Here is a 72,089-nt window from a genome sequence, read left to right as displayed (position 1 = left end):
TGAGCTTAAGCGATTCTCTTGCCTCAGCCTCCCAAGTAGCTAGGACTACAGGAACATTTTTTTCATGAGTAGTTGCAGTCTATTAGCTAAGATTTTATTGAGCATTTTTGTATCAATGTTCATTAGTGAAATTGGTCTGTAGTTCTTCTTTTAAGTTGTGTCCTTTGTTGGTTTTGGAATCAATGTCATGTTTGATTTAATAATGTGTTGGAGAAGATCCTTCCTTCCAATGATTTTGAATAGGTTCTGCAGTATAAGTACAAGCTAATATTTGAAGGTATGATAGAATTCTGATATTATGCTGTCTGGACCCAGGCTTTTCTTTGTTGGAAGATTTTTATTGTTTCTGCAATCTTATTGCTTGAAATTCATCTGTTCATGAGAGCTATTTCTTCCTGGTTAAGTCTAGGAAGATGGTGTTATTCATAGTATAGGTTAATTTCCTCCACATTTTCAAATTTCTGAGCATTAATCAGAAATAATTTCTTGTATCTCTGTGGTATCATTTGTTACTTCCCCCTTTTCGTTTCTGATTGAGGGCATAAAAGATTATACTTTTCTATTTCTCTTAATCAGGCCAATGGATTATCGATTTTATTTATCTTTTCAAAGAACCAATTTTTTTGTTTCATAATTTTCTGAATGATTCTTTTGTTTTCTATTTTATTTATTTCTGATTTAATTTTGGTTATATATTTTCTTCTGCTAGGTTCGGGATTAAATTGTTCTTTTTCCATTTCTGTAATATGATTCATTAGATTGTTGATATGTTCTCTTCTGTTTTTCAAATTAGGCATATAATGTGATGCATTTTCCTCTTAGAACTGCTTTTACAGTGTCACAAATGGCTTGGTAGCTTGTGTCTTTATTGTTGGTTATGCTCAAGGAAGTTAATGATTTCCTCTTTTATCCCTTCCTTGACCCAACTGTCATTTAGTATAAGGATGTTTAGTTCCCATGCCTTTGTTTGATGATGAAAATTTTTGTTGGAGTTGACTTCCATCTTTATTGCCTGTGGTCATAGAATGTACAAGGTATAAATTCAATTGTTTTTATATTGTTGAGGTTTGACTGGTGACCTTGGATAGGATATATTTTGGAGAATGTTCCATGAGCTGATGAGAAGAATAAATATCCTTTAGCTTTGGGATGGAGTATTCTGTGTATGTTTATTAAGCCCAGTTGTTATAGGGTCACACGTAAGTCCCTTGCATCTTTGTTTGGTTTCTGTTTAGAGTATCTTTCCAGGTCTGTAAGAGGAGTGTTAACATTTACTGTGCTTATAGTGTTATAATATATCATATTGTCCAGCCTAATTTTGTTCTTTTTATAAATCTGGGGACATTTAATTTGGGTGCATAAATATTTAGAATTTAAATATATTCTTGTTGTATTGTTACCTTAACCAATATGAATTGTCCATCTTTGTCTTTTTTGACTTTAGTTTCTTTAAATCCATTTGTATCTGAAAATAAAACTGCAATCCCTCATTTCTTCTGATTCCCATTTGCCTGATAAATTGTTTTCTATCCCTTAACCCTGAGTCTTCTTTGTCCTTTGAGGCTTGGTATGCTTCCTGCAGGCAGCAAGTAAGTGACTTTTCCTTTTTTATCCAATCGGTCAGCCTATGCCTCTTCATTGGGAAAGTCAAGCCATTAAAATTTATTAAGATAATTGATTAGTGTGGTGGATATTTATTCATCTTATTTTGTGAAAGTCCATTGCTTAGTTTTATCTTTTGCATCATTGTAGAAGCTAAGTTTTGTCCTTTAGTTTCTGGGTGTTTATTTTGTTGGTGGTTCATTGTGATGATCAATGTACAGGATAAGTCCAAGTATTCCCTGTAGAGGAGATCTTATTGTAACAAACTTCCTCAATGTTTGTATATCAGTAAAAATTTTGATTTCTCCATCAATTCTAAGTCTTATCTTAGCAGGGTATAGAATTCTTAGTTGAAAATATATTTGTTTAAGTAGATTATAGGTAGATGGCCATTCTCTTCTGGCTTGAAAATTATACGTCAATTGGCACTTACACCTGGCTGCCTCCAGAATCTTTTCTTTTTTTTTTCTTGAGTTTGGACAGGTTCATGATTATGTGTCTTTGAGAAGCTCTGTTTGAGCTGAGATAATCTGGAGTTCAATATCCCTCTGAAAGGAGCATGCTAAAAGTTTTTGTGATACTTGGGACTTTTTCATATATGATATCCCCTAGTAGGGCTTCCATGCCTCTGGTGCATTCTTCTCCCTCCCCTGAGATACCTAGGTATGTTTTATTTCATAGATCTGGGGGCATTTATGATGGGTAGATAAATATTTAGAATTGAAATGTCTTCTTGTTATATTGTCTCCTTGACAAATATGAATTGTCAATTCATGTTGACACTTGATGTTTAAATGCTTGATAAATTCCCTTAATTATCTCTGTGAACATTCTGCTTTCTCTTTCTCTTTTCTTCTGTTTTTTTTTTTTTTTTTTTACCTGCCTGTGTTATCTCAAGAGATTTATCCTCTAGCTCTGAGATTCTTTCTTAAGCTTGTTCTAATCAGTTATTGATACTTTCTACTGCATCTTTAAGTTCCCTGATTGACTGCCTTATTTCCTTAAGCTCTGCTATATCTTTTCTATATTCTTCTTATTGATATTCTCTCATTTGATTTTGTTTTTGTATTTCCTTTTGGTTATTATGCACTTTCTCAGCAACTGACTTCCTTGTTTTTACCATCCATATTTTTAATACTCTTTATGTCATGTTTAACATTTCTTTGTGGGTGGAATCCTCTACAGTAGCTATGTCATGATCCCTTGGGAGTGTTGCTCTGTTCTGGGTTTTCTTGTTGCTAGGATTTTTCTGCTGTTTCTTCTTCATGAGTGTTTTCTTTTTGTTTTTATCCTTCCCTTAGTTTGTTTGTTTCACTTCCTTCACTATTTTTAAGTTACCAGACCTCTGACCTAAGATGTTGAATTATCCTTTTTGTACAGGACCAACTGGAAGAGTAGAGTGAAGAGTAAGAATTGATTGAAAATGAGAAAAGCAAAAGGAAAGGAAGAGTAAAATGGAAGGCTGAAAAAAAGAAGTGAGAAAGAGAAAGACAGAGAGCAGAGTACTAGTGGTGGACATTGACCCACACCCCAATCCCAACCTCTGGGTGGGTGGTTGGGATGTGTCCATCAAATTATTTCCCAGCCTGAGCAGATGCAACACCCCACTCCACTAAATAGAGAAGAAAAACAATAATACTGCAACTCAAAACAAAACAAATATACAAAAAACCTTAAGGGATAAAATTGGGTAAAAAAAATAAATATCAGGAGCAGAAAAACTAGCAAATATGAAGCCCTTATTATATAAGACGGAAACGGTGAAAAATTATAATTACAAGAGAAAAAAGTAGAATAAGAAGAAAAAGAAAAATCTTTGTGCCATAAAGTTGAAAATGATTTTTTAAAAGAAGAACTATATATACACATACTTATATTTATACACACACAAATACACACACACAAACACACACATACTACATATATGTATAGATATATGTAGTTAAAAGTTTTGGTGGTACTTGATATATATAGTGTAGGTATATATACATATATATATATGTCCTATATTTCCTGGGCAACAGATAATCTTCTTGGGTATGAGATCCTAATCACAATGCTGATAGACCTATAGGAGGTGGAGACTGGAAGACTATCCTGACAAGGAGACCTGGTCGTGTTTTCATGACTTCTTTTCCCTCAATCCTTACAGTATTGGGAGCTTGAAGTTCTCCACAGCCTGCTTAATAGACTCACCTCAACCTTTCCAAATTGTGTCCCTTGGGTACACACCACCTTTTCAAGGAATCATGTCTTGTTCAAAGTGACTGCCCAGCTTATCATAGGTACCAGAACTTGCCTCACACTAGGACCTTGTGGGCTGATCCTACAAGGCAGGTTTTCCACAATGGCTTCATCCAGCTGGCAGCCAAGGAATGAAGGTTCTGCTCCATGTAGTGGCTCAGTCCTGGCTCCTGGGCATTGTTCAAAGTCACTTGCTCACTCACCCAAGCTTTCCCAAGGTAACTCAACCAAGTGCCCAAGTCCCTGCCTAGAAAAAAAACAAATGGCAGGCCTTCTCTGACTGTAAACTGCCCACCCCCCCAGCTGCATTGCCCTGCCTCTGTTGGTACACAAGTACTTACCCGTGTGCCGCTTTTCCACTGCTTTTGTCCTCCTTTTGGAGTCCTGGTATCCCCTTCTGCCTTTCTGTACTCCAAAATGGATGTTTCTGTGTAGAACCCACAAGCCAGGTGCCTAGAGTCTTTTCTCCCCAATCATACCCCGCATGGCTTCAAAGAAGCTGTTTTTAGTCTACCCTTTTGCTCTGCACCCCCATAATTTTTATTTTTATTTAGACCTTTTTGTCTATTTCATAATATTAACTGGGTACACCAGTTTTGTTTATATAGTTTGCTTTCTACAAACTGAGTCAAACTTAGAAGGATGCCCATCTCAAAATAGTTAGCATTGCAGCTGTAGTCTGTGAATTTGTCAATCCCTTCTTCTGTCCCACCTGCTATACTTTTGTTAAGTTTTACATCCATATGTGCACATAAAATTGATCAGTTATTTTCGATTGATTATTGAGTGTATGTATATGGTGTTTTTTAATTTTTTTGCCATTCTTTCATTACTTCACTTAGAAGAATGGTCTCTAGTTCAATCCAGGTTGCTATAAAAGATACTATGTCACCATGTTTTTATAGCAGAGTAGTACTCTATGGTATACATATACCACTTTTAATTAATTTATACTTGTATTGGTTGGCACTTGAGATGTCTCTCCAGCTTTGAAATTGTGAATTGTGCTGGCATAAACATTTGTGTGCATGTGTCTTTTTGATAAAATGATCCCCTCCCCTTTAGGTAAATTACTAGTAATGGGGATGCTAGATCAATTCTTTTAGTTCTTTGTTGTATCTCTATACTACTTTCCATAGAGTTTATTCAGGCTTACAGTTCCACCAACAGTGTATAAGAGTTACTCTCTCTCCACATGCCCATCAGAATCAGTTCTTTTGGGACTTTTTGATAAGATGCATTCTTGCTGGAGTTAGGTGATATCTCACTGTAATGTTGATTTACATTTCCCTAATATTTAGAGATGTTGAGGATTTTTTCATGTGTTGTCCATTAGACTATTGCCCTTTGAAAAGTTTTGTTCATGTCTATTGCCTACTTGTTAATGGAGTGGCTTGATGATTATTTCTTGCCAATTTGCTTGAGTTCTTTGTAGATTCAGTTTGTTAGCCCTTTATTTCATAGACAGCATGCAAATATTTTATCCATTTCTGTAGTTCAGAAATTATTCTATTGTGGGAGGTACACAGGCTGAATTCCTCACATACTTTCCAACTCAGGGTAAGGTGCCCAATCAGGGGAATGTCTACATGACTATCCCAGTTTGGAAAAATCTGCAGTGCATGCAGTTGAAACTATCGACCAGTAGCTTAGGCTAGAGAAGCTGAGATGTCTGCCTGAGGAGATGAGAAATTCTCTCCCACCTTCCCTCCTGTTGCACCCATATCTGCCCTCTTCAGAGGTTCCATTGCTCTGTGTCCCTGTTTACCTTTTACACAAACTTCCTGGGGACTGTAATCTCCCCTCTCTCATTTTCATCCTTGACTACTAACTAATGACTGTTGTACATCCTTGCATATATACTTTTTTATGTACCCAATAAAATGATTCTGGTAAACAGGACAGGCGCTACATTCTTCTCATGCTGCCTCCAGTCACATGAAACACTAACAGGCTTCTGGTTTTATGAACTAACTTTGGCATAAGTTACATGCTTTCCTCAGTGACATCTCCCTTGTTGACCACTGTCTCAGGTTTGGGTCTACTATATGCCCTCAAACTGTCACCTGTAACATGACTAAGATCAAATCCAAAGAGGTGACATGATCCCATAGAAGGCCAGGTGAATATGAGAATGACTGGAATCTCTGGGTAAAAGGGACCAACAGGCACCAGATGTGAGTACAGTAGCCTATCAGGAGGATTATGCTTTCTGTTTCTATTTCTAATTACACCCTGTAAGATTTATGTTCCTCATTCTATAAGAGTTATGCTGTTCATCTTGTAAGGTTTATGCTCTTTGTTTTGTAAGATTTATTCTCTTCATTCTGTCTGATTTATTCTCTTTGGTCTGTCTTCTTTCTTTCATTTTTATTCCTTAGCTGCCTTATCAGCTATGCCTAACCCACTACCTTATTCAACCAAGCAGTTAGGCCAAGAAGCCAGCCAGGAGGAGGTGTTTAGTTTATTTTCATTGTTTTCCTTAACTTTATGCCCTGCTGAGTTTTAAGCCTGCTAACCATTGAAATCTACACTCTGCCTACTATGATTGTCTTCACATTCCAGATAAAGTGTCTCTTTTGATTCCCTCCTTCTCAATTTAAATCCTGACACTAGGGAGAAACAACCTATCCTGGCAGTGCACTTCATCTACCAGTCAGTCTCTGATATTTGACATAAACTTCAAAAGTTTATAAAAGAGCCACAAACTCCACATCCAGAATTCCAAACCTGACCTTCATGGTCTTTAATAACTGGAAGGAGACAGAGAGAAGAGAGAGAGGAGATGGGGCTATAACAGGCCCTGGGATCAGAAAAAACTTTTCAAATATTTGCTTAAACTGTGATGGAAATTTTTTAGAGAGTTATCCTGGAGGCTCATGCAGGAAAACATTAAGAATGGATCCTGCTCTGGACATTGAACCCTGCTTTTTCTGCAGCCAGTTAGATTTTTGGAGAGAAATGCACCAGAGACCAGAGCTCATGCCTGGAACTGGAGAAGCCCCCCCTGAGCCAACATCCTCAATGCCCATGGAACACCCTCCAAGACTATTTCAGATGGACAGACCCCAGTCTTAGAACAAGCTGGACTTCATCACACTGGAATACATGAGCCTCAGGTAACTGTCTGTTAACAAAAAGCAAACTGATTTGAATAACACTAGAGCCACTTCCTCTGCTCTTCTTGAATTTTAAGACCTCTTTTTTCTTCTGGTATTTTCATCTCTGAAGTAGAAGTTAAAAGACAACTCCCTATGTATTCCACAACTTCTCTGTCTCTGGGAGATAAAGTCTCATTGCCCTACCCTAGTGTTTGAACAGAATCGTAATGTTAATTTAAACACCAAACTCCTTTAGCATCATAGGCTTTTAGAGATGCTTAACTGAGATTTTATATACAACTTTACTTTCCTTTTATGCAAAGGAAATCTCTAGTTAAAACAACCAAGATTTAGGTTCTCAGTTTTTCAGACTTACACTTGAAGCCCTTTTTGATTTCTGTTCTTATATACCTGTATTCGGTAATGAAAAATGCATCAAAAATCAGAACTCAAAGGGTCAATCTACCATTACAGAGTTAATGAAAAGTTTGTTAGACTGTTTTTCTATCTTTTTCCCTACTAAAAACTGTGGTTGCTTTGTTATGGGTATCTTTGAGATAAGGTATTAGCACTCAAAAGAAGACCCAAGGTCAGTTAATCATTTGGAATGAAAGGAAAAAAAAAAAAAAAAAGGAGTCCTCTTTACTTTTTAAAACAGCATCCACTTTTCTTTCATAATTGGCACTGCTCAATCTGACTCTTATAGTAACTGGACATATTCTTAACAAGTGACTTCTTTTAATTTATATTGTGTTTCAAAACTTGATTTCTTCCCTTCCATTTGTGCTTGGAAGGTGGTTTAAAAAGTGTCAGATACTAACCAAATCTAATTTTCAAACTCAGTGTTTTCAAGTACATAACACAATTTATTTCTTCCCACTTAAGGCTATCCATTCGCAGAGGCTGATCACCACGGGGTATCAGAATTTACAGCAACAACCAGGTTTGGGTCTACTATATGCCCTCCACCTGTATCAAATGATCACACCTACAAACAACTGTACATCATTTACTGTGGCCCTCTGGATGTACATCCACTTCAGTCCTGACAGAGAATTGATTACAGAACACACTAACCATGATGCCCCTGCTCAGTGAAGAAGCAGTCATAGTGGTAAGTGACCCTGTTCCCAAAAAATTAGCCTCTGCAAATTAGAGGGAAAGGGTTAAATTAGGCAGTTAATTAGACATGAGAAGGGCAGGTGGTAAATACAGCTAGACTATTTTGGAAATTTTAGAAGAACTTAAATCAAAAGGGCCTGAATTGTCACACTAAGTTGTCACACTGGGTTAACATGGGAATGGGGCTGATCAAGACTTTCAAACATAGCCAAACAAATCTGTTACTTGAAATGGGGGGAGTACTCGACCAGCAAAGATCTCACAGACCACCAAGGCTTGTACAAAAGGTTTTTATTGGCGAGGGAGAGATGCTGCAGAGCAGCATCAAGGAGGAGAGAAAAGAAGAGAGAGAGGGGGGAGAAAAGAGAGAGAGAGGAAAGGGAGAGGGGGAGAGAGGAGAGACTGAGTGAGACAGGAAAAGAGAGGAGGAGAGAGGAGTGGAGAGAGAGGGAGCACATGTGCAAGAGAGAGCTATATAGGTTGTGTTAGGGGAAGTCTTAGAATGGTGATGGGATGGTAGAATAGCCAATAAAGCGTTATTGCTCTGGCCAAAAGAGGCATTAGGGAAAGCCCATAAGTTTGAAATTTTTAGCGGGTAGCCATAACTTTAAGAGTGAGACAGCTAATCTCGGTCTGTAGAAAGCAGGAGGGACTTTTCTGGGGGAGGGGATTTCTCTGGGGCAATTAGCTAACATTCCTCCCTTCTTGATTTATTAAAAATAGGGGGTTGGCCTTGGGATATGGGACATAGAGTTCTCTCTTCTGTAGCTTCTTCCTGCTCAGAAGGGCTTGTAGTTTCAATTGGCCAACTACAGAACGATTATGATTTTTTGGGGGGAGGATGTAAGTTTTTTTTTCAGACTGTTCTTTTAGTGGTGGTTGTTTAGAAGTGGTGTTTAGGAAAGTGTTGTGGTTCGGAGTAGCGTAGTCCATTCACGAAGAACAGTTTCTCTCTTGTTGTAGGTTTGGAGTACCAACTGAGTACCTGTTGAGATAACTTTGAGAGTTGAGTTTGAATGAAATGAGTTATTGAGTAGGAAATGTTAGCTGTTTCTGTGTCTATGTTAGCTGTGATTCCCACCACCGCCAGTAAGGGAAGTATGGCAACTTGGGCAGCCCATTTCATACGCATTGTTGGATACAGCGAAAGAGGAGGCACTGGAAAAGGTTCATCTCCTGCAATAATTTTAAAATCAGGTAGTAATATAACTATGGAGCAGAGACTTTTAATGTGGATAGGGGGAATTCAGTATAATTTTTTCCCGCAGAGAAACTGGAAGGAATGATGGCACTTTCTGTGTAACTTCTTTTTTTGGTTTGAAAGGGAAAGTGACTATATTAGAGCACTTTGATGGGTTTAGGCCCCATAGGGGAGTGGTGTCAGTAAAGTTGAAGTAAAGAGGTTGTGACTGGATGACTTGATTGAGTGAGGGCATAAAATGTTTAGTTTCGTGTGTGTAACTTGTTAAATTAAGAGATGTAGGGTTTGAGAGGTTGAAAGATAAAATGTTAGGAATTATTACTGGGGCGGTTTGAAGTTTAGTGTGTAAGAGACCTTGAAGATTTAATCCAATCCAGCAGCCCAGTTTATATTTAGGGTGATGTTTTAAAAGCTAGTATGTTCGAAAGATGGAATCATAGGTTAGATTAAGATTTAGTTGAGGTGTGAGGGTGGAGAGATTGAAACTTTGGGTTTGATTTTGGCTAATTTCTTCTTTTAAAATTTGAGAATGAGTTTTAATGATTTTGATAATATCTGTTGAAGGAGGGGGAATAAATTTTGATTTTTCTTTTGTGATTGTAAATTCCAAATATGCATTTTCTGGACCCCATTTCCTATATGTTCTTATTTCCCACTTTTGTCCCTTAAGCCAAGTAGGGTCATTTGGTATTAAAAATGTTATGGTGAGTTAGTAAATGTATGGCCAAGGACATGGAAAAGTAGTTGTTGATAGTTGTATGTTGGTGTCGGTGACCTTTCAGGAGGGTATGGATTCACAGCCCCAATAGGCACATCCTTTTCTGCATTTTGAGTCAGGATTTTGAGTACTGCAAGCATATATTTGTAGAGTGTAGTTTAGATAACAATGTTTGCCTAAAAAGGCTAAGGTATATGAATCGCCTTTAAATAATTCACATAAGGTGACATTAAATAATACATTAGAGTGATTTCTTTTTCTAGTTAATGTTTTGTCAATAGAGGTGTGATATGACTTCCAGGTGTCAGATCACGAGTTGATGTGTAATTTCCATGTTCCTTCCCAGTGGCCAGAGAATGAGAGAAGTTGAGGGTTTTGTAATTGAGACTCAGAAGTATTAGACGAGGTTATTAGGAATAAGAAAATTATGCATGATTCTGTAAACAATCTGCTTACGGGTGCCAACTAGCTGTTACTGGAGCTTCACATCACATTTAATTTGACAGGCCAAACTATGCAGTGAGAATAATTGTTTAGGTAATTCTACTTTGGCATCGATTTTGATAAGGTGTGAATTCCAAAAATCCTACACGTTAGTGATTCAATTTGTAGTGTCTCTATATCTCCATCCCTATCTCTTACAACTAGAGAAATCTACAGCTTTCTATTTAGAATTAGAGATAATGGTAGGTGTAAAAAAAAGGGAGAACTTATATCAGTATTAAAACATTTTAACTATTTCAGAAATATAATATCAAAAAGAAATACAGAAATATAACATCAACATCCATTCAGGCTGTACTTGACATATACTAAATCCACATTCTTTATAACTACAAAAAATATATTTTATTTAAATTCAATTTGTCAAAATACAAATATCTTGGTACAACTTATGTTGCTTTTTTAAACTTAAATGGTAATAGCACATTTTATAAGCATCTCACTTCATTTTTTTGTTGGTTTCACAAACTAAAATACAAAATCTATTTAAATGAACTTAGTGCAGTAATTTTAAAATTATATACTTATTTGAAAAGTTACTGTCATAAAAGTTCTTTTCTTTTAAAAATGTATTTTTTTTTTTTTCTGGTTGCAGTTCAGCCGGGGCCAGGTTTGAACCCACCACCCTCGGTATATGGGACTGGCGCCTTACTGACTGAGCCACAGGCGCCACCCATAAAAGTTCTTTTCAATATTTCATGTTAAATAGTTTATCATTGAATGGAATGTAAATATGAATTTAAAGATAGGATACTACTCATCTAGCCATTTTTGTTGCTTTTTCAATTAAAAACTCCTATTTCTATCAAATACTGCATACATGCTTTCCATTTTCCACAGGATAAAATAGATTAACAAAAGGCATATATTACACATAAAAGATAACTTTAAAATTGGCCATGCATATTAAACATTTATCTAACTCCTGAGCTCAAGCAATGTGCTAACATGGTGTAACATCTCAATTTTAATGAATTTAAAAATTTCTCATTTTTTTGAAAACTTGTGTAACTCAATGATATGTTTTTATAAAGTTCAATAAATGAAAATCACATTACTTTCTATATAAGTGAGGCTCTCATACTCTGATAATGAGGTCATTAGTTTGTATCAATATGAAATATATTCAGTATTTTATTGTATAGATTGTATATATAAAATTATAATAATATCTTACTGGTAACAAATCTAACAAGAGAATATTTTAAGAAATGTAAAATCTATATGTGTGCCTTGGAAGATAGCTACTGAAAATGAGAAAATTTTTGAAAAGTTTGAACATACTCTGATCAGCATTACAAATTATGTCAGTGAGACAATTTTTTTTTTTTTTTGCCTCAACACTGTGAAAACTTTCCTTTCAGTAAGGTGGGGTATTATTTAGCTGTTCGAGATATTGTTTGAATAAGATAATGATGTCTTACTAAGAATCAGTTATTTTTTTTTCTTTTTGAGACAGAGTCTCACTCTATTGCACCAGGTTAGAGTGCTGTGGCATCATTATAGCTCATAGCAACCTCAAACTCTTGGACTCAAGAGATCCTCTTGCCTCAGCATCCAGAGTAGCTGAGACTACAGGCATGCACAACCAAGGCTGGCTAGTTGTTCTTACTATTATTATTATTATATTTTTATTTTCAGTAGAGACCGGGTCTCATTCTTGCTCAGGCTAGTTAACTCCTGAGCTCAAGCAATCCACCAGACTCAGTCTCCCAGAGTGCTAGAATTACAGGCGTGAGCCACTGTGCCTAATCTCAAATATTATATTTTAAGCTTTGAGATGCTGCCTTTTAATTGAATTATATTCCAGGTAATAGAGTGCCCTTTTGGAATTGAAAATGTTTTTAACATATATGTCTCTTAACATGAATATTACTAATGCTTTTATAACCTTCATAGTTTAGTCTTCATAAATTTCATTAAGTGTTTCAATATTTTATAATAATGTGGCTAAACCTGGACTATTGGATTTCTCTTTATATGGTCAGCTGTAACAACACATACACTTAACACTTATGTAACTCATGTTTAAAATCTTTTGTTGGATTCATATATGAGAGCAATTATGGCTACATATTCAAACAGCACAATGATTCTCTAATTTGATATTGATTGCAGTACAGAACGTGTTTAAATAATGTGTTTTCATTCTTCTTTCTATTATATTTCTTCAAAATTTTCAGTTTCATTAACTGATAATTTTAAGGTAGCTTTACAACCACAACACATGCACCAGCTCTTCCAAAGTTAACAGGAACTTCCTAAAACAAAAACAAGAAAAGAAAATAAAAATGTTTGAATTATTATTTTATAATAATATACAATGTTGAAATTGAAAAAGTCCTTATTTATTGTGGTCTAACTTTACCTTGTATAAAGGTAAGCAAAATTGGGGGCCAAGAAATGAGTGTACTGCGGTGAAAAAAAAAAAGAAAACATAGCCTTTAGAATGATATAGATATTAGTTTGAGGATCAGGTAATCTTAGGTATGTTTCACCTTTCTGATAATTTCATCACTTGAAAAATTACAAAAAATTATACTCATCCTTCAAATTTTTGTGAACATTAAGTGAAATAAGGAATGATAAGGATTTGGCACATAATATTTATAATATTACTGTGTGTTATTAGTTCTTTTTCTCTTTTCTAATATCACACAATGAAACAGTGACAGAGCCAGGAGGATAATCTTGGTCTCTTAGCTATTGGTGTAAATGTTCAGAAATATAAATTCCACACGCTTATTCAAAAGTTTTTATTATTGTATTTAACCTAACCCCCTTGTTTGCTATTTTTTTCTTTCATTTCTCATTGTCCCTAAGCAGTGATAAGGTAAGGAGCTATCTACATAGTGAGATTTTAGAGTTTCTGAGAGTCCATATAAGTCATATTGTTGGGAAGAGAGATATTAAGAAACCTATTATCAGCTTTCTTTATATTAACACTTAATTATTTTGAACTGCAATTATTTAGTTGCACCCTATAGAATGCAGAGTAGCATGAAGTTAGTATAAGGAAAGGTGACGGTAGGTATCAATTCTAAGGTTGCCTGTTTGTGGATATGGTGAAAAGTTAGTCATACTTTGTTTTTTTATGAACACATTATTTAATTGATAAAATACAAGTAGATGCTTTATTTTTTTATTAAGTCATATATACAAAATCATGAATACATTTATGCCTTTGTGGGATTCAATGTGTTGATTATTTGTACAAATTGGAGGGTTTACATAAGCAAAATTAGCCTAGCTTTCACCTCATTTACTTAATCACAGTGTTAAGACATTTGTGCTCAATACATGATAGATTTCACTTGTACCATTGTAATATGCTACATAGGTGTGGTCCCACTATTAACCCTCTCTCTATCAAACCACCCCCCTTCCTTCCCATCAGAAAAGGGAATACTTCTGCACTGCTGGTGGGAATGCAACGTAGTACATTCCTTTTTGAAAGAAGTTTGGAGAACACTCAGGGACCTAAATGTAGACCTGCCATTTGGTCCTGCAATTCCTCTACTAGGAGTATATCCAAAAGGCCAAGAATCACTTGGCAACAAAGATATTTGCACCAGATTGTTCATTGCAGCTCAATTCATAATTGCTAAATCATGGAAGAAGCCCATCGACCCAGGAATGGATCAATAAATTGTGGCATATGTATACCATGGAATACTATGCAGCATTAAAAACGATGAAGACTTTACCTCTTTTATGTTTACATGGATGGAACTGGAAATTCTTCTTCTTTTTTTTTATTTTTATTTTATTTTTTTAAATTTATTTTTATTAAACCATAGCTGTGTACATTAGTATGATTGTGGGGCACCATACACTTGGTTCATAGATCATTTGACACATTTTCATCACATTAGTTGACATAGCTTTTGTAGCATTTTCTTAGTTATTTTTCTAAGACCTTTACATTCCACATTTACTAGGATTCACATATACCCTTGTAAAATGCACCGCAGGTGTAATCCCATTAATCCCCCTCCTTCCCCCTCCCTCCCCCTCCCACCCCTCCCTTTCCCCTTTCTCCCTATTCTTAGGTTATAACTATGACAGTCTTACTGAAAGTCCTGGGCGTATTTTAAAATATCTACTGAGTACTGTTCTTCTTAGTAAAGTATCTCAGGAATGGAAAAAAAAAAATCCAATGTACTCAGTACTGCTATAAAACCAGTAGATATTTTAAAATATGCCGAGGACTTTCAGTAAGACTGTCATAAAAGTCAAGATTGATCTTTAACATCTCCAAGATGCCATTCCAATGCTCCTTTGTGTGCCCTCCTTGCAATTTTTTTTTCTATCAGATAGATACCAAAAATTTTTGAGAAATTATAATTCTGGACTCTTACTGTTCACTAAATTCCTTGACTAACTGAAGGATTTAGGAGTATTCTGTTTACACATTCTCAGTAAAGAGACTATTGAAGACTCTGTTCCTGGGCACCAGCCAATAAAAAGGGCAAACATTTGTGGAAAGATACTGGCCTTTCCTTCTCAAGTCATAATACCTAAATAGAAAGTTAATGAGGATAAAGCTGTTGAATTAATGAATCTATTCTCTTCTTTTCTGTGAAGGGATTGCTCTCATAAAGTCAAGAGAATTGTTTATCTCCTTTAATATAGGTACTGAGGGATCCTGTTAATGAACAACTAGTAATTTTCTAAGGCATAAATAAAGCACCTATTCTAAATTTCACTAAGAGATCTGGTTATGCCGTAAAGAGAAACAGAGTAGAATTAATTCCAAAAATACATTTGAAAAAACTATTAAAACCTGAAATATACTAAAATGAATGCTTTATGAGATTACCTCTTTCCATTCATTTTTCTGTGCATCATATGACTCAACAGTGTTCAAATAAGTATATCTATCATATCCTCCAACCACATATAGCTTTTCTCCCAGAGGGCACACAGCAACAGCATCTCGAGGACCACTCAGAGGTGCCACAGTTGACCATGAATCATTTTTTGGATCATACCTTAAAAGGTTTAGAAAGACAATTGAAAGGGGGAGTCTGATAGCCTTACAGTGGAAAATAAAAGACATTAATAACATGTATAAATATATTAAACACAGAATTAAAATGCATTATAAATAGCAAGTATAAGTTGACTAAGAAATAGTACAGATATATACATGAAAAAATTTTCCTCAGCTACCAGAGGTCTCTGAAAGTATATAAATAATAATAATTTTCCATCCATGATACTATATGTTTCTTTAACCAGTACTCATTCTCTTTGAATAAATTTCACATATCATGTTCCCAACATTATATAAACAATGCTTTTTCTTCTCTAATATTCAGATTGAATAGCTTCTGTTTTTTTTCTTATTTTTGTTCATGAAAGTCATATATGTGATGTCTGATTCTGTTTATGAGATCTCACATTTTAAAGTAAACCTATGCATAATTTCCCTTTGTTTTAGTTTTGCTTTATAAAATGTGGTACCCTGGCTTTAATACTGCTGTCAGTTAGAATGGCCATAGTGGTACCCTTTCTTTCTTCTGAGAGTTATTATTAATCCTTACATCAGCCTAGGATTATATTTTTTCCATTTTAATATGGATAATGCTCATTTTTAGTAAGTGAAACAAAAGATAATTCATTAAGTAATATTAATTAGAATTCACTCTAGAATTTTTTACTATGTATATATATATGTAGAACACTAACATCTAAAAGGTGAACAATAAAGGAAACTGATATAATTGTATATGAAAATGCTCTTTGATTTTATATTGACTTATTTATAAAGTATTTATAAAATAAAATACTTTTTTTTAGAAAAGAAATTTGCATTTGCCACCTTCAACCAATTTACTTACTTCTATTACTCACTCTAATTTCTGCTTTTATCTCTTTAATGATATTCTAAATAATCTAATCTCAGCTTTTTTCTGAGCTTGGCCTCACATCCTCAATTTTTTAAAACTATCACAATCAACATAGTTAAGACAACCTCAATACCCATTGTGTACTATTGAGTGTCATGTACCATGTAATCTTTAATTCTTATACCTCATATTTTAAAGTAAACTCATAAATAGAGCCTCCAAGCTGTATTCTATAGCTAGGCTGGATCTGCAGAACAACAGATATTGTTAATTGATGCTGTGCTCTGCTAACATTCAAGATACATACATACATGAATGGTGAACCAAAAATCACAGATTTACTTATAGATTTGCATGGGAAGACCCAAGACATTTCTGTGTGAGCATTAGGATTAATGCTCAAAATATGGCTAATGTTAACGTTTCCTGGATAATGCTTGAGTAATGAGAGGAATTTGGAAATGTCAATTCTTTTTAACAAAAATTTGGCAATATGGTTACCATTTGTAATGACGCACAGGAAAAATTACTAAAGAGAAGGTTAGCCATCCTATTCAAAGTAAAATATTATAGCTCATCTCTTTTTCTCTTTTGCTTTTATGTTTACTCTTACTTTGAACATAACTATAAATATTCTAGTGAAAATAAAACTGAGACTGAATTCAAGAGAATTTGCTGCAGATTTATTTCATACTTGATTGGAGATAATCTGTTTATTTACCACATTTGCCTCATTAACATTATAGTAATAGTAACCCCTGAACCAACCAGTGTGATGGATTTAGAAACCTTTCATTTAAATGATTATGTTAAATAATTGGATAGGAGACTCCTAAGATACTAGGTAGGCCAAAGGTGTTTTAGAAAAAAATCAGTATTTGGAAAATTATTCAAGGGTTGGAAATGAGGATCATCTGATTCCATAAAATGTGCACCTTTGATTGCCTTTATAGTAACAAGACTGTTTCACAATTTAGTATGTGTAGAAATTAAGTTGCAGTAATGATTCCCAAAGATCTCATTATATTTTCCTGTATGATTCCAGCTAGTTTTGTATCTATTAAGATTCTTTTCAGCATTCTTAATTGTCTAATTTTTTTTCTTCAAGTACTCTTTTGAACTGGTTTTAACATTTAAGGGTTACTTTATTAATCAATGAATCACATAAAATGACACATGTTCATTTTATATTTTTAAAAAGTTTTTATTGATACATAGTATTTGTAGATAGTAAAGTGTTACATATGGCATTTTATTACATGCATAAAATATATTATTTTAAGTTTGTATGAAAGCTGTGATTTTTTACTTTTTGAAAATTATACTTTAGAAATTGCCATTTTCCCAAGGTATTTTAAAGGAAAATGACAATATGGGGAGTGATGTTAATAAAAAATAATACTAATTTTAACAATAACATTGATTATAGCAATAATACTGATAAAACCAAAAATAGCTGGAACTACTATTAAGCACTTGGCAATATGTTAAGTGCATTTTTTCTTATCTTGTATCCTATGGATATGATCCTATTATTATCCTTATTTACACATGAGGAGACTAATATTTGGACATATAAAGTGAATGGATCAAGGTCACACACTACTAAATAGTAGATGTCAAATTCAAACTCATATCTGTCTTACACCTACTTCAATACTTTTAACTACTACATGATACATATTTTTATAATAGTACATGTAAAGAGTTTCTGAATGCAAAAAATCAGCAAATTTAGAAACATTTACATTAGCAAATAAAGTTAAACATTTAATTATAGAGAATGTACCCAAATATTTAATTTTGTAGTCTACCATGAACATTTTATTTATTTTTTTAATTAATTAATTAATTATGATTATTATTATTATTTGTAGATGCAGACTCTCATTTTATCGCCCTCAGTAGAGTGCTGTGGTGTCACACAGCTCACAGCAACCTCCAACTCCTGGGCTTAGGCGATTCTCTTGCTTCAGCCTCCCGAGTAGCTGGAACCACAGGCACCTGCCATAATGTCTGGCTATTTTTTGTGGCAGTTTGCAGGTTTGAACCCACTACCCTCAGTATATGGGGCCAGCGCCCTACCCACTGAGCCACAGGCAACACCCTACCATGAACATTTTTATATCATACAATATAAATTGAGTCTAAATTTTTAGTGGTAAGTGTAAATGCTTATTTAAATTTATATAGACCTTTTAAGCCACTATAAGGCTAGTTTTACAGTGAACAATCTATAATGCTAAAATCTGCAGGCTATTTCTTTTCACTTTCAACCCATTATTCCATAATTTCAAGAATTCAAAAAGTAAATCTAGAAGAATTTTGGCATATTAAAGAGAATGATAATGGTGATTTCATTAAAAAGTTTACATATTACACAATTTTTCCCTATGAAATGCACACTTTCTTTCAACTGAATCTACTGATGTAGTTCCATACACATATGGGGAACCAAGCTAATGTCACACAAATTACACCATTAAAGCTCAACAAAAAGCCTCCAAACTACAATAGAAAAAAAAGCACAGTTGTAGTGTGCATAAAGATTCCTATTTGTATTTATTACAAAAATGCTATTATAAAGGTTTATATTATGATTTATATTATTCTACATATTTAAATATTTATTTCTTAAATACGTTTACATGATTTATTATTAGTAGTAGTATTTTTTTTTTTTTTTTGAGACAGAGTTTCACTATGTCACCCTCGGAAGAGTGCTGTACATCACAGCCCATAGCAAACTCAAACTCTTGGGCTTAAGCTATTTTTTTGCCTCAGCCTCAAGTAGCTGGGACTAAGGCACCGGCCACAATGTCTGGCTCTTTTTTTGTTATTGTTTTCATTGTTGTTTAGCATGCTCTGGCTGAGTTTGAACCCACCAGCCCTGGTGCATGTAGCTGGTGCCCTAACCACTGAGCTATGGGCGCTGAACTGATGATTTATTTTTTTGATATGTAGTAGATGTAATTTTTGTAAAGTCAGATGTAATTTTTGTAATAATAAATCTTTTTTTTGAGACAGAGCCTCAATCTGTCACCCTGGGTAGAGTGCTATGGCATCGCAGCTCACAGCAAACTCCAACTTCTGGGCTCAAGCAATTCTCCTGCCTCTGCCTCCCAAATAGCTGGGATTACAGGTGCCTGCCACAACACCCGGCTATTATTTTAGTTGCAGCCGTCATTGTTGTTTGGCTGGCCCAGGCTGGATTCAAACCCGCCAGCTCAGTTGTATGTGGCTGGCGCCTTAGCCGCTTGAGCCACAGGCCCCAAGCCATAATAATAAATCTTTATGGCCTCTTACTTATTAGATATGATTTTTTATAATATTGCATTATTTTACATAAATCCTTTTACATAGCTTGTAATATTTATGTAAAGAACAGGAATTTGCCATATATTGTTTTAAGTATTAGTGAAATATTAAGGTAACATAATTATTTTTGACATGGATTTGTTTGCACCTTTGATGAAATCTTGTTATCCTGAATATATTAACTCCTGATATTATTGATTTACATTATAGGAGGTAATCTATTCTTCTCTATTATGAAAGGCCTTATAAAGAAGCTGTAGTACATTGTTCTTAGGCATAGAACTACAGATATTTTTACAGGCATAAATAGAATTAAATTCTTAATTTACTTTATTTCATTACTTATAATAAAAGTTACACTTAATTTTTTTAAATACAAGTATGGATTTTTTGTGTGTATGTATACATTCTCTGACAGCTTATATCCAAACTTTTGTGAATTGTGTGCTACCTATAACCTGTTTTTATGTACAAAAGCATTAATAAATTATCTAGTTAATTTAACATTTAAGTGGAATCTATCCTTTCAATTTCTTATAGTGTTGTTATAACAACTGTTGAGTCTATTGTATTCTTTGGGAATTTTTTTTTTTATAAAGAAAATATTCTCCATAGGTACATACTTACTCACAAACAATAAATACTTAAAATCTGGTATGTAAGATGCAATTCTGTCTGAATAAAAGTAGAGACTATTGATCAAATGTTTAATGTTATCAGTAGTTCTGATGTAATATGGCAAAATTTTGATTTTTATAGCAAATGGAAAGTCAAATATTATGGCTTTCATATTTTTATAAAGTCTACATTTATGCAAGAAATCTTTTACCAATATTTACTTTTCATTTAACCAGAGAAAGTCTCAACATCCACTTCTGTAAAGTGACAAGGATGCACTAGATTTCCAAGGTCTTTTCCAGTTTTCATTACATATAGTTCCAGTATCATTCTTTGGGACATAAATAAAAGGCAGAGAGTCATAACTTTTATCTTTTAAATACACAAGCAACTCATACTGATTTTCATGTGGTTTTTATCATGTTGTCAATGTAGCATCAACTGGGAAATGATGTCTTAAGGTGGCAGACTAGACAGATTAGAATGCTCCAGACTTCATTCACTCCAGAAAAACTAATAAACAGTGACTGGCTAAAATTAGTTTATAGGAGTTCTGGAAATGAAAGATCCAAAACAATGAAGTGAATGCCCAGTTTATAAAAAGGCACACTCAAGGGCGGCGCCTGTGGCTCAGTGAGTAGGGCGCCAGCCCCATATGCCGAGGGTGGTGGGTTCAAACCCAGCCCCGGCCAAACTGAAAACCAAAAAATAGCCGGGCGTTGTGGCGGGCGCCTGTAGTCCCAGCTGCTCTGGAGGCTGAGGCAAGAGAATCGCGTAAGCCCAAGAGTTAGAGGTTGCTGTGAGCCGTGTGACGCCACGGCACTCTACCCGAGGGCGGTACAGTGAGACTCTGTCTCTACAAAAAAAAAAAGGCACACTCAAGCCAGTAGAAAATTTTATGCAGTTTTTTGCCCTTGCCATACTTTCTCTAAGCATGAAGTGATGTAGGAATGGAGACTGCTGATGTGCAGGCAAATAGGGCAAAAGGTTATGGATTTAGTAATAGAATAGAATATCACAGACCCTGAGAAGCAGCAGGGATAAGACTCTTTTTTTTTGTTTGTTTGTTTTGAGACAGCATCTCAAGCTATCACCCTGGGTAGTAGAGTGCTGGTGCACCACAGCTCACTGCAACCTCAAACTCTTGGGCTTAAGTGATTCTCTTGCCTCAGCCTCCCAAGTAGCTGGGACTACAGGTTCCTGCCACATTGCCTGGCTATTTTTTGGTTGTAGTTGTCATTGTTGTTTGGCAGGCCCAGGCTGGATTCAGTCCTGTCAGTTCTGGTGTATGTGGCTGGTGCCCTAGCCACTTGAGCTACAGATGCCAAGCCTGGGGATCAGACTCTTATTGAAATTTAGACATTTAAAATTAGTCATATATTTGAGGAATCAAATACAAACATACACACACACACATGCATACACATAGTGGTATGGAAAATAAGCATGCCCATAAAATAAATGAAAAAAAGAAATCAAGCCTTAATGTTGGACTGATACAAGGCACAGAACATGACCTGCTAAATAGTGATGGTCTTTCCAATCTTCAAAGATTTGGAGATGTGTCTGCTTTCTCAAATGACCAATTTTCAACAAAAACTCACAAGGCATACAAGAAAATGGAGAAAACAATGTCTATTGAAAAGAACAAGATAAATCTCTAGAAACTGTCCCTGTATAAATAGAGGGATACTACTTTCAAGACAATTATATAACTGCCTTTGCTCAACACTAAATGAAATACATAAAAAATAATAAATGACATATGAACTGAATAAGAATGTCAACAAGGGAAAAATATATGAATCAAACAAAAATTTTGGAGCTAAAACATAAAAGCACTGGATTGAAAAAGACATTACATTAGTTCAAGAGAAGACTTTAATGTCAAAAGAAAGAATAAATAAACCTGGAAACAGTTCATCTGAAATTATCAAGTCAAAGGAGCAAAAGAAATGAAGGAAAGTGACTAAAGTCTAAGAAATTTATGTGACAACATCTAGGGGACCAATATATGCATTGTGGGAATCTCAGAAGAAGAAGAAAAAGGTATGGAAAAACAAAAAAAAATAGCTAAAAGTCCGCACAAAGACACATTATAATCAAAATTTCAAAGGTCAAAGACAAAGAAACAATACTTTGACTTAATCCTACAAACACAAATTATGTAATCTAATCATTATACACTCCTATTAATCTAAAATTAAAAGAATAAAATTAAAAAGAAACTTAGGGAGAAATTAACACCTTCCTAGCATAGAGATGAGTAAAAGAGTTCATTCCTACTAGAACTGTCCTATAAGACATGGTAAATGGAATCCCTCAAGTTGTAGTGAAAGGATCTTATACAATAAATCTTAATTATAAACATATAAAGTTATCTAGTAAAGGTAAATGCATGAAAAAATATTAAGCAACAGTATTATGGTAATTTTGGCTTATAATTTCACTTTTTAGTCTTCTACAGCATTTAAAAGACAAAAGCATAAAAATAATTTTAAATATGTTTACTGGTATACAAAATAGAAATAAATAAAATATTTGTGACATTAATAACTAACATGGGAAAGGGCAGAGTAATCTATTTTGATGTGATAGAAGTTAAGATGGAGCCTCATTGCCTTTTCTTTGTTGTGACAATGGGGGCCCGTTTGCTGTCTATCGTGAGCATATTTTGCTCTATAAACCTTTCCCTTTCTCAATAAACTTTGTTTCACACTTGCCTTAAAACAAAAGAAGTTATCTTGGTATCACTTTAAAATATATTAGTAAGCCTTTAGAGCATTATGTGAAATCTCCATAATAACAAATAACTATAAAATATATATAAAAGAAATTGAGAAAAGAATCAAAATTTGTTGCTATGAATAATCAACTAAACACAAAGACACAATGAGAGAGAAAATGAAAAATGAAAAAGATATGTAAGACAACAGAAAACAAGAAGCAAAGTAGCAATAGATCCTTCCCTATTAGTAGTTACTTTAGATGTAAATGTATTAAAACTATCCAATAAAAAAGCATACTTTGGCATAGTGGATGAGAATAAAGATGATCCAACAGTATATCATTTCTAATGGACTTTCTTTAGTTCTAGGAGCATACATAGGTCAAAAATGAACAGATGAAAAAAAGATATTCCATGCAAATAGTTTTCAAAAGATGGAAGGATGGCTACACTAATATTAGACAAAATGGATGTAGAGACAAAAACAGAGAGCCAATGGATTGTAAGGTTAATTCAGGAAATAAGAAGCATATGTAAACCAGCATGAGAGCTCAAAAATCTATAAAACAAACATTGACAGAGTTGAAAAGAGTAAAAGAAAGCTCTACAATAACAGCGGGGTGAGGGGTGTTTCCATCTCCCCATTTCAATAATGGATAGAACAATCAGACAGAAGATTAATGTACATAGAGGAAGTCAACCACATTATAGACTACTGTACCTCTTGTGAACAGTATACCCAAGAAAAGAACACATTTTTCTTATTTAAATATCAAACATTTTCCAGAATACACCACATGTTAGACTACAAAACAAGTCTTAATACTTTTTTTTTTTTTTTTTTTTTTGTAGAGACAGAGTCTCACTTTATGGCCCTCGGTAGAGTGCCGTGACATCACACAGCTCACAGCAACCTCCAACTCCTGGGCTTAAGCATTCTCTTGCCTCGGCCTCCCGAGTAGCTGGGACTACAGGCGCCCACCACAACGCCCAGCTATTTACATTTTTAAAAGACGAAAAACATGTAAGATATCTTTTCTCATCATTCTGGAAAGAAACTTAAGAGTCGGGCGGCGCCTGTGGCTCAGTGAGTAAGGCGCTGGCCCCATATACCGAGGGTGGTGGTTTCAAACCCAGCCCCGGCCAAACTACAACAAAAAAATAGCCGGGCGTTGTGGCGGGCGCCTGTAGTCCCAGCTGCTAGGGAGGTTGAGGCAAGAGAATTACCTAAGCCCAAGAGCTGGAAGTTGCTGTGAGCCGTGTGACGCCACGGCACTCTACCAAGGGCAGTAAAGTGAGACTCTGTCTCTACAAAAAAAAAAAAAAAAAGAAAAGAAACTTAAGAGTCAACTGCAGAAGTAAATCTTGAAACTCAACAAATATGTGGAATAAGAAAAAAAAAAAAAAGCACACTGTTAAACAACCAATGGACCAAGGAAGAAATCATAAGTGAAATTAGGAAACATTATAAGACAAATGGAAATGAAAGCATGGCATACCAAATCCTGTGGAATGCCAAGAAAGCAAGGCTCTGAGGAAACTTGATACCTGTAAATGCTTGTATTAAAACAAAAGAAAGATTGCAAATAAACAGCCAAAATTTAAATGTAAGAAACTAGAAAAAAGGGTGGTGTCTGTGGCTCAGTGGGTAGAGCCCCAGCCCCATGTGCTGAGGGTGGGGAGATTGAACCTGGCTCCAGCCAGCTAAAACAGAAGTGACTAGTGCAAAAAACAAACAAACAAAAAAAGCTGGGCATTGTGTCAAGTGCCTGTAATTCCATCTACTAGGGAGGCTGAGGCAAGAGAATCACCTAAGCCCAAGAGGTGGAGGTTGCTATCAGCTGTGATACCAGAGCACTGTACTGAGGGTGACAAAGTGAGACTCTGTCTCAAAAAAAAAAAAAAAAAAAGAAAGAAAGAAAGAAAGAAAAAGAAAAAATAAACTGCAAAAAAGATGAGTAAGCTAAACACAAACCTAGCAGAAGGAAGCATAAATATAATAGAGATTACAGCAAATAAAATAGAGAATAAAAAAACAATAGAGAAAGTCAATGAAACCAAGAGTTATCTATGTGAAATATAAACAAAATTGATAAACATTAAACCAGGTTGAGTAAGAAGAGAGAAGACTCATATAGGTAAAATCAGAAGGAAAGGGGAATTACTACCAATTTTACACTAAAAATGGATTATAAGAAATTACCGTGAGAAATTATACACCAACAATTGAGATAAAATTGAGGAAATGGACATATTTCTAGACACACATAATCTCCTAAAATTGAAACATGATAAAAAATAAAATGTGAATAGAACAATAGCAATAAAGAAAAGGAAGATTAAATCAGTAATACAAACTATCTAAAGAAAAACTTAGGACCAGATGGCATTACCAGCTAATACTACAGGAACAAGACAAAGTGCCCACTCCTACAACTTCTATTCACATACAATTAGAATATTTAAACTAAAACAATTAGACAAGAAAAAGAAATAAAAGTCATCCAAACTGGAAAAGGAGAAATTAAGGAAGGTGTACAATAAAAGGAAAGATATTTCTGGCTCATAGATTCAAAGACTCAATATTTTAAAGGTGTTGATACTATATAATGTGATTTACAGATTCAATGCTATTCCTATATAAACACAAATGACACTTTCAGAAATGAAAAAATTTATTCTCACTACACATAGAATCGCAAGAGATCCAGAGCAGCCAAAAAAATCTTGAAAATAAAAAAAGGTGGAAGTCTTACACTTCCTAATTCATAAACTTATTACAAAGTTGCACTAATCAAAATTGTGCAGTAGTGGCATAAAGACAGATATAAAGATCAAGGGCACAGAATAGAGATCCTAGAAATAAACTCATACCTACACAACAAATGATATTCTAACAATTGTTCTAATACCATTCAATGGAGAAAGAGTCTTTTCTCTACAATGGTAATGGGAAACTTGGTTACCCACTAGCAAGAAAATAAATGTGAATCTTTATTCTGTATATAAAAAATAACTAAAAATGGACCAAAGGCCAGAATGTAAAAGTTACAATTTTAAAACTCTTAGAAGAATATATAGAAGAAAAGCTTCATGCAGTTGGATTTGCTACTCATTTCTCAGAAATGACATGGAAAGTACAGTTAACATGAAAAAGAGATAAAATAAAAAACATCAAAATTAAAAATGCATGCATATCAAAGGACATTAATATAGTGAAAAGGAAACTAAGGAAATGGGAGAAACTATTTGCAAATTATATATCTGATAAAAGCTTTATTTCCAAAATATATAAAAACCTTCTATAACTCAACAACAGCAACAACAAAAAACTCAATGAAAAAAATGTTCAAAATACTTGAATATATTCCTCTGAAGAAGACATGCAAATGACCAAGAGCACCTGGTAAGAGGCTCAACATCATTAATCATTAGAAAAATGTAAAACACAATCGCAATGAAATACCAATTCAAACCCCTTGGGATGGCCATTATTTAAACAAACAGAAACAGAAAAAAACAAATGTAAGTGAAAATGTGAATAAATTCTCTTTTGTTTATTCGTTGGGAATAAAAAATGGTGCAGCCACTTTGGAAAACACCATGGCAGTTCCCTAAAATAATTAAAAGTAAAATTACCATATATCCAATAATTAAAATTCTTGCTGTACAGGCAAAAGACTTGAAAGCAAGGTTTTAAACAGGTATTTTCAAAAACAGGTATGTTTGAAACTATGTTCATTGAAGCATTTTTCACAGGCACAAAACATTGAAAGCAACCCAATTGCCCATTGATGAATTAACAGACAAAATGTTATACACATGCATACATTTATGTTTTCACTTTTACGATGTATTAAAAAAGTCAAATTCAGAAAAACAAAGTAGAATGGTGGATTTCAGTGGCTGAAGGGAAACATAAATGGAAATTTATTGTTTTATGGGTTAAGAATCTTAGTTTGACCTGATTAAAAAATGGTAGAGATGGCTGGTAATGATGTTTGAATGGAAATATGAATATAGTTAATGTCAGTAAATGGTATGCTTGCAAAGTTAAAATGTCCATACCTCTCAAGCAATTTCCAGGTTCAATGATATCCCTATTAAAATATCAACATCTGGGAGGAGACAAGATGGGATGGCTGACTGAAGCCAGCTTTCCACAGAGGCTCCCATCCAGAAGGAGAGTTAAAGGACAAAAATTCAGCAAGTAACCTGGTGGATTTGAGCTGCACTAAGAGAGAAGGTTGTAGAACGGACGTAAACCCTGCTGAGGTGAGCTGCGACCACAAGGATACAAACAAAAGGTACAAAATCTATCACCAAATGGACAGGAGTCCCCTCCCCCATGAGAACGGCTCAGAGTGCCCCACAAACAAATGGGCAGAGTTTAAAGGTCCTCCCACTACACTCCATGGGAGAGACCCTCTAAAAACTGGACCTACCTCCCCTACTAGTGTGCCACGGCGTCCTCCTGCCAGGCATAAAACTGTATAAACTGTATATTGTCTCTACCTGGAATTCTGAGCTCCCAGCTCTCACCTTCACTCACACTGGGGTCTGGAGGCCAGTCCACATAGGTCGGTGAAGAGGGGACTGCACCGGAGTGGCAGTTCCCTGAGGCACAGTGCGACAGCCATCTTTTGGTGAATACATGGCCAGGCATAAAACTGTGTAAAGCTGTGTGTGGTCTCTGCCCGCAACCCCAGGCTTCCAGTGATCCCTGCACTCCCCTCTGCTCTCACTCGAAGGTATGGAGGCCTGTCCCCCAGGGGTCCAGACCCTTGGGCGATTGCTTGAGGGGTGTAGACAGTGCTGGGCTACAGCCAGTCGGTGCAGACTCTGGGGTATGGGAGCAGAGAGAGGACGGTTGACCAGAAGGGAGCTACACTGGAGCAGCAGTTGCCTGAGCCATAAATCAGCAGCCCTCTTTTGCTAGCAATATGGCTCAATACCGCATATTCTGAAGCCACACCCTCGTCTCCCTGGGAAACCAGAGACTCTGAGTTTGCCTGAGGCACCTCCAACTTGCAAACCAGGTAAACTCCCAGGGCGGGGCTGACCCAGAGGTCCACTTTACTAAACCTAAGATGCACCTGGCCCTCAGGGGATCGTCAGCCTATAGATAATACAAGAGCAAAGACAAGCTGATTTGGAACTCAATTCAGCTTCTCTTCTGCAGGGGAACCGCAGAGTTGTTCTCTTATGTTCTGTGAGTAACATTAATCAGGGGCGAGACTGGACCTGAGTGAAAACCCCTCAACCTTCATCAAGTGCCCGAGGTTCTAAGGCCTCACCACCTCCTGCTGGAGAGAGGCAGAGCGCAGCAGCCTGGCAGACTTCCTTGTGATTCAGGCAGGTGCAAACTCCTGGAATACCGATTCACTACAGGCAACTGGGTCAGCCAACTGCAGGGCTATCAGTGACTGGGTGTGAAGTGGTGCAAGGTGGGGAAGGAGGCATCAACCTTCCCAGACTGATCTATTGGCTGGGTGGCTTCTCCTGACTCCACGCAGCACTGGAGCAAGCCACACCAGAGTAGTCACCAGACCCCTGTGATCCAGTTCCCAGAGACCTCTTAAACTCTCTCACCCGAGACAGGTGCAGACTGAGACAATTGATTTGGAACTTTTGAACTGAACCAATCGCCTGAGGACAAATCAGGTGGTGCCCTGGGTGCACAGTGGTAGGAAGGTTTGATTTTTCTTTTTAAATAGTGTGCTGGTGGGGGGACGGGTGACTTAATTGCTGATATTTCTCCACAGCTGAGACTTCAATCCAAAGTATCTGTTTCACTAGGGTGGAACAGAAACCAGCTTAAAACAAGACAGAAACACTTAGCCCCACCACACCAGACAGGGCCACAGTTTCTCAGGCCACAACACTGTACAGGCTCTCGACAAAGCCCCAGGGGAAAAAATCAAAGGGAGTAAAACAATCATGAGGCGGAATCAGCGGAAAAACTCTGGTAACATGAATAACCAGAATAGATCAACACCCCCAAGGAAAGATATGGCAGATGTAACTGAAGATCCCATTCATAAACAACTGGCTGAGATGTCAGAAATTGAATTCAGAATTTGGATTGCAGATAAGATTAACAAAGTGGAATTAGGAATTCCAGGAGAAATTCAAAAGCTGTCTCAAGAATTTAACGAATTTAAAGACAAAACCACCAAAGACTTAGACACACTGAAGCAAGAATTTGCAGCCCTCAAAGATATGAAAAATACAGTAGAATTCCTCAGCAACAGAATGGAGCAAGCAAAAGAAAAGATTTCTGACATCAAAGATAAAGCCTTTGAACGCTCCCAAACTCTCAAAGAGGAAGAGAAATGGAGAGCAAAAATGGATCATTCTCTCAGAGAGCTCTGGGATAATTCGAAGAAGGGAAATATCTGAATCATAGGAGTTCCAGAAACAGATGAAGTGGCCTCGCTGGGCACAGAGGTCCTTCTGCATGAAATTATGAAAGGTAATTTTCCAGACATGCCTAGAGATTCTGAAATTCAGATAAAGGACAGATTCAGAACCCCAGCACGACTCAACCCCAATAAGACATCCCCCAGGCATATCATAATTAACTTCACTAAAGTTAATATGAAGGAGAAAATTCTCAAAGCAGCCAAGAGAAAAAAAAACATTACCTTCAAAGGTAAGAATATTAGAATGACTGCAGATCTTTCCGCTGAAACTTTTCAAGCCAGAAGAGGGTGATCACCAACTTTTAATCTCCTAAAGCAAAATAACTTTCAACCCTGGATCTTGTATCCAGCTAAACTGAGTTTCATTTATGATGGATAAATTAAATAGTTTAATGACATTCATCTGTGAAGAAATTTGCCATAACCAAACCAGCTCTTCAGGATATTCTCAGACCTATCCTCCATAATGCCCAACCCAATCCTATACCACAAAAGTAAACACACTCAGAAACATTGGATCAAACTCCAAATTCCACACTGGTAAAAGGATTAAAAATGCCCACAGGACTTCTGAAAAACTCGATACCCAAAACTTCACTAGACTTATCAATATTCTCCATTAATGTGAATGGCTTAAACTGCCCTCTAAAGAGGCATAGGTTAGCTGATTGGATGCAAAAACTCAGGCCAGATATTTGTGGCATACAAGAGTCACATCTTAACTTAAAAGACAAATACAGATGCAGGGTGAAAGGATGGTTGTCCATATTTCAGGCAAATGCTAATCAGAAAAAAGCAGGTGTTGCAATTTTATTTGCAGATACAATAGGCTTTAAACCAACAAAAGTCAGGAAGGACAAGAATGGTCACTTCATATTTGTTAAGGGTAATACTCAATATGATGAGATCTCAATTATTAATATCTATGCACCCAATCAGAATGCACCTCAATTTATAAGAGAAACTCTAACAGACATGAGCAACTTGATTTCCTCCAGCTCCATAATAGTCGGAGATTTCAACACACCTTTGGCAGTGATGGATCGATCCTCCAACAAGAAGCTGAGCAAAGAAATCTTAGATTGAAACGTAACCATCCCACATTTGGATTTAGCAGACATCTACAGAACATTTCATCCCAACAAAACTGAATACACATACTTCTCATCAGCCCATGGAACTTACTCCAAAATCTATCACAACTTAGGTTACAAGTCTAACCTCAGTAAATTTAAAGGAATAGAAATTGTTCCTTGCATCTTCCTGGACCATCATGGAATAAAACTTGAGATGAGTAACAACAGGAATCTGCATACTCATACAAAAACATGGAAGTTAAATAACCTTATGCTAAATGATAGCTGGGTCAGAGATGAGATTAAGAAAGAAATCGCCAATTTTTTGGAACAAAACAACAATGAAGACATGAACTATCATAACCTCTGAGACACCGGAAAGGCAGTTCTAAGAGGGAACTTTATAGTACTGTAAGCCTTCCGCAACATAATGGAAAGAGAGGAATTTAACAACTTAATGGGATATCTCAAGCAACTGGAAAAGGAAGAACATACCAACCCCAAACCCAGTAGAAGAAAAGGAATAACCAAAATTAGAGCAGAATTAAATGAAATTGAAAACAAAAGAATAATACAACAGATCAATAAATCAAAAAGCTGGTTTTTCGAAAAGGTCAATAAATTAAATAAACCATTGGCCAACCTAATCAGGAAAAAAAGAGTAAAATCTCTAATCTTATCAATCAGAAACAACAAATACGAAATAACAACAGACTCCTCAGAAATCCAAAAAATCCTTAATGAAAATTACAAGAAACTTTATTCTCAGAAATTTGAAAATGTGAAGGAAATTGACCGATACTTGGAAGCACCCCACCTTCCAAGTCTTAGCCAGAATCAAGTGGAAATGTTGAACAGGCCCATATCAAGTTCGGAAATAGCATCAACCATACAAAACCTCCCTAAAAAGAAAAGCCTTGGACCAGATGGTTTCACGTCTGAATTCTACCAAACCTTTAAAGAGGAATTAGTACCTATATTACTCAACCTGTTCCAAAATGTAGAAAAAGAAGGAAGACTACCCAACATGTTCTATGAAGCAAACATCACCCTGATCCCCAAACCAGGAAAAGATCAAACAAGAAAAGAAAATTATACACCAATATCACTAATGAATATAGATGCAAAAATATTCAACAAGATCCTATCAAACAGAATCTAGCAACACATCAAACAAATTATACATCATGACCATGTCGGTTTTATCCCAGGGTCTCAAGGCTGGTTCAATATACGTAAATTTATAAATGTAATCCTGCACATAAACAAATTACAAAACAAAGACCATATGATTCTCTCAACCGATGTAGAAAAAGCTTTTGATAATATCCAGCATCCCTTCATGATCAGAACACTTAAGAAAACCGGTATAGAAAGGACATTTCTTAAACTGATAGAGACCGTCTACAGCAAACCCACAGCCAATATCATATTGAATGGAGTTAAATTAGAATCATTTCCACTCAGATCAGGAACCAGACAATGCTACCCATTGTCTCCATTGCTTTTTAACATTGTAATGGAAGTTTTAGCCACTGCAATTAGGAAAGAAAAAGTGATCAAGGGTATCCATATAGGGTCAGAAGAGATCAAACTTTCACTCTTCTCAGATGATATGACAGTATATCTGGAAAACACTAGGGACTCTACTACAAAACTCTTAGAAGTGATCAAGGAATATAGCAGGGTCTCAGGTTACAAAATCAACATTCATAAATTGGTAGTCTTTATATATCAACAACAGTCAAGTTGAAAAAACAGTTAAGGACTCTATCCCATTCACAGTAGTGCCAAAGAAGATGAAATATTTGGGAATTTATCTAACAAAGGACGTGAAAGATCTCTATAAAAACAACTATGAAACTCTAAGAAAAGAAATAGCTGAAAATATTAACAAATGGAAAAAACATACCATGCTCATGGCTGGGAAGAATCAACATTGTTAAAATGTCTATAGTACCCAAAGGAATATATAATTTCAATGCAATCCCTATTAAAGCTCCACTGCCATACTTTAAAGATCTTGAAAAAATAATACTTCGTTTTATAGGAATCAGAAAAAACCTCAAATAGCCAAGACATTACTCAGAAATAAAAACAAAGCAGGAGGAATTATGCTACCAGACCTCAGACTATACTACAAATCAATAGTGATCCAAACAGCATGGTATTGGCACAAAAACAGAGAAGTAGATGTCTGGAACAGAATAGAGAACCAAGTGATGAATCCAGCTGTTTACTGTTATTTAATCTTTGACAAGCCAATTAAAAACATTCAGTGGGGAAAAGATTCCCTATTTAACAAATGGTGCTGGATGAACTGGCTGGCAACCTGTAGAAAACTGAAAGTGGACCCACACCTTTCACCATTAACTAAGATAGACTCTCACTGGATCAAAAATTTAAACTTAAGACATGAAACTATAGAAATTCTAGAGGAGACTGCAGGGAAATTCCTTGACAAAATCGGTCTGGGCGAGTATTTTATGAGGAGGACCCCCCAGGCAATTGAAGCAGCTTTAAAAATACACTACTGGGACTTGATCAAACTAAAAAGCTTCTGCACGGCCAAGAACACAGTAAGTAAAGCAAGCAAAGAGCCCTCAGAATGGGAGAAGATATTTGCAGGTTATGTCTCCGACAAAGGTTTAATAACCAGAATCCACAGAGAACTCAAACGCATTAGCAAAAATAGAACAAGGGATCCCATCACAGGCTGAGCAAGAGAAACTTCTGTGAAGAAGACAGGCGCATGGCCTTCAGACATATGAAAAAATGCTCATCATCTTTAATCATCAGAGATATGCAAATCAAACTACTTTGAGATACCATCAAACTCCAGTGAGACTAGCCCCTATCACAAAATCCCAAGATCAGAGATGTTGGCGCGGATGTGGAGAAAAGGGAACACTTTTGCCCTGCTGGTGGGAATGCAAATTAATACATTACATTCCTTTTGCAAAGAGATATGGAGAACACTTAGAGATCTAAAAATAGATCTGCCATTCAATCCTGTAATCCCTCTACTGGGCATATACCCAGAAGACCAAAAAGCACATCATAACAAAGATATTTGTACCAGAATGTGTATTGCAGCTCAATTCATAATTGCTAAGTCATGGAAGAAGCCCAAGTGCTCATCGATCCACAAATGGATTAATAAATTGTGATACACATACACCATGGAATATTATGCAGCCTTAAAGAAAAATGGAGACTTTACCTCTTTCATGTTTACATGGATGGAAAATGAAAGCTACACTACACTAATTATTAATATTATGGATATATTAATGATGAGGTAATTAGTCAGGAAATTGTATTAAGCTACATTCATTAGCTGTATATATAAATTTATACAGAGAGATATAGATGTGTGCTTTATGCAAGGTTAATTTGTTCCAGGCATTAGATTAAATATAGAAGATAAAATTATCCCATACTTCTTGATAGCCACCATGAATATTTATGACTGGTAGTTCCAAATCTTGAATTCTGAAGTTTTCCCAGGCCCTTAGTTCACCCCCACCAATGCTCAGATTAATCAAAATGTAAATCCTCTTACTTAGCTTACTATAGCAGCTCTATACTTGATTGAAAAACATAACAAGATTTTTTTACTAATGCCTTTCTTTAGAAATTTTCTGTGTAAATCAACCTTCTGTACTATAATTGTTTCAAGTATTATTTCTCAATTCATTTCTAAGCTCTTATCCAATACTCATATATGCTCTACTCAAGAGTGAAGAAAACCCACGAAACTTTGCAGTGTTGCTGGGAAAACTACAGTTCCTGCTACAGTGAATATAACTGATTTAGTGTTTTCCACCACCTCCTTTTAACATGATATAAAAGTGACTATATTATTCCTTACTTGATCTCCTGTCATACTGTCTTTCATCATTCACTGTTTTTAATAAAATGTTACTGAACACCTTGCCTGCACCAGACATCCAAAGTTTACCTTTTGACCATTTTGAATTTTGATTCTGTGATCATACTTAGAAATTTCTGTTGATTCTTTTAAACACATTATAGAAGTTATAGTTAACTCCAGACATTTGTGTGATATAGATATTTAACAACTAATTCTGATTTTATCGTATGGGTCAGGGAGAAAATTAGAAATTTAGTAGGTACTGTACTTCTAAAACATCAAAAGTTTAAAGTTAAAAATGTGTCTTAAAAAATACCTGAGCAATGCACTATAAGAAAGGGCATGTGTATATAAATTTGTAAATTTGTTTACTTTTTTGATGTGATACATAATTGTACAGATAAATGCTACCTCTTTAAATATTTACTATACTTCTTAGGGTTTTCTTTTCTTTCTTTCTTTTTTTCTTTTTGCTAATATATGTTCACCCTGGTTTTTAAGTAGATTCAAAGATTTCTTAAACAGAAGTGACATTTCTTTCTTCCATAATAGTTGTGGTTTAGAAAAATAAACAGAAATTAAATAAGAATTTCATTTCTAGTCTTTCCAGATATTTATCCTTGTATTGGCTATCTAGCCTTAAGGTGTGAAAAATGAAGTTAAACCTATCTTTTTTTTTTTTTTTTTTTTTTTTTTTTGTAGAGACAGAGTCTCACTGTACCGCCCTAGGGTAGAGTGCCGTGGCGTCACACGGCTCACAGCAACCTCTTAACCCTTGGGCTTACACGATTCTCTTGCCTCAGCCTCCCGAGCAGCTGGGACTACAGGCGCCCGCCACAACGCCCGGCTATTTTTTGGTTGCAGTTTGGCGGGGGCTGGGTTTGAACCCGCCACCCTCGGCATATGGGGCTGGCGCCCTACTCACTGAGCCACAGGCGCCGCCCAAGTTAAACCTATCTTACAATATTATTATGAGCATTAGAAATGATGCATGCAAAATACCAATTAAGAATCAGGTACTCAATAGGTAGTAAAAACCTTTCACAGTGTCTCCAGATACTAGAAACTCAAATTGTCTAACAATGATGCTTTCTTCCATAAAAATATGTGGTAATAGAGTTATAAGGATTATAGGTTCACATTTCACAGTTTTAGATACTTGTAATGATTTTAAAACACATTATTTTATGTGATTATAATTTTAAAACAATGAGTCTGAAGGAAATGACAAAAATAGAAAGCAATCATAAGAACAAAACGAATAAATACAAAATTTTCCACATCTCACATTGCATATCAGGCTTTAACAATCAGAAACTAAAGATAACTGTGCCTGCATTTTTTCATTTAGTACCCTTACAATTTAAATACAAAGCAAAAGACCTTCTAACATTTGCTAATTCAGCAAAATGCAATAACATATCAATTTGCTAGACTTGAAATGAATTATAGAATTTCACTGTATGTGCTATTTTCTGAAGAACACTAGTTCTGTAAAATAACCCTCACACTTTGTAAATAATTGCATTTGCAATCTCTTGTTTTACAGGCTCATGATGAATTGCCATATTTCCTATATATGTTTCCAATTTTCACTTCCATATATCAAAGGTAAAAATAGGCTTTCCGTAGTACAAAACTTGTGACTTTTGCATCATTTTCTACGAGATGTCATATGACATTTCTATGTATAATTTACCAATACATTTAACTTTAAGTGCATTTATTTTATTTTCTATGAAGTCAATTCTTAATAATAATAACTATTTGACTCATTTTTTTTGGTAGAGACACAGTCTCACTTTGTCACCCTCGGTAGAGTGGCATGGCATCACACTGCTCACAACAACCTCCAACTCCTGGGTTTAGACTATTCCCTTGCCTCAGAGCCTCCTGGGTAGCTGTGACTACAGGCATCCACCACAACACCTGGCTATTTTTGCTGCACTTTGGTCCGGCTGGGTTTGACCCACCACCCTCGGTCTATGTGGCCAGCGCCCTACGACTGAGCCACAGGCGCCGCCCAGACTCATTGTTTTAGCAACATGAATGCACAGGCTGAAACCATGTATAAAAGGTAGAGCTATAGAAAATTTGGCACTAAGAAGGATTCAGGGTAGAGATGTTGGCTTCAGAAACTGTCCCTTACTCCATTTGAAGAAATTATTTTTTAAAGTCATTATGATAGTCTAATCTTGTTACTGGTACTTCAAGATTGCATGTAAATTGCCTTTTAGCCTCTAACAGGAAATTGTCAGTAACAGTTAGAGGCCACTTCTCTGTGTCTCTCAAAATCAAATTTGGAGGGATTCAAATCTTTCTTTTATTACAAATATCGAATAAGTTTTTCCTGATAAGATTTAATACTGCAAAAAATATTGAAGTTTAAAAAATTGCTTCCATAAAGAGAGTTTCTATTAAAAGTTTAACCAAGTTAAAAGGTTATATCTCATAAGGTAAGAAGATAAATGAGGTCTCAAAGACACATAAAATACCCGGTTAATGAAATTAGTTTTAAATGCACTCATTTAGCATGGCTTTAACACCACCTTCATAATTTGAAGGGTGTTAGAATAAATCTTCTGTTTTGAATGAAGACACTTTCTAAATTAATTAGTTTCTGTTACCTCTCATAGAATCCATTCCTCCCATAGCATAAAGTGCCCCTACAGTTGATTTTCTAGGCTTTGTCCAAGGGCTTTGCATCACTCGTCTTCTTTCAGATAACAGATGATATTACAGAGCTTCAGTCAGGAACTTCTGACACTCAACATGGAACTGTTTTCAAGATCTGTCGGTAGCTACAAAATAATGATACATAGCATGAATGAAGAGTTCATCATTAGAGAGAATAGATATATGTATATATAATTTCAGATTTATATGAGGATACAAATTATGAAGTTACATTGTTTGTGTTTGTGTTTGCCAGGTAAACTTCAAGGTGCATTTGAGACTTTCACCTAGGAGGGTGTTCTGTGTACCCTTAAATTGTGTCCATTAGATGAGAGTTTACCAATATGCCTCACTCTTCTTTTCACTTTCCTTCCCCTGTCCCCCACGTGAATTTAGTTGTATTTTTCTCTTATGTGTAGGTGTAGCTGTTTATCTATTTATTTCATATTCGAAGTATGCAATGCTAATATGAACATATTTTGTATGTAAGTTTGGAGAAAAGTGTAACTAATCCAAATGTACGTATTTTATTATTTAATATTTTAGTTATCTACTAAGATTTTTTATTTTGACTTATATAATGTAATGAAAAACCTTGTAGTAATAGATAATTATATATGCAGGTTTATTGAATTGACACAGTATTCATCTTTTGAATATGCACATATACACATCATCTGAAGGAGAAAGTGAAAAGCACTTATAACAATTATTAGTGAAATCAGTCAAAAAGAATGGCTGTGACTGAAAGAAAGCATCTCCTATTCTGCTGCATGTAGTTAATTCTAGTAGGCACCTTTTTGGTGCATGTTAGATGGTGGTGGAGGTGGTTGTGCAAATATGCTTAGTTAAAATAATATAACCTATAGAGAATAACATCTTTATCATCAAATCATTTCTGTAGAGTATTCTAAAAGCAGGTGCTTTGTAACTGAGTTAAGGTACATATATTAGCAACTAGCTGACATATTAGCAAAAATAGATTATTAATTATTTTTAACTATTATTACCTGAAAGACAGTAAGACTCTAATTGGCATTGATGAAAGCTAAATGAAATAGTTTTCCTGAGATGAACTGAAGAGAAGTCAAAAGTATGTTTCAAAATGTTGTCAAGGGTCATGTTACATTGGTTTCCATGGAGAATGGGATCCATAGTATCACAGGACATTGAGAGGAATAGCAAACAGGTTGATGGAATGAAAAGTGCTAATCCCCATAAAACTTCTCTGAATATTCCTTCTCTGAATGGGTTAATTCCATCTCTATTCACACTCCATAAATAATCTCTGATTGATCACTATTCTGACATGCCTAATGACTCCCCAGTCATTTTCCTTAATTTATATTCTGTTGGTAATAGTTCTAAAAACTACGTTATGTAATTATTTTTTCTAAAATTACTCTTTAAAGATTCATCATCATAATATTCATACATTTGCTTTCTCAAATATTTTAAGGTAACTTTAAAAATATTTTTGGAAAAAAAAAATATTGCCATCACCATCACTGACACCACAGAAAAGGTTCACATAATCCATTTTCTCGGCCTAAGGCATACTCAGAGTCAAGAGACCAAGGTATTTCTGGTTGTGCATTTGGGGTGGAATGTCCCCTCATTCCAAAAAAAAAAAAAAAAGTAAGAAAAATTCAAACGAAGCATTTTGCTGAATGTCCAATATACTTAAGGCTATATAAAATAAGAAGTTCTTATCTGTGATAATAGTACATCTCATATTTTTGCATTTCTAAAAGTCACCTGGAAAACTTGTTCAAACACAGATTCCTTGGCCTCTCCCCCAGAAACTGCTACTCTGGGTCTGGAGATGTTTTGTGTTTCTAATATGCTCACAGGCAATGCTATGCTTCTGGCCAAGGAATATTTTAAATGGCACTCTCTTTGGACCTCCAGAAGAGCTGTGCTGCGACCTGCAACCTGTGATTGGCACTCACCTGGACCCCAGTAAGTGCTGCCCGTGACCCGTGATCCGCAATCGGCACCCTCCCAGACCCGGGTAAGAGCTGACCTGCAACCCGCGCCTGTCCAGACTTCAGTACAAGCGGTGCCGCAACACGTGACCTACACCCATAGGGCCTCTGCACACCCTGAACAGGAACTCTGGGAGCCATGCAACCCTGTGTCCTCCCACCTGTAGCCTCCCTGCCTCCACACCAGCCAGCTCGTCTGGCCAGGGACTCTGGTAGCCGTGTGCCCTCCAGAGCTCTTCCTAGCTCTGGCACGGAGCCCTTTTCCTAGCCAGAGACTGCTGGAGCCTTGGGCCCTCTGTGCCAAAGTCACTGGGTGCCAGGCCTCATAGAACCATGTGCACCACCCCCCACCCTGTTGCTGGATTCGGGTGTGTCACACTCTGGAGCTGCTCCCACAACCAGAACTGGCTGGCTGGGGAAGCCCCAAAGGAGCTACACAGGGTCACTCCCTAAAAAGATCCAGCAAAAATAGAGTGATCCCTCTGGGGTCTAATCTTGGAGAGACACCTCCCCAACTCTGAGGACAGCCAGAGGCAATGGTGAAAAACAATCATGAGGTGAAATCAATGGAAATACTCTGGTAAAATGAATAATCAGAGTAGATCAACTCCCCCAAGGAACAATGGTGCAGACACAGCAAAAGATCTCTTGCACGAACAAATAGCTGAGATGTCAGAAATGGAATTCAGAATCTGGATAGCAAATAAAATCGAATTAGAATTCCAAGTAGTAACCCAAAAGATGTCTCAAGAATTCAACAAATTCAAAGACCAAATGACCAAAGATTTTGACACATTGAGACAAGAAGTTGGAGCACTCAAGATCTGAGAAACACAGTAGAATCCACAGTAACAGAATGGAGCAAGCAGAAGAAAGGATTTCTGACATAGAAGACAAAGCTTTTGAACGCTCCCAAACTCTCAAAGAGGAAGAGAAATGGAGGGCAAAACAGAACACTTTCTCAGAGAGCTCTGGGATAATTCGAAGAAAATCAATATTCAACTTATAGGCATCCCCGAAAGCGATGAAGTGGCTTCACAAAAAACAGAGTCTCTTCTCCATGAGATTATGAAAGAAAACTTTCCAGACATGCCAAGAGCTTCTGAAATTCAGATAGCAGGCAGTTTCAGAACTCCAGCATGACTCAACCCAAATAAGATATCCCCCAGACACATCATAATAAATTTTACAAAAGTTAATATGAAGGACAAAAATTCTGAAAGAAGCCAGACGAAAGAAAACCATTACCTACAAAACCAATATTAGAATAACTGAAGATCTCTCTGAGTAGAAGTAGAGAAACAGAGAAGTAGATGTCTGGAACAGAGTAGAGAACCAAGAGATGAATCCAGCTACTTACTGCTATTTGATCCTTGACAAGCCAATTAAAAACATTCAGTGGGGAAAAGATTCCCAATTTAACAAATGGTGCTGGGTGAACTGGCTGGCGACCTATAAATGTCTAAAACTGGACTCACACCTTCCACCATTAATTAAGATAGACTCTCACTGGATAAAAGATTTAAACTTAAGACATGGAACTATAAAAATACTTGAAGAAAGTACAGGGAAAATTCTTGAAGAAATCAGCCTGGGTGAATATTTTATGAGGAGGACTCCCCAGGCAATTGAAGCAGTACCAAAAAGACATTACTGGGATCTGATCAACCTAAAAAGATTCTGCACAGCCAAGAGCATAGTAAGTAAAGCAAGCAGACAGCCCTCAGAATGGGAGAAAATATTTGCAGGTTATACCTCCCATAAAGATTTAATAACCAAGCTACTCGGGAGGCTGAGGCAAGAGAATCGCTTGAGCCCAGGAATTGGAGGTTGCTATGAGCTGTACGATGCCATGGCACTCTACCAAGGGCCATAAAGTGAAACTCTGTCTCTACAAAAAAAAAAAAAAAGAAAGATTTAATAACCAGAATTCACAGAGAACTAAAACATATTAGCAAGAAAAGAACAAGTGATCCCATCTCAGGGTGGGTAAAGGACTTGAAGAGAAACTTCTCTAAAGAAGACAGATGCATGATATACAAACACATGAAAAAAAAGCTCATCATCCTTAATCATCAGAGAAATGCAAATCAAAACTACTTTGAGATATCACCTAACCCCTGTAAGAGTAGCCCACATGACAAAACCCCAAAACCAGAGATGTTGGCGTGGATGTGGAGAAAAGGGCACACTTCTACAATGCTGGTGGGAATGCACACTAATACGTTCCTTTTGGAAGGATGTTTGAAGAATACTTAGAGATTTAAAAATAGACCTGCCATTCGATCCTATAATTCCTTTACTAGTTATATACCCAGAAGACCAAAAATCACAATATAACAGAGACATCTGTAGGGGAATGTTTATTGCAGCCCAATTCATATTTGATAAGTCATGGAAGAAGCCCAAGTGCCCAATGAGCCACGAATGGACTAGCAAATTATAGTACATGTATACCATGGAATATTATGCAGCCTTAAAAACGATGGAGACTTTACCTCTTTCACGTTTACATGGATGGAGCTGAAACATATTCTTCTTAGCAAAGTATTTCAAGAATATAAGAAAAAGTATCCAATGTACTCATCCCTACTATGAAGCTAGTTTGTAGCTTTCATGAGGGCTATAACCCAACTATAGCACAAGAATGTGGGGCAGGGGCCAAGGGAGGGGAGGGGGGAGGTTTGGTAATGAGTGGGGCCACGCCTGTGGTGCATCTTGGAACGGGTACAGACGAAGCCTACTAAATGCAGAATACAAATGTCTACATGCAATAACTGAGAGAATGCCATGAAGGTTATGTTGAACAGTTTGATGAGAATATTTCAGATTGTATATGAGGCCAGCACATTGTACCCCTTGATTGCACTAATGTACACAGCTATGATTTAACAATTAAAAAAAAGGCACTCTCTTTGAAAACCTGACAAATTATATAAACTGTCTTTTTAGAATAGCACACATAAGTATATAAACATTAACACAATCAAAAATTTCTATAGATTCTGAAGCTCATTTATCAATCTTATGTTTAGAACCTTGGGTTTACATATGTGTTTTACTGTTTCTCTTTTTGGTGTTCTCATTGCCTTGCACTTTGGATAGATTTGCTATACACAGACTGGCAGTCAATGTCCTTTCATTGCATATATATATAGATTCTTAACAGCAAATAAGTTGTTTCATGGGATTTAATTAGTAGCTAAGAGTGAAAAAGAAAAAATATGTGGAGAAACCATCATGATATTAACAATTGACTTTTGAATATTAGCATTTAATTGATAACTTGTTGAAAAATTGATAAATTTTGATATTTATGAAACTATTAAGTCCAGAAAAGGCCCTTCTTTCCAATGTGGATGAAGTTTGAGGAATTTAGTCATAGGCTCAAAAATATGAAATATACATATTCAATATATTCACATGTTCTAAATTATTATCTACTCTTGATTAATTTGGTACAGAGTAAAAATTGTGGTTATCATCAATGGTGATGGCATTTAAGCTTCCCTAAACATCTTATCCTAAAATTCAGTTGGGAGTGCCTTAATGCTCCATCTTATCCAGGGGGTTTGTTTTCAGAATAATCTTTGCTATAATCCTTCAGTTCAGTATGCACAATGAGGATGCAATTGTAGTGATGAACTAGCGTATCTGAAATTATGATGGCACGCTTTCAGTCATAACCCATGTTTCAGATAATTACCCATGTTACTGGGTGTAATCAAGGATTTGACTCTCTTCCTAGAGCGTCCTTTGGGAGGATAATGATTACTAGCACCTTGCCTAAAAGGTGAACAAAAGATAGTCAGCCTAATAATTTTCCATGATTTTTACAAGTGCTATTTGATTAAACTGAACCTAATAAGTATACTGATGTTTAGGAATTATCTGTAGGTTAATTAAAAAAAACATTTATTTTCTCTCCTTTATTACCACCTTCAATTGAAGGATGGATATATCTTTCTCCAAAAATAATCTTGTACCTTATTTTACTAGAAATCCTCTGATAAAGTAAAATTAAGCAAATAAAAAATGGGGTAGTACCTGGTAGTAGTTTAGAATTATAAGTTTTATCTGAGTTATAAAATTATAATATTATCTGGGTAAATTTCCATACCTGTGAGGGAGTAATGGCAGTCTTATGTAAGAAAGCAATCTGGCCAGGTCTTGTTGCCTAGTCTGCACATCATGCCCTGCTCACCGCATTAGAGCATGAAAAATGGTTTCTTCATCCGGCACATTGATATCATCACTGCACAGAAGTTTTTTTTTTTTTTTTTTTTTTTTTTTGTAGAGACAGAGTCTCACTTTATGGCCCTCGGTAGAGTGCCGTGGCCTCACACAGCTCACAGCAACCTCCAACTCCTGGGCTTAAGCGATTCTCTTGCCTCAGCCTCCCGAGTAGCTGGGACTACAGGCGCCTGCCACAACGCCCGGCTATTTTTTGGTTGCAGTTTGGCCGGGGCCGGGTTTGAACCCGTCACCCTCGGTATATGGGGCCGGCGCCCTACCGACTGAGCCACAGGCGCCGCCCTGCACAGAAGTTTTAAAATGTCATCATCGGGAAGCAAGAGAAATTCTTGGTTCTGTATTACCTCAATAAAGTGTTCCTGTAAAAGAAAGTCCATTCACTAAAATTCTGCACTTTAGAAACTTACCCCCAAAATAAGCATATCAAAGCATTTCACTTTGTTAAACTTCAGAAAAGCCCAGGGAGACAGTTACATCCCTCTCTAACAAATAGTGCTATTGCTGCCTATGACAAGGCTGTGAGGAAGCATTCTGAACCTGAAAGGCCAAATGATTCCATGGAGAATTTTTTATTGAACACAAGAAAAGTTCTTAACTCCTTCAGAGGTCACATAAGCAAAGTGTAGGACCTCAAAACAGTGCTTTTTCTCCCAGATGTTGTATATTACGGCAGCTCATGACTTCAGAACTGACTGTCCAGTTGGTCTTTAAACCAAAGCTGTAAGAGAAAGCTTGAAAGTTTATAAAGCATAAGCTATCGTGGAAGTTTGAGAGTTAACTCCAGAGGTGCATGAGAAGCAGCGATGCAATTAATTCCATTGAGATGAGAAAAAGTGATTTATAGAAAGCTTTTTTCTATTTTGGAAAAGTATAATCTTCTATTGATTAAGGGAAATGCATTCTTTTAAAATGGATAAAAATCTATAGATTTGGGACAATCTAAAAGGTATTCCCATTTTTTTTTAAGAGTAGGACTGTCTTTCAAGTTTTATATATTATACATCAAGTCTTCTTTCTGTCATTGTATTGTATTTGGTCAAGTATAACATTTCAAATAGCTGTTTCAATTTTTTCATCAAGCACAATCATGTTTTTGTCATGTTATTAAATATTATATGGTCTGTTTTGACAACACAATGATAATTTATATCATTGTCATAGTGAATACCTGCAGTTCTAAATGCAATAAAATATACTTATGAAAATGGAGATAAACATGTCTACATGGAAATTTATGTTGGGCAGCAAACATATATTCTGAAAGCAACTTAAGACCACTTCTGAGCAATTGGATATTTGGGAAAAATCAAATCACTCCTTCAGCTTTACTCTTTAATCACAGTTTAGTGATTGTGGAATGGAGTTAGCTTAATAGCAAGATTATCCATACAACATCATTAAAGTTGAAAGACCCTTCAAAAGCCTCTGATGCTATAAGTTCCAAAATATCTTGCCTATTTATACAAAGATTTCTTTTGTGATTAAGGCAAGAGATTGAAATAGAACTGCTATTCCTATGGTAGCAGATGTCTCTGGTGGAAAGTCCTCTCCTTCACAGCAAATATGGTTCAAGTACTATTGCTACTAAGACATTATGCATGTATAGCACTTCAGACTTTACTGAGTTATTCCACAGCATTGTCATCATCAATGTGATCATATGAGGAAGTGGAATTACTCTGATTACTATATGCAGTATGAATTGTTTGATTTCTTATAAGGTAAGTGGCAGTGTCTGGACTCAAATATAAGCCTATGACATCATTTATAATGCATTTTGTTTGATATTGCAACTGCCTCTTGTGAATGAAATAATTTTTATGAAAGTATTAAGAAAATATAAAACACTGTAAAACTTATGGTTTTCTATTACTAGTATTGTATGTAAACACTGAAACTGTTAAAATTATGGAAAACTCAATTTATCACTCTTTCTATCTACTCCCAATGAAAGTAAAGAAAAATAGAAGAGATGAAGGGGTTATCTCAGTGTGTAAGAGCTATTCAATGGCCACTGTAGACCATAGTGCAGTCGACTGAATGTCATTATGCATTTAATAAAGAAGTGAATAAATAGCTTTTATAATGGTTACATTTATATGTAGTCAGAAATTAGATTTTCTGATAGAATTTGTTATTACTTCTGAGTTGTGGCTTGATGATACTATGGAAAACTGACAGGAAATATGGCATATCAGTCTAAATTAAAAATGAATATATTTCTTTAAGTATCTATATATGACACTTCAGTATCCAGTTCTGTGGAGAATCATTAAAAACTAAGCTTAAATTGTTTCAATTTGGAATTATTTGCTCTTAATTTATTATATGTTCCTTCCTAAGGAGTCCATTTTCATGCCTTGAGTTCTCTATGCATATTTTAAAAATTCACACTTAAATTGCAAAGTTATTAAATGAATATAACAAACTTGTTAAATGCCTCATTGGTTTAGACAGCTATTTATTGATTTTGTATGTAAACTTTATTAGATGACTGTATACCTAGTCATCTGTCCAAAAATTATCCTGGATGTGTTTGTCAAGGTGTTTTTGGATGAAGCCCACCCACATTAGAGAAGGCAATCTGCTTCACTCATTCTGTTATACCAATTCACATAATTAAAACTGAATCCCCAATTTTTAAAAAAATATTCTTATCAATTAAAATTATTTGTATTCTTCTGTTATCAATATGATATTGTAAAAGCATTATTATAGCAGGACCTTTACCTATTTTACTGTTTTAACAACAGATACTGAAATAACTAAAGAAGAGGAATTAAGGGAGACAACAGTATGGCATTTTTATGCACATTCTGCTTTACCATTCAGTTTTGATCACCTAATAGAAAATGGAAGACAAGTTCATTTGGAGCATCAAAAATAATTTAAGCTGAATTAAGAATGTATTTTGTCTGTAAGAGTAAGATACCAGGAAACTGTCTGGTACTAGACAGCTCAAGAATTTAAGTAATTTAACAGGAAATTATAATGTTTGTCTGCTATGGAAGGATTAACCTTTGAAATAAATAACTGCTGTCCCTTTAGATTGTTCCATATGTATTGATGACACAGGATTATAAATAGCATAATTTTAAAATGCTTGTCTCTAATAAGGTGATTCTATATATAATAGTATTGTTTCAGGAATATGTTTCAGACTTCAAATTTTGAGCCATGACTTGTAGTAGAAAGGAGGGAGAAAGATTTACAAAAGTTTTTTAGAGAATTCAAATTTGAGAAATTAAAAAGAAATAAGTTCTGTATGAAAATCTGAAAGATACTCCTTATTTGTGTACATCCTTATCCTGAAAGTAATTTTACTTTTTTTATCATATTTTGGATGATTCTCTATTGTTTGCTTGAATGAAATTACCTTTTGCTTTTTAATCTTAAATCACCTTAGAAATTTCCTTTGTTTGAAATATCTATCTTTTGACTGAGTTTCACAGAAAGATCCATCTCTTGTATCATTCCCTGCTTCGGAGGTAAAAATAGTTCATTTTCTTCTTTGCATCAGGGGATTATTAGCACTTATTTTAGGACTGTCTTGAATATCCTCTTTCTAGTTTTTTCTTGCTTCTCTCAAGTCTCTATTTCAGATGATTTCTACCTGACTGAATAAAGATCATTTAATCCTATATAATTTTTAAAATAATTTCTACATATGCGCATGGTTATTTAATTTATTATAATTACTAATAGAATTGAGAGAGATTTTAAGTTGGTTAAGTTAAAGGATTTAAACAAAAATTTAACCAAAACCAAAGATTTTACTGAGACACAATAAGTCTTGTGTGACTTATTTTAGTAGTTATTAGGCTCTTCTAATTATTGAATAATAATGATCCATTAATATTAACTTTTTCCTTATTAAATGACATTTAGCATTAATTAGAAATAATAATTTTTACCATTTTACAAAATAAAGTTCTAATTCTGCAAATGCATCAAGGAATTTATGTTTTATTAATATTATATACTCCATTTGAAGTATGCACTTGTACACTTTAATTTTCCCAGTATTTTAATTTCCGTAAGTGTTGCGATTTTATTAACCTTTCACTTTCAAAAATGAAAAATTTGCTTGAGTACAGCTCAACCAAATAGTTTATCTAATATATTATGGGTAAGTCATCTGCAAATCATAAATAATTACTGCTTGTTAATTTTACCCCAACATTAGTATATCGTTACTATAATTACTCTGAAGCAATTGATTTTACCATAGTATACTTATGCGCCACATTCAGAAGCTCTGTACAGCCCTGGGCATCTCCAAATGATCCAATCCCTAAGCAGTTTGAAGGGTGGAGCTGCTTTATTAGGAAATTGGTGCAGACTTCAGTGACCCGAGTCAGCTGCAGGAGACAAGCTGCAGCCAGCAAATTTTCAATGGTATCTTCCTTCAATTTCAGGACACCTAGATGATTTTAAAAAAGTAAGGAATGATTATTTGTCCCATAAAGTAAGACATAAATGTTCCAGTTGAATTTTTCCATTTCCCTCTTTTGTAGGGCTATGCATTTTACATTGCAGTACCAAATCTGTGAATGTATTTTGAGGTCAGTATGTGTACGTGTGTAAACACATGAATAAAATAACTGAAGGGACCCAATCAGGTTGTTGTAAACTGCTGTATTAAATAAACAGGGAATACCATCATTGCAACAAAACATAAATTTGTTATTTCTTTGTTATTTTAAGTTCCTATTGAAATATCGTATCAATAGATTCACATTATGTGTATGCATGAGAACATGTTGCACACCTTAAATGTACTTTTTTGTTTGTCAGTCATACTTAGATAAGGTTGAAAAATTATATCATATTGTGTAATGATAATGCAGTTGGCAATGTAAGTAACTGTCATTTTTGTGGAGCTAAACATTTTGGAGAATAAGAAGAACATTGAGCTTATATATATATATATATTTTTTTTTTGGTAAGAATAATATTGAACTTATATGTCTATTCTTTTGTATGTGCATTTATTAGATGGCAAGTATGCCACTGACCAAATATGCCTGGAATATACCTCTAGCACTGTGTCAAAAAAAAAATAGAAAATGTTGTCAAGAGCCTACAAATGAATAATTCCTTGTATGATTATGTACTTTAGTATAAAAAACAAGATATTTTCTATTTGAAAATATCTGTAACAATTTTTTTTTTTTATTGTTGGGGATTCATTGAGGGTACATAGAACCAGGTTACATTGATTGCTTTCGTTAGATAAGGACCCTCCTGTCACAGGCAAGTTTATCATTTCCTTTATATTGATATATCTGTATTATTTTTAGAACAAGTACTATTGATAATATATTGCAAACATAATTTATTTTTATAAGATATATTCCACTTATTTTAATTGTTTTATCCAAGTTATAGATAAGTTATAAAGAATGTTTCAAATGGTTTATATACTATAATCTACTCCTTCAGAGACTTTTCTTCTAAAATCTTTTATAAGTATCATATATTGTTTTATAATAATAAAAGAGTAATAAAATACATATTATGAAGTCTTCTACACTAAGTTGAACCAGCAAAATATATTGGAAGTAGATGCTATCCATCAGCAGACTTTATTTTATTTTTTTATTTTTATTTTTTTTGCAGACCAAGGCTGGTTTTGAACCCACCACCTCCGGTACATGGGGCCGGTGCCCTACTCCTTTGAGCCACAGGCACCGCCCAGCAGACTTTATTATGTTGCTATTTGTTTAATACATTGAAGGTAGAGCTCTGCTAACATCCACAAGATCTAGAGAAGTATGAACTTCTCTTCATATATTAGGATTCACTTGCTATATACATTGAAATTAGACTTATTTATTATGAGGAATATTCATTCAGAGGAATATTTTGGTTATAAAGTCTAGGATACACTGAGCAAGAATCCATATATCACAGTGTACAGTACTCTGTAAAAAAAAAAAATACTTAAGAAAGGCTGCTTATATCTGGATGCAGGTTTTACCTTATTAAAGAGCGAAAGGATAAACAAACCATCTGAATTCTCTTGATCTACACATGATTAGAAAAAGAGGTTCACTGTGAACAAAAAGACATTTTCTAGGGATTGATATGCATCAAGTAGGAGAAATAAAACATTTAAGTCTCTATGAAATTTCAAAAATGCTCTATTCTATTCTTTGATTTAAGAACGTCTGTAGCCGGGCGCGGTGGCTCATGTCTGTAATCCCAGCACTGAGGGAGGCTGAGGAGGGAGAATCGTTTGAGCTCAGGAGTTCGAGACTTGCCTGAGCGACAGTGAGACCCCGACTCATGAAAAAAAATGGAAAAACCCAGCCGGTCGCCACTGCGAGCGCCTGTAATCCCAGCGGCTTCCGGAGGCTGAGGCAGCGGGGTGCCCGCAGCCCGAGTCTGAGGTTGCGGTGAGCTACCACGCCCACTGCACTCTGCTCAGGGGCATAGGATGGGACCCTGTCTCAACAACAACAACAGCAACAAAAAGAATGTCTGTAAAATTTTTAGAACATAAAGGAAATTCAGGGAATATTTTTGTTTAAAAACTTGTCAGAAGAAAGCTGTTAGTTGAGGGAAGTGGGTAAGAAAAAGTGAAATTTGGAAGCAATTTTGTTAGAATGTGGTCTGCAAATTGTGTGTATACCAAGAGGGACATAAAACCTTTGTAAGGCACAGATTAATTTTATGTAAATAATTTTCAGAACCTCAACTTCCATATATAAAAATCATCTGCTCCCCAAACAGGCATCATCACACAGGTTCTCCTTTTCCAATGTGCCTTCCGTCTCTCCCAGAGCCCTTTCAATAACTGACTTGTTCTCGTATCATAAAAGAAAGCCATGTTCTTGACCTATTCAGAAGTGTATGGTGCTGCATTATGGGATTGATGAATAAGAAAAACTCTAAAACAAAAGTTTGTTCATCTATTGGAATCTAATTCACTTAAGATTATTCCTATCAAAGTATACAATTCAGTGTTCCTTTAGTATATTCACAAAATTTTGCAATAAATGTCAGTATATTGCCTGGCTCTGCATCTTCCTCTCTGCTGTCTATGTGAGCTAATTAAAATAGTTTTCCAGGAAAAAAAAAATAATTCAGGCGACACCTGTGGCTCAAAGGAGTAGGGCGCCAACCCCATATACCAGAGGTGGCAGGTTCAAACCGAGTCCTGGTCAAAAACTGCTAAAAAAAAAAAAATTAATTAATTAAATAAAATAATTTTTGTGTAAATAATTTTCAGAACCTCGACCTTAATTAAATAAATTAAATTTAAAAAATGTTTAAAATAAATAAATAAATAAATGTCAGTATATAATTCCATAATACTTTCATCACCCCCAAAAGGAACCCCATAACTATTAGTAACCCAACTTCCTTCCATATTCTTGCAACCACAGATCTTTCTGTCTTTATGAATTCTCTTGTTTTACATCTTTCATATAAATGGAATTGATACAGCGCAGGTGGCGCCCAAGCCATTGCAGCTGGAGCTGAGGAGAGGACCTGCGGTCTCCACCCTGGGGGTGTTGTATTTGGCAGCCGGCAGAGGAGCCAGCGGTTTGGAGGGTAGGGGGGAGCAGGAGGCTCCAGTGGCCAGAGGGGCCAGACAACTGCTGGGCAGACACCTCCAGGTTGCCAGCTCAGGGAGCGCAGTGGTGTCTCCAACGTGGGTCTCCTACTCCCTCCCCTTGCACTTACAGCTCAACAGGGATGCCCCCATTTCCCAGGCCTGGTCAAATTTGTGTAAGCTTCCTAGGCCTAGACAAAGAACCCAGGCAGAGAGGAGATTTTCTGACTTAAGACTTTCCTTCTGCCAGGAGCTCTGGTGCTTTTTCTGTAAACAAATCCTGTATTACCTCTGATCTGTGGTCATGGATTCTTTCTTTTAACCCACAATACCAAGGACCTAACGAAGAAGAAATTTCTGTGTCATACTTTCCAGCCTCATAGGGATTGAAGATCTGTGGTAAGGAATGGAACCACTTACCTCCATCCTGTTTTTCTCTATAATCATAATAATGGAAGCTAATAATTTTGATGCCCATCAGCCTGTAAAAGTGCATAGTGTAGCTTCTGACCTTCAGGTCACAAGGGAGAGGCTGTTGGGGAATGAAATGTCTAATTCCCCTTGGCTCCAAAAGAAAGGAGATGAAGGGAATGTTAGAAGGCTTTTGAACATATTCTGTATCTACTCCTTTTCTCTGGTTCTCTGGTTGAGAGCCAAGCAAACAAGTAGCACCCAGAGATCGTGGGGTCTCCAGCAATGATTCTGACCCAAGACACTGGAGGACTTCCAAAAACGTGCTCTCCCAGGTCTTTTACTATCTGCTCTTGTCTTCCATGGTCCCAAACTTCTACTGATCTGTACAGGTCCCTGCCACTTTATTTATCTCTCTCCTTGTGGTTTTCATGTTTTGTTTGAGTGTTGGTAAAGGATTGTTTTATGTATTTAGTTAAGTTGTATTGGCTTATTCTGGTATTTTTCAGATGTTGTAAAGGTGCTTCATATGTTGTGGCTGTGTTGTAAGGTCCCTTTTATTGCCTTTCACTGCAAAATTAAATTCAATTGGATTCTTGCATGTTGGACAAAAAAAACTGAACCATGTTAAAAGAGGCCAACAAGTCATCTTCATACAAAGGGAAAAATGACTCCCTTACTTGGCTGACTCAGCTTCTCTGGGCAACCAGGAGCTTGTTAAGGGAAAACTGGGGCAATTCCCCAAGGCAAGAATGGCCCCAAACCCTAGGCTACAGTTCAGTTTCTTAAAAATGAAGAAGTGCAAATAAAATGACTCTGGGTATTTGATTTTTTGTGGTCTATTGGTGCAAGTGGAAAAGATCAAAAGAATTCCAGGTTTCTCTAAGACTGCAGTTAGAAATAACTAATTCTAAGGCAAAAGTTTCAAAGTGTCTCTCAATCCTGATTTGTTACTGAGTTTTTTTTCTTTATTAAATCACAACTCTGTACATTAATGCATTTATAAGATACAATCTGTTGATTTGATATACAATATGGAATGCTTACATCTAAATGATTAACTAACCACCTCCTTGCCTACTTATTTGTTGTGGTAAGACATTTATACTCTATTCACATATATATATATATATATATATTTTTTTTTTTTTCAGTTTTTTGGCCAGGGCTGGGTTTGAAACAGCCATCTCCAGCATAGGGGGCCAGCACCCTACTGCTCTGAGCCACAAGCACCGCCCTATTCTTAATATTTTTGAACTATATAATTGCATTATGCACATTAGGTGAGGTCCCCTTAAATATCCTCGGTCCTCCCAGTCTCCCTCCTCCTCCCTCTCCTCCCTGAATATTAGTGACTTTAATTATTGTTGCCTTGCTAACTTTGGGGGAAGAAAGGAAGGTTGGGAAACAGAACATTTAAGACCTGCTCATGGGGCAGCCCCTGTGGCTCAAGGAGTAGGGCACCGGTCCCATATGCCGGAGGTGGCGGGTTTAAACCTAGCCCTGGCCAAAAAAAAAACTGGAAAAAAAAAAAAGACCTGCTCATGATAGAAAACCTATTTTCTTTTGTTACTGTGAATTGAGAAAAAGCTTGTAAAAATTATAAAGAGTTACATATGCAAGCTCTATGCTGGTGCGGGGGTAATCCCCACTTTGAATAACAGGCATATATTCAATGACAGGTGCAGAAAGGGACAGCATTTGCATCAAGTGGGACCAGATTTCCGAATACGTGATTTCTCAAGCTGGGCTACCAGCATGTAATTGCCAGAGGGACTTTACCTAACAATTGCAATCAGTGTAACCTGGCTTATTGTACCCTCAATGAATCCCCAACAATAAAAAAAAAAAAAATGAAAACAAACAAACAAAAAAAAAAACACAGGAGGTAATTGTGGCTAATTACAGATAAATACCAGGGCTGGGGAGGCCACTCCCCTCATGTATTCTTCCCAAGCATTGGAAGGATGCTTCGTTTTGTTTGGCTGGAAGGCTTTTTGGTTTGGTCAGAGGATGCTTCGACAACCAAGGAACACAGAGGGTAGGACTTATTAAAGCGCTGGTCATTTATACTTTCCCACAGATAAATAACATATATTCTGTGCAAGAGAAGACTCTGCTGGGCTGTATTCTGAAACACTGGGACATGTTTAATTCCCCAAACACTGGAAAAATAGTTTACTGTTTTCTTCTGCACACAGGCCTAACCTTAATATCGATTCTCTGATGAACAATAACCACCAGAGGATATTCTTAATTATGAGATCATGTTTCAATTAGATTTTCTTTTTGTAAATAAGAAGACAAGTGGTCTGAAGTGCCTTCTTTTCAAGCTTTCTTTTTTTCTCAGGGACAACCCTCAACTGTATAAAACCTATCAGATTAATCCAGCTCTCCTGGCTGTAATAACCTCCACAAATGACCATGGATTCCTGAGAGAGGCGCTGTCACCACTGAGTTCAAACCCACCATGTACTTCTCCCATACCTTCCTCCATGCTTTAGACAACCCCAAGAATGAGTTTATTCTCAGTTTCTTCTGTTCCGGTTGGGATCTCCAAAAAGCAGCTATATCCTTCTTTGTGTCCCTTGGTTGACACTGCTGGTGGTGAAAGGAGAAAATGTGCAAGTATTCACTCCATTTTCTCTGGCATATTTAAAACAAATTAAGGTTGATTTAGGAAAGTTTTCTGATGACCCAGATAGGCACACAGATGTTCTCCAAGGGTTAAGACAAAGATTTTACCTCTCTTGGAGAGATGTTATAATACTACTAGATCAAATTTTAACTTTTAATGAGAAAAGTGAAGTCTTAGAAAAGGCTAGAAAGTGGGTGATTTGTGGTTCATGTCCAATACTGATAGCAGTATGTCCTCTGAGGAAAGGGACAGATACTCCAACGGAAGACAGACAGTTCCCTTTGAGAATCCTGAAAGGGACCCTGAGAAATAAGGAAAAACAAGGTGACTGGTGTAGTAAACATTTTAAAAAATGTATCCCAGAAGGTTTATGTCAATCCAAGAAAAGGCCTATGAATGAATTATTCTAAGTTCCCTACTGCTGAACAGGAGCAAAATGAGAGTCCTTCAACCTTTCTTTCTTATATATTTATTTTAATTGTTGAGGCTACATTGATTGTACAAAGAACTAGGTTACATGGATTGCATTTTTTAGGTAAAGTCCCTCTTATAATTGTGTCCTGCCCCCAAAAGTTGTGTCTCGAACCATAACCCTTCACCCCGCTTCCTCCTTCCCTGTCTCTGCTCTTCCCTTCCCCCACTCCCCATCATTAATTGTCCTCATATCAGAATTCAGTACATAGGATTCCTGCTTCTCCATTCTTGTGATGCCTTACTAGGAATAATGTGTTCCACTTCCATCCAGGTTAATACCAAAGACGCAAAGTCTCAATCTTTTTAATGGACAAATAGTATTCCATGTTATAAATACACCACAGCTTGTTAATCCATTCCTGGGATGATGGGCGTTTCAGCAATTTCCACATTTTGGCGATTTTAAATTGAGCAATGATACAGAGTTTAGTAAAAGTGTCCTTATGGGAAAAGGATTTTTTTTTTCTTCTGGGTAGATGCCCACTAATGGGATTGCAGGATCAAATGGGAAGTCTGGTTGAGTTCTTGGAGGCTTCTACATACTTCCTTCCAAAAAGGTTGCATTAGTTTGCAGTCCCACTGGGAATGTAAAAGTGTCCTGTTCTCTCCACAGCCATGCCAACATCTCTGGTTTTGAGATTCTGTGATGTGAGCCATTGTCACTGGGTTTAGAGTATATTTCAGGGTGGTTTTGATTTAAATTTTTCTAATAATTAGGAATGGTGAGCATTTTTGCATATGTTTACTAGCCATTCATCTGTCATCTTTAGAAAAGTTTCTGTCCATCTCTCATGCCCATTGATATATGAGATTGCTGGCTTTTTTCATGTTGACTAATTCTAGTTCTCTGTATATCCTAGTTATCAAGCTTTTGTCTGGTTTAAAATATGCAAATATTCTTTCCCATTATGTCTGTTGTCTATTTGCTTTGGTTGTTGTCTCACCTGTACAGAAGCTTTTCAGTTTAATTAAGTCCCATTTGTTTATTTTTTGAAAAAAAAAAAGTCCCATTTGTTTATTTTTGTTGTTGTTGCAATTGCTCTGGAATTCTTCTTCATAAAGTCTTTCCCCAGGTCAATATTTTCAAGTGTCTTTCCCATGCTTTCTTTGAGGATTTTTATTATTTCATGCCTTAAATTTAGGTCTTTCATCCATCTTGAATCAATTTTTGTGAGAGGCTTATGGAGGTGATGAGAAAACACGCTTAGTTGACACCCAACTCCTTAGAGGGCCAAATTATTTTAAAACATAAATTTATCATTCAAGCTGCTCTAGATAGTAGAAGAAAACTCCAGAAATTGGCTCTATGTTTCAATTGTAACCTGGAGAATCTTCTTAGAAAGGCAACAGCCATCTTTTATAATCGAGATCAGGAGGAATAAGAGAAAAAAGAAAGAAGAGATAAAAAAAAAAAAAGAATGACAGCTTTAGTAATGACACCTTAACAAACAGGCACCATTCAAGGGAATATGGAAACTAGAAGAGATACAACAAGTGCTTCCAATGTGGTCAGAGTGGCCACTTCAAGAGAAATTGTCCCTGGAATCACCACCTGTTGGGCAAGTTACTGGGCCCCTGTCCAGAATGCAAGGGTGACTATTGGAGGCCAGCCTGTCCCGCAGAGGGGAAGGCCTCCTGAGACAGTGATCCCATCAGCCCACAAACTGGACTGAGGGTGACTGGGGCATATTCTCATGGCTCCAGCTTGTGTATCACCCCTCAAGAGGTCTGCCACATAGGGAAGGGCCAGGAGACAATTTCTTCTGGATACTAGAGCAAGCTTTTCTGTACTCCTAAGTAACCCTGGTGTTCTATCCCCCAAATATGTAACTATACAGGAAATGTCTGGAAAGCCGGTTACTAAGTTCTTTTCTCAGCTTTGAAGCTGCTAACGGGGTGACTGGCTGTTCTTTCATGCCTTTCTAATCAAGCCTGAAAGTTCTGCTTCCCTTTTGAGGGGGGAACATACTAACTAAGATGGTGACAACAATTTATATGAATATGGGACAAGAACTTATACTCTGCCTTCCCTTATTAGAGACAGAAATTAACCCGGAAGTATGGGCTACTGAAGGACAGGTAGGAAGAGCAAGATATGCTCAACCAGTTCATATTAAGTTAAAAAAGCCCCACTATCTACCCCAATAATAGTAAAAAAAAAAAACATTATGCTGTAATTGAGAGTGGGTCTCTCCCTTCAGGAACCAGAGTGTAAATAGCTGAGCTAATATCTTGCACTTTTGAAATTGGGAGACACAAATGAGTTAATCTATACACTGACTCAAATTATGATCGCCTCATTTTACATGCCCATGCTGCCATTTGGAAGGAAAGAAAATACCCAACTTTCAATGGCTCCCCCAGAAAATATCAGCATGGAAAAAACAGATTATTACAAGCTGTTCATTCTCCACAAGAAGCAAAAGTTATTCATTGTAAAGGACACCAGAAAACCTTAGACGATATTTCTGAAGGTAACCAATTTCTCTACAAAGAGACTAAAATGGCAGCACAGAAGGGAAAAATTCCTCTTGTGGCGTCCCTCATTTGGGAATTATCACTTGAGAATCATGTACCTCAATATACCCAAAAAGAAAAGGAATGGGCTTTATTCAGAGACTATTCACTATTTCCATCAGGCTTGCTACAAAACAGAAGTGGACTTTTGCTGTTACCTGATGCAAATCGATGGAAAATACGTAAAACTTTACATCAATCTTTTCATGCAGGCACTGAAAATACCTATCAAATGGCTAAAGCTCTCTTTAATGGGAAAAACTTATTTAAACCATAAAACAGATAACAAGGACTTGTGAAGTATTTCAGAAAAACAATCCTTTAAATCACTGTCAAGCCCTCCCCCAGGTAAATATCAGATATAAGGTAAATATCCATGTAGAGACTGGCAAAAAGATTTCACTCCTCTCCCTAAGGTATATGGTATACAAAATTTTCTGTTTTTTTGTGGATACTTTTAGTAAATGGGTTGAAGCATTTCCTTGAAAGACAGAAAAGTCCCAGAAAGTTTTAAAGGCTTTAGTACATGAGATTTTCCCCAGATTTGGACTCCATCGGAGTTTGCAAAGTAATAATAGGCATGCCTTCAAAGCAGGTGTAACACAGGGACTATCTAAAGCCCTGGCCATAATATATCATCTACATTGTTCTTGGAGGCCTCATTCCTCTAGGAAGGTAGAAAAAAATGAATGAAAAAAAAAAAATCAAAGAACAATTACAAAAGGAACTCAAGAGACTCATCTCCTTTGGACTGAATTACTTTTAATTGTTCTCCTTAGGAAAAGAAATTTACCTCAAAGACATGGTTGTAGCCCTTTTGAATTACTATGTGAAAGGCTCTTTTAAACTAATGATTTATTATAATATTAAGAAACTACAGAATTAGTAAAACATATTACTTCTTTAGCTAAATTTCAACAAATCCTGAAAAACCTCCCAAATACATATTTACGTTCAACACTAAAAGACCTTTTCTCTCCTGGAGATCTAGTTATGATCAAAATTTTTCCCTCCAATTCACCTTCCCTGACCTCAAATGGGGGGGGGTCCCTTTTCTGTTATCTCATCTTCTTCTATAGCTGTTAAAGTTATTGGAAAAGATTACTGGATACATCATGCATGAGTAAAATTCTAGAACCCACAGCCTTCTACAGAAGCAGACGATGAAGGGAATCAAACACAGTCCATCTATACTTGTGAGCCTAAAGAGAATTATAAATTATTATTTAGAAGACAACAAGGAAAGTATTAATGTAGTTTTCTTTTAATATCACTGAGTTTGTTATTTACAACCTGACACCACTGACATTTTAATTAATCCCGTCTTCTCACTGTTCTACCCTTGCCTTTTATTTATTTATTTTTTTATTTCATAACTATGTACATTAAGCATTTATGGGGTACAATATGCTGATTTTATATATAATTTGGAATGCTTACATCAAACTGGTTAACATAGCCTTCCCCTCACTTACTTAATTGTTGTGTTATTACATTTATACTCATAGTAGATTTGACATATATCCTTGCAATATGCACCTCAACCCAGCCTTATGCCATCCCCTCCCCGACTCTCCTCTTCTCTCCTTCATTCTAGGATATAGTTGTGTTTTATCATTCGTATGAAAGAATAGATGATTATATATTGGTTTCATAATAGTATTGACTACATTGGATACTTTTTCTTCCTTTCTTCAGAAACTTTACTATGCAGAATATGTTCCAGATCTATCCATGCAACCATGAAAGAGGTAGAGTCTCCATCTTTTTTAAGGCTATATAATATTCCCTGGTATACATATACTACAATTTGTTGATCCCTTCATGGGTTAATGGGCATGTGGGCTTCTTCCATGACTTGCAATTATGAATTGGGCTGCAATAAATATTCTGTTGCAAATATCTTTGTTGTAAAATGGATATATACCTAGTAGAGGATTTGCAGGATTGAATGGCAGTTTTACTTTTAGTTCTCTAAGTGTTCTCCAGACTTCTTTCCATAAGGAATGTATTAGCTTGTATACCCACCATCAATGTAGAAGTGTTCCCTTCTCTCCACATTCACAACAACATCTTCAGTTTGGGGATTTTCTTATGTGGGATACTCTTACTGCAGTTAGATGATATCTCAAAGTCATTTTGATTTGCATTCTTCTGCTAATTAAAAATGATGAGCAATTTTTCATGTGTCTGTAGGCCATGAGCCCGTCTTCTTCAGAGAAGGTTCTGTTCAAGTCTCTTGCCCACAATGAAATAGGATCGCTTGTTCTTTTTTTTATTTATTAGTTTGAGTTCTCTCTGGATTCTAGTTTCAACCTTTGTCAGAAACATAACCTGTAAATATCTTCTCCCATTCTGAGGGCTGTGCTGGCTATGCTCTTGGCTGTGCAGAAGCTTTTTGGTTTGATCAGATACCAGTAAGATATTTTTGATTGGAGGTCAAATTGTGCTGGAGGTCCACCTCATAAAATATTCTCCCAGGCCAATTTCTTCAAGTGTTTACCCTGCACTCTCTCCAAGTATCTTTATAATTTCATGTCTTAAGTTCAAATCTTGTATCCAGTGAGAATCAATTTTTGTTAATGATGAAAGGTGTGGGTCTAGTTTCAATCTTCTACAAGTCGCCAGCCAATTCACCCAGCACCATTTGTTAAATAGGGAATCTTTCCCCCACTAAATGTTTTTTATATGCTTATCAAAGATCAGATGATGGTAAGTGGCTGGGCTCATCTCCTGGTTCCTTATTCTGTTCCATACATTTACCTCTCTATTTGTGTGCCATTACCATGCTGTTTTGATCATTATAGATTTATAGTATAGCCTGAAGCCTGGTAGCATGGTTCCTCCTGATTCGTTTTTATTTCTGATTAATGTCTTTGCTATTTGATGTTTTTTCTGATTCCATATAAAATGAAGTAATAATTTTTCCAGATCTTTAAAGTATGAGAGTGGTGCTTTAATAGGGATTACATTTAATTTGTTTATTGCATTGGGTAGTATAGACATTTTAACAGTGTTGATTCTTTCCAGCCATGAACATAGTATGTTTTTCCATTTGTTAACATCTTCAGCTATTTATTTTCTCAGTGTTTCTTATTTCTCTTTATAGAGATCTTTCACGTCCTTTGTTAGGTATGTTCCCAAATATATCATCTTCTTTGGCACTGCTGTAAAAGAAATAGAGTCATTGACTATATTTCCACCTTGCCTATTGTTGGTATATATAAAAGCTACTGATTTGTAAGTATTGATTTTGTATCCTGAGATGCTGCTGTATTCCTTGACCACTTCTAAGAGTTTTGAAGTTGAGTCCCTGGGGATTTCTAGGTGTTAAATTGTATCATATGTGAAGAGTAATAGTTTCATCTCCTCTGACCCCATTTGGTTACCCTTGGTTGCCTTCTTTTGCTTGATTGCAATGGCTAAAGCTTCCAGTACTATGTTGAATAGCAGTGGAGACAAGGGTATAGTTCCTGATCTGAGTGGAAATATTTTCAATTTTATTCCATTTAATATCATATTGGTTGTGGGCTAGCTATAGATGACCTTTATCAGTTCAAGAAATGACCCATCTAAGTCCAATTTCTTGAGTGTTCTCATCGTGAAAGGATGCTGGATATCATCAAAAGCTATTTCTGCATCAATTGAGAGAATCATGTGATTTTTGTTTTTTATTTTAAGTGATGTATTATATTTATTGATTTATGTACCTCGAACCAACCTTGTGACCCTGGGATAAAACAAACTTGGTTGGCTCGGTGCCTGTGGCTCACGTGGCCAAGGTGGCAGCCACATACACCTGAGCTGGCAGGTTTGAATCCAGGCTGGACCCGCCAAACAATGACAGCTACGACCAAAAAATAGCTAGGCATTGTGGTGGGTGCCTGTAGTCCCAGCTACTTGGGAGGTGGAGGCAGGAGAATCGCTTGAGCCCAGGAGTTGGAGATTGCTGTGAGCTGTGATTGATGCCACGACACTCTACCCAGGGCCACAGCTTAATTGGGTAATTTCTGGACGTTATTCTTCCTTCTGGACCACAGCTTTTGTTGGAGTCTGGCTCCAGTCGGCCATCTTTTATCAGTCTCTGCCAAACTATATTCTCAGAAGTATGAAAATCTGAAGGAAATAGATAAATACTTGGAAACATGCCACCCTCCTAGACTTATCCAGAAAGAAGTGAAAATGTTAAACAAGCTTATAACAAGTTCTGAAATGGCATCAACTGTAAGGAATCCCCCCAAAAAGAAAAGCCTGGGACCAGATGGCTTCACATCTGAATTATACCAAACCTTTAAAGAGGAACTAGTATCTATATTACTTAACCTTTTCCAAAACATAGGAAAAGAATGAATATGTCCCACCACATTCTATGAAACATATTATCTCCCTGATACCCAAACCAGGAAAAGACCCAACAAGAAAAGAAAATTATAGACTAATATCTCTAATGAATATTGATGCAAAAATATTCAATAAGATCCTAGCAAACAAAATCCAACAACACAAGAAACAAATTATACATCACGGCCAGGTGGGTTTCATCCCAGGGACCCAAGGATGGTTCAATATACATAAATCCATAAATATAGTACATCACATAAACAAATTAAAAAACAAAACAAAGACCATATGATTCTCAATTGATGCATGAAAAGCTTTTGACAATATCCAGCATCCTTTCTTGGTCTGAATGCTTAAGGAAATAGGTATAGAAGGAACATTTCTTAAACTGATAGAGGCCATCTACAGAAAACCCACAGTCAATATCATATTTAATGGAGTAAAATTGAAATCATTTCTTTCTGTTTGCTCCTGTAGGTTTTCTATAGGCGAGCAGTGAACTGAAAACCTCTTGTCTTACCCCACAGGTGAGAGCTGTATGAAGTGGGGTCTACTTCCCCTGAGGGACCCTGCTGTGACTCTGAACACTCATTTGCCAGGCAGAAAAATTTAACTAACATTTTCTCTGCCATTCTGAACTTCCAGTCCACGCTTACCCCCTTGCCTGATGAACCAGAAGCCTAACCCCTGCAGAGACTGTGGGAGGAGGCTCATGAGCAGTGCCCCTCACCCCACCCACTGGACCAAGTGCCCTGCCCCCTGCCCAGCTACAGCCTGCTAGAGCCGTGAGTCCCACACCATGCCCAGTGCACCTGCCCTGCCTCCATGCCACGCACCCACCCAGACAGAGTCATGAGCCAAGTGCTCTCCTTGCTGAAGTCACCAGCCACCAGGCACTGCCAGAACCGTGTACAGCATTCCCCACCCTGCTACTGGATCTGTGTGCCCATGCTTCTGGAGCTGCTCCTGTAGCCAGAGCTCCCTGGCTGTGGCATCACCAGGGACTCCCACAAAGATCCGGCAATAACAGAGCCATCCTGCTGGGTTTAGGGTTGTAATGTTCTTTCTTTTTCAGTTGCTTGAGATGTCCCATTAAGTTGTTGACTTCCTCTCTTTCTGTTCTCTTGAGGAAGGCTCGCAATACTATAAATTTTCCTCTTAGGACTGCCACTTCCTACAGCTCGCACCTGTGGGGTAAGACAAGAGGTCCTCAGTTCACTGATCGCCTATAGAAAACCTACAGGAGCAAACAGAGAGAAAAAGGAAAAACACAACTCTCTTGGAGGAGGGGATGGACACTTTTCCTTTGAGATGAATTTTGTTCCTGAAGTTTGCTTTCTTGGAGTCACAGCTTGCCTCAGCAGAGGTGACCTGCAATTATCACTCTTCCCTCTTGGCTCGGCTCCCAGTCTCAAAAACAAACAAAAAACAAAACAAAACAAAAACAACTTGGTGGTGGTATAACTAAAATTAGAGCAGAACTAAATGAAATTGAAAACAAAAGACTCATACAACAGATCACCCAATCAAAAAGTTGTTTTCTTTTGAAAAGGTCAATAAAATAGATAACCCTTTAGCTAACCTCCCTGTCTGGGAGCAATATCCACATGTCTACTGTATTCACTACATGGATGACATTCTTTTGTCTCGTCCTTCCCAAGATGTTTTAGATAAAATGCTGAATCATTTAACTCGTCATTTCACTCAGCGTAATTTGATTATAGCCCCTGAAAAAATTCAATAGACTTATTCCCTGGATTACTTGGGCATGAAAGTTTTCCAAAGTACTGTGCAGTCTCAACACCTGGATACCTCCCATGTGCAGACTTTGAATGATTTACAAATACTCTTATGTGACATTAATCGTCTGTGTCCATTGCTTCATTCATATCATGACTCATGAATTACTTCCTCTATTCCACATTTTACAGGGAGACACTTCTCCCACTTCTCCCCTCTCTTTCACTCCTTTAGCATGTGCTGCTTTAACGCTAGTGGAGCCGGCTTTAAAACAGACTCAGGTTGTTCAAATAGATTATGCTTCCTCTTGAATGTTTATAGTTTTGAATACTTCCTCATTTCCTACTGGTGCTTTGGCAGGAAGCACCTATTGAATGGCTGCAATTGCCATCTTCTTGGCACTGCACACTGTCCCCTTATCCTGATTTAGTTGTCAACTCATCACAGCTTCCCGCACCGGTGCACGTCAACTGTGTGGGATTGATACTCATTTTATTATAGTTCCCCATACTTCAGTACAAGTGAGTCAATTATGGTAAATTAATACTGCTTAGCAGCTTGCTTTTGCCAGTTTTACAGGCCAGATTACTTATCATTACTCTGGATCCAAGCTACTTTCATTTTTGCACCAGCACCCTTTAATTTTTCCTTGCCTTCCTTCTGCTGTCCTACTTCCTCATGCAGATCTTGCATTACTAATGGTTCCTCTTTTGGCTATGCTGCTTTAGTCTTAAATGGTCAAAATTTTACATGTTGTATGTCTTTCTCTTCTACCCAAAGAGTCAAATGAGCTGCCACTTATTTGGCTTTTCAAAAGTCTTCCCATTGCCTTAACCTTTACACTGATAGCTATTGAGTTTTTCTTTTTTTCTTTTTTTTTTTTTTTTTTTTGTAGAGACAGAGTCTCACTTTATGGCCCTTGGTAGAGTGTCATGGCCTCACACAGCTCACAGCAACCTCCAACTCCTGGGCTTAAGCGATTCTCTTGCCTCAGCCTCCCGAGTAGCTGGGACTACAGGCACCCGCCACAACGCCCGACTATTTTTTGGTTGCAGTTTGGCCGGGGCCAGGATTGAACCCACCACCCTCGGTATATGGGGCCAGCACCCTACCGACTGAGCCACAAGCACCGCCTGCTACTGGGTTTTTCCATTTTTGCAGGTTTTGGAGGAAGCCACAGTTGGCCCCTCAGTAGACTCAACTCTCCAAACACTCTTGTTACAGGGTTAGCAGACTTTACACACCTGGTCTGCACCCTATTATGTTGGGCACCTTCGTGGTCATAAAGCTTTGCCTGGGTCTTTAGCTGAAGGCAATGCCATTGCTAATTCTCTCTGCTGTGTGGGCTTGGTTATGCTGTCTATGACTGATAAGGCTCAGGCTTCTCATGCCATTCACCAGCAAAATGCACATACCCTGCATCTGCATTTTGATATTTCATGAGAAGCAGCCTGACAGATTGTGAATCAATTTTCTTATTGCTTACGTCATGTTCCAGTACCTGATTATGGGGTTAATCCTCAGGGCCTCTTGCCTGGGAAGTTGTGGCAGATGGATGTCACACATTTTTCTCCTTTTGGTAAACTTGCTTATGGCATATTTGCATAGATACCTATTCTGGCTTTCTTGTGGTTTCTGCCTGTTCCGGAGAAGCTATCAAGGATGTTAAAGCACAACTTTTGCATTGTTTTTATGTTCTTGCAGTTCCCAAGTTTACCAAAACAGACAACATCCCTGCCTACACGTTTAAGGCCCTTGCTTCTTTTATGGGACAGTTCTCTATCTACCATTCTTTTGGCATTCCATACAATCCTCAGGGCCGAAACATTGTAAAATGGGCTCATGCACACTTGAAGGTCCAACTGGAAAAAATTAAGAAAGGGGAGTTATATCCCCTGACACCTCAGAATTATTGCTCTCATGCCCTTTTCGTCCTTAATTTTCTTTCATTAGATCAGGAAGGCTGGTCAGCTGCTGACCGCTTTTGGCATCCCCCTCCTGGTTCCTTCCCCTTGGTTAAGTGGAAGGACGTCCCTCACAGGACAGTGGTTTGGTCCTGATCCAGTGCTCATTTGGGAACGAGGGCATGTTTGTGTCTTTCCAGAGACCACAGATGTACTCTGCTGGGTTCTGGAGAGGCTCCTCAAGGCAGCATGGGTTCCCTTACAGTGAACCCAGTCACCTGATTCCCTCTCTCAAGAAAATGAAACTCAAGAATCCCAATCCCCCTCACCAAGCCCATGCAGCAAAGGGGCCCTCCAGGCAGTCTCAGAAAACCTGGTCTGCTCAGATCCTGACTTGGGGACAAGTGAAGTGGCTGGCCTCTCAGGTGGAGGACCTAGTCCAGAGGCAGGGAACAGTACCCACACCTGATCACCTTTTTTGTGTCTATGTTAGTACTGCTAAAGTTGCAGTTTGGCCTAGTGGGAGGGGAATCCTACTGGGCTTATTTCCCTGATCCCTGTGGCTTGCAATGATCCTAATGTGCCAGTTGTTGTCAATAAAACCACTTTGTTTGGACCCCCTGATGGGGAGCCCATTGTTACTCAATGGACCCTCTATAACAGGCGTCCTCAAACTGTGGCCCATGGGCCACATGAAGCCGTGTGAATTGTATTTGTTCCCGTTTTGTTTTTTACTTCAAAATAAGATATGTGCAGTGTGCATAGGAATTTGTTCATATTTTTTTAAACTATAGTCCGGCCCTCCAATGGTCTGAGGGACAGTGAATTGGCCCCCTGTTGAAAAAGTCTGAGGATGCCTGCTCTATAATTATACAAGGTCCTCTGAGCGAATTCCTCTGTGTATAACTCATTGTGTAAGTCACACAGACTGTTTATAGCTAGCCATGAAACTGTGCAAGATCTTGGGCCACTGCAACACCTGCACTCCTGCCAGCTCCAATCCAATACTTCCTTTTTCTGAGTGGAACGTGACTTTTTACAGGTTCCCATAGCTGCAAGCCATCACAGCAGGGGTATCTGCCCCAACCTCTTTACCTTCCTACCGTCATTAGGGCATGGACATTTTTTTGATGACTTTCCCCTGTGGAGAGCTTGTTCTTATACCCCTGGAGCTATCCACAAGATTTTTGGCACCTCCTTTTCTGTGTACAACTGGTCCCATCTCTTGTTGGCTGTTGTGAATGAAGCCAGGTCCCCTTCTTTGCCACTCTTAGTGGTGGGGCAACACCTCTAATCAGCAGGGCCAGTGGAGACTAGACTATAACATTTTTTTCTTCCCTTGGAGGTCAGTTGCAAACAGGCCTTTGGTGAGCTGCCACTGCCACTGACCCAAAAACTTTCACACATTCTACTGTGGAAGAAAAGGCTAATAAGCAAACCTTGTATCTCAAAGCATGTGTAAAACACTTCTATGTTTTTTTAACCAGTCCTTTAAACATTGCAATGAAGCCTCATATTTTTCCAGAGGAAGGCTCTGTGGTTCTGGAGCAGAGTATGTTGTCACTTGCACTAATTGTACCTTAACTAATTGTCTTTCCAACACCCAGCAGTACTAGGATATTGTTTTGCTGCACCAACCCCCTTTTGTTATGATTCTAGTACATGCAAATGGCACTTGGTATGCTGATCCTGGGTATCAAGTTTTGCAGCTATTAGTTGAGCAGCTTAAATGGCCAAAGCATTTTTTAGGCATTCGAATTGTTGGAATTATTGCCCTTGTAAGTACTGTTGCTGCAGCCACTACTGACACTGTGGCCCTTAGTCAATCTATACAGACTGCTCATTATGTAAATGCTTTTTCTAAAAATGTCTCAACTATTTTGGGCATTCAGGAAAAGATCAATCGTAAAATTGAGGAAAAACTTAACGCTCTTGAGGAGGTGGTCCTGCTTCTAGGACAACAAGTTGAAGTCCTTAAGGCCCATTTTCTTCTATGCTGTCACACAGAGTTTGAGTGGATCTGTGTTACTGCCTATAAGTATAATATCACTAAGTGGAGTTGGGATCATGTCCAGTGCCACTTTCAGGGCATTTGGATTTCTAAAAACTTTTCAGTAGATATCGCTGCCTTGCATTTGCATACTCAGTCTATTCAAAATGCCCATTTACAGACACTGTCACCACAAGAGGTGGCCACTGTAGGATAATATTTAGAAACAAACATATCCTACATAAAGCACACAAAGTGAATTCAGTGTGAGTTTAAAATGACTTGCTTTTCTTCCAGAGGCTTAAGAGACTTTGACCCCCCTGGGTTACACACAGTTAGGCTTTTTTGGAGTTGTAAATTCCTTAGGCCTTTTCTCTGAAGCTGTACACTCCATGAGGCCTGAGATCAAAGGGCATGCTGCCCTTCCTCAGAGATACGGGGAGGATTGACATATGTTAACAACATATTGTCAGAGGTCTATAGGTACTCTGCCCTGAAGGAAAGACACAGTCATTACTTCATACTGAGTAAACTGAGTAAATGCTTGAAGATATTCTTCTATTAACACTGTTCCCCTGTGGCTACTTTCTTCTTTGTGATCTTCCTTTAGATACCTGCTCAGAAATTAGTCAATGTTTAGAAGAAGAGGTTTACTACAAAGTTGATTGTATTTATATAACAATATATTTCCTTTCAAGTCAAATTTCAGATAAATAAAATAAGATAATGATGAAACTAATGGATAATAGATTAAGTGTGTATGAGACTGGAAAAGTATAAAACCAAAACCTGGAATAAAGATTTTTTCTACATGCCATTTCATCTCATCTAATTGTGTGTAGTCTGTTTCTTGATTTAATAATTACAGAAGCGAGTTTACACCCACAGCAAAGCTAGCTGCTGTTCGTTCATGTCTCCAGTCACACAACAGCCACAGCTATAAAGCAGGTTTTTTTACTAACTTTATATCATCAACATATTTCACTTATATGATATATGCCTTTATTGGATTGGTGATAATGGTTTTGATCTTGTGGTGTACATTTCCTGCAGCCCTCTGGAGAGCCTTCACAGCAGTCCAAGGATTAAAGGTTAATCTTCACTGCATCCACTTAGAAGGAAAAGGAGGGTGAGCTGTTGGTACCCAAACTCCTGGAAGACAAGGCCACCCAGTTTGAGGAAATGTAATCCAACCAAGGACTGAGTCAAACCTGGCCTCAGCAGTTTTCCTATTATGGCTGGCTTCTGAACCATATTAGAATAGAGCCATGCTCCTTTAGTCAGCAACAGACTGCTGAGAATGCTGTTTTGTTCCTAGGATGTTTTTAATCAAGTTAGGCAATTATGACATGATCATGCTTTTAAGCTACTGTACATAAAAGCTGTGCAATAAAGCTGAGATTGCTTGTTCCTATTGAGGAAAAGCCCTCCTGATCCTGCTATTCTCTGTCTTTTTTTTTCCATCCCATGTTGGTCTGTTCCCAGGGTATCTAATAACCTTTGCCAGGTATGTTCTCGCAGCTAATAAACATATGAAAAAGTGCTCATCATCCCTAATCAACAGATAAATGCAAATTGAAACCACCCTGAGATATTACCTAACCACAGTAAGATTAGCCCACATCACAAAATCCCAAAGCTGCAGATGCTGGTGCAGATGTGGAGAGAGGGGAATTCTTTTACACTGTTCGTGGGACTGCAAAATAATATAGCTTCTTTGGAAGGATATATGGAGATTCCTCAAAAATCTCAAATTAGACCTCCCATGTGACCCCATAATCCTACTATTAGACATCTACCCAGAAAAAAAGAAATCATTTTACCATAAGGAAGTCTGCACTAGAGTATTTATTGCAGCTTAATTTACAATTGCCAAGATGGGGTATCAACCTAAATGTTTATCAAATGGGGAATAGATTAACAAGTTGTGGTACATGCACATCATGGAATACTATTCACTTATAAAAAAAGATGGTGACTTCACATCTTTTGTAATATCCTGGATGGAGGTGAAACACATTTTTCTTAGTGAAGTATAACAATAATGGAAAAACAATTATCCAATGCACTCAATATGAATCCACCAGATAATCTAATTCAAACTCACATAGGAGAAAAACTCCATTTCAATTGAAGTTGGGGGAAAGGGTAATGAGGGAGGGGTATGGATAGGGGTGGGGATGTTTGACACACCTTTTGTGTGTGGTACATAACGACAAGAGGGACTCTACCTAACAAAATCAAATATTTGTCCTGGTTGTTTGTACCCTCAGATTAACCTGAAATAAATTTACTTTTCAACAACAAAAACAAAAAATGTTGCCAAAGGGAAAAAGTAATTTAAAATAAAGTGAAAACACAATAATGTCTTTTGAAAAATATTAATATTTAAAATATATTAGCGATTACATAGTTTAAAACTATTTAGAATTATAGGCTTTAAAATTATTAAGAATTGCAGCAGTTTTTATTCATTAATGGAAAATGTAAGAGGAGCACTCAGATTCAAAAATTCTTTTAGGAAATATTTAAGCAAAAATGTTTAAAAACTTCATTTTGGAGAAAACCAGGAAGTAATCTTTTAGTGTTTAGAAGAGCCTAAGAATATATAATCTAATAAATATATTAGATAAAGATCTAATAAAGGTCAAAATACATTTTGGCCCCCAATTTATCCTTTGTTTTATAGTTTAAGTAAATATAACTTAATTTTCACAAAGGAAGAGATTAACTCAATTTTTCCTGTAGACTTGGGAGATACTACTTTCACTTTCCTTTTTCCAAACAAAAATGTGCCCACACCATGCCAGAGAGACATGTTCTTGTCTGCTTGTGACAAAAAGCTCTCTCCTCTCATGGAAAATATTTTATAACATATTGTTTCTCTTTTATTCTTTTAAATTATTGAATTTTTAATCCTGACTGTGACTTTTTACAACCTTAAGAAAGTAAATTAACTGGACTACTCTTCAGTTTTCTCACTTACATAGTGGACATAATAATACTAATGTGTTTTATATAATGCAGGATTATTGTAAATTAATGTCAAGCACTTAACCTGTGTAAGCATACTGCACCAAGGAATTAAGTGAATATGGATATACTCCTTTGATCCTGACCTCTTCTTGTTTGCCTTCAAGCACATCATTAGTAAACATTGCAGCAAAATAATCAGACACTGCACTGAGAACCAATCTGTAAATAGGAATGTTTCATAGAAACTCATTTCAATACATAATTTTGCTAAAAAGCATGACATGCATTCAGTAAATTTGAAACACTAGTGAATCCATTTTCTAGATAAAACTTTCACAATTCAGCTAAATGTAATGAAGTCAGAAGTAAGTAAATTGATCCTCATTCAGAGGTTTTGTCTATGCTCTTTTACTTCATCTATTTCTTCATATATACATCATGTATGCTAACACTTTTCAATATAGAGAACTACAAATATATTTTCCTCAGTCCAATTTATAAATGATGTATTGATTTGATCTTATTCATACTTTGTCCACCAAACATTTTGTATGCATAAATATACTTACCGATATGCTGGAATTTGGAGGTGTCGGGCAATGAGTAGCACATCACACACCTGTTTCTCTTTCAAGTATTTCTCCATTTTAAAGAGAGTTTGCTCTGCATGGTTTATAGGTTGAATCTGCTCCTCAGATCTGATGACATTCATTTCTTCAAGGTATTGTGTATCTAATCTTAAAATAGAGTAAGAAACTAAATCTGATTTTTCACATCACTTTGTAAAAACTGCAATTTTTTCTCCTACTGAATGTGCATATTTCCAGTGGAAATTTAAACACAATAGCAGCCAAAAGAAACATGTTATATTGAAGTAAAATTAAAATTTACTTTCTAATTCCTAAATATTTCACTAAGATTTCACTAAGATATACACCTAATCTTCCATTAAAGTGAAGTGTCACGGCATATATTTATATCTGGAATGGAACCATAACTATATACAGTTAGCAGGGCTAGGCGACATTGACAGGGACAGTGATGATTATTACATGATCAACATAAATGCTGAGGAAATACCCACTTTCACTGATTTCTATGGGCACAATAATTATGTAATTAGGCAGAAAACCCCTACACCTAATTCAAAATACTTTAAAAATGCTTATTTATTTATTTATTTTATTTTATTTATTTATTTATTTTTGAGACAGAGCCTCAAGCTGTCGCCCTGGGTAGAGTGTCATGGCATCACAGCGCACAGTAACCTCCAACTCCTGGGCTCAAGCAATTCTCTTGCCTCCGCCTCCCAAGTAATTGGGACTACAGGCACCCGCCACAACGCCTGGCTATTTTTTTGGTTGCAGCCACAATTGTTTGGCGGGCCCGGGCTGGATTCCAACCTGACGAATCGCCTGCTTGAGCCACAGGCGTTGAGCTAAAATACTTTAAAAATTTTTATTATGTCCTGGGCGGCGCCCGTGGCTCAGACGGTAAGGCGTCGGCCCCATATACCGAGGGTAGTGGGTTCAAACCCGGCCCCAGCTGAACTGCAACCAAAAAATGGCTGGGCGTTGTGGCAGGCGCCTGTAGTCCCACCTACTCGGGAGGCTGAGGCAAGAGAATCACTCCAAGCCCAGGAGTTGGAAGGTTGCTGTGAGGTGTGTGATGCCATGGCACTCTACCGAGGGCCATAAAGTGAGACTCAGTCTCTACCAAAAAAAAAAAAAAAATTATTATGTCCTGAAGTATCTTTTTGTGTTGCTCCTTACATATCAGAAATATTTCTTGAAGAATTTCAAGGCTAAGAATTCCATAATACAATTTGTAATGTCAATCCCATCAAGAAACTATACTTATTTCTACACTTATTCTTAATGTTTAGGTGAATGTGATGATTATGGAATTTACAATGATGAAAGCTGTCTGCTTGTATTTTCTACATCACACAGTGGTGGAGTTCATATATCAACACCTACATCACATAATGGTGGGATTCATATATCAACACAAGCACATACCGGCTTACAATCAGTACATTATTAAAAATGTAATGTTTGTAAGAAAGCACAAACATTTTTGTTACTTTTATTACTTCCAAGCAGCATATTATAACTATGAGGTAAGATTATTTTCATTTTCACTTATCCCCAACACAGCCTTTTTTTGAGTACAATTTGTCCAAGGTGATACTATTATGTCTAATTCAAATAAATTATTCTGTTGT

General features: G+C 36.6%; 1 protein-coding gene across 1 annotated transcript; it reads right to left on the bottom strand.

The window, feature by feature from the left end:
• Positions 1 to 12,693: 12,693 nt before the first annotated feature.
• KLHL4 (kelch like family member 4) lies at positions 12,694 to 70,595 on the bottom strand. The gene is given in 10 exon segments (XM_053579045.1): positions 12,694 to 12,753; positions 15,315 to 15,486; positions 24,511 to 24,568; positions 37,017 to 37,167; positions 42,516 to 42,558; positions 43,174 to 43,326; positions 43,608 to 43,666; positions 47,534 to 47,730; positions 69,945 to 70,081; positions 70,432 to 70,595. Coding segments are annotated over 10 exon segments (1,173 nt in total). The 5' UTR covers positions 70,575 to 70,595.
• Positions 70,596 to 72,089: the final 1,494 nt, after the last annotated feature.

Source organism: Nycticebus coucang, chromosome X (genome assembly GCF_027406575.1).
Source record: "Nycticebus coucang isolate mNycCou1 chromosome X, mNycCou1.pri, whole genome shotgun sequence".
Lineage (NCBI taxonomy): Eukaryota > Metazoa > Chordata > Mammalia > Primates > Lorisidae > Nycticebus > Nycticebus coucang.
The sequence above is the reverse complement of the archived record's forward strand: the minus strand, read 5'-3'. Positions and strand labels throughout refer to the sequence as shown.